The sequence below is a fragment of the Benincasa hispida genome, chromosome 10 (assembly GCF_027475165.1).
Source record: "Benincasa hispida cultivar pf3 chromosome 10, pf3_genome.v1.1, whole genome shotgun sequence".
NCBI classification, from domain to species: Eukaryota; Viridiplantae; Streptophyta; class Magnoliopsida; order Cucurbitales; family Cucurbitaceae; genus Benincasa; species Benincasa hispida.
In genome coordinates, this window is record NC_143487.1 from 11305449 (window position 1) to 11377537 (window position 72089).

General features: G+C 33.1%; 5 protein-coding genes and 1 long non-coding RNA gene across 13 annotated transcripts; 1 reads left to right on the forward strand and 5 right to left on the reverse strand.

The window, feature by feature from the left end:
• Nucleotides 1-12490: 12490 nt before the first annotated feature.
• On the reverse strand, nt 12491-13747 carry LOC120089337 (uncharacterized). Of its 2 annotated transcripts, XR_005485149.2 has the most exons (3): nt 13611-13747; nt 13319-13473; nt 12491-12737 (listed from the first exon to the last, which is right to left on the reverse strand). It is a non-coding gene; the product is annotated as an uncharacterized LOC120089337 (long non-coding RNA). The 2 variants fall into 2 exon arrangements; XR_016524046.1 differs by lacking the exon at nt 12491-12737 and having other exon boundaries at nt 13097-13473.
• A 4621-nt stretch (nt 13748-18368) lies between these two features.
• On the forward strand, nt 18369-19298 carry LOC120088335 (uncharacterized). Its single transcript, XM_039045558.2, has one exon. It carries the CDS (start codon nt 18493-18495, stop codon nt 18991-18993), a length of 501 nt encoding a protein of 166 aa, XP_038901486.1. The 5' UTR covers nt 18369-18492; the 3' UTR covers nt 18994-19298.
• Nucleotides 19299-19589: 291 nt separating this feature from the next.
• LOC120088334 (uncharacterized) lies at nt 19590-22923 on the reverse strand. 6 transcript variants are annotated; one of them, XM_090306186.1, is made up of 9 exons: nt 22680-22923; nt 22386-22466; nt 21806-22273; nt 21543-21705; nt 20995-21292; nt 20802-20874; nt 20636-20726; nt 20275-20354; nt 19590-20048 (listed from the first exon to the last, which is right to left on the reverse strand). In XM_090306186.1, the coding sequence occupies exons 2-9, from the start codon at nt 22449-22451 to the stop codon at nt 19800-19802; spliced, it is 1488 nt and encodes a 495-aa protein (XP_090162312.1). In that variant the 5' UTR covers nt 22452-22466; nt 22680-22923; the 3' UTR covers nt 19590-19799. The 6 variants fall into 6 exon arrangements, with proteins under 6 accessions (XP_090162312.1, XP_090162310.1, XP_090162313.1 ...); XM_090306184.1 differs by having other exon boundaries at nt 20636-20732; nt 22680-22859; XM_090306187.1 differs by lacking the exon at nt 22680-22923 and having other exon boundaries at nt 21806-21966; nt 22075-22273; nt 22386-22617.
• A 9909-nt stretch (nt 22924-32832) lies between these two features.
• Nucleotides 32833-38041, reverse strand: LOC120088621 (zinc finger (CCCH-type) family protein). Its single transcript, XM_039046035.2, has 14 exons — nt 37303-38041; nt 36830-36922; nt 36437-36742; nt 36262-36334; nt 35945-36077; nt 35712-35865; nt 35520-35603; nt 35257-35379; nt 34978-35148; nt 34757-34891; nt 34560-34655; nt 33722-34156; nt 33530-33573; nt 32833-33435 (listed from the first exon to the last, which is right to left on the reverse strand). The coding sequence occupies exons 1-14, from the start codon at nt 37873-37875 to the stop codon at nt 33189-33191; spliced, it is 2667 nt and encodes an 888-aa protein (XP_038901963.1). The 5' UTR covers nt 37876-38041; the 3' UTR covers nt 32833-33188.
• A 1529-nt stretch (nt 38042-39570) lies between these two features.
• LOC120087635 (Galactose oxidase/kelch repeat superfamily protein) lies at nt 39571-41967 on the reverse strand. Its single transcript, XM_039044476.2, has 2 exons — nt 41718-41967; nt 39571-41512 (listed from the first exon to the last, which is right to left on the reverse strand). Exon 2 carries the CDS (start codon nt 41078-41080, stop codon nt 39950-39952), a length of 1131 nt encoding a protein of 376 aa, XP_038900404.1. The 5' UTR covers nt 41081-41512; nt 41718-41967; the 3' UTR covers nt 39571-39949.
• A 4533-nt stretch (nt 41968-46500) lies between these two features.
• Nucleotides 46501-51527, reverse strand: GRIK2 (geminivirus rep interacting kinase 2). 2 transcript variants are annotated; one of them, XM_039044474.2, is made up of 13 exons: nt 50902-51527; nt 50577-50739; nt 49980-50361; nt 49123-49197; nt 48995-49039; nt 48767-48841; nt 48289-48376; nt 48061-48185; nt 47495-47590; nt 47323-47389; nt 47123-47238; nt 46958-47036; nt 46501-46877 (listed from the first exon to the last, which is right to left on the reverse strand). In XM_039044474.2, exons 3-13 carry the CDS (start codon nt 50295-50297, stop codon nt 46681-46683), a joined length of 1281 nt encoding a protein of 426 aa, XP_038900402.1. In that variant the 5' UTR covers nt 50298-50361; nt 50577-50739; nt 50902-51527; the 3' UTR covers nt 46501-46680. The 2 variants fall into 2 exon arrangements, with proteins under 2 accessions (XP_038900402.1, XP_038900403.1); XM_039044475.2 differs by having other exon boundaries at nt 49980-50161; nt 50902-51489.
• Between the last annotated feature and the right edge of the window lie 20562 nt (nt 51528-72089).

Sequence of the window (72089 nt, forward strand, 5' to 3'; positions counted from 1 at the left end):
CAATATAACTTAAAACTTAAAAATTACAAAGTTGATTGGATGACCCTCAGTTGGATAACCCACTCCATATTCGTGGTTCCAAATCTAATAGTGATATTTACAACTATTTATAACCTATAATTAACTATAATAATACAATATGAAACCCCACTTTGTTACCATGTTTATTATTTTCTATTAATCCTCTCTCTTTGTTTTGTTACAATATTACCATTTCCTACTCAGATTAAAACAGTTTATATCTAAACACGGATTATAATAAGTAATTTATATCTCAAACGCCTTATAAGTATAATATTTTGAAATTAGAGATGAAATATAAAACTAGACCTGAACTTTAAGAACAAAAACTAGTTTTTTTGTTTCCCTCATCTTTTTTACTTTACGTTATAAAATTCATAGAGATGCATTAAAAGAGATGGGGAGTTTCTAGATTTACATGTGGATATAAAGTTACGTGGAAAGTGTTTGGATGTCCAACCTCATCCTTCATCATATAATAAAATAAAAAGAAAAAGATATAGATATAAGATAGGTAAGCCTAAGCCAAAGAAAAATCCAAAGCCACAACATTAAAGGAAGGGCTAGTGCCCTCCAAATTTGCAAGATGCCCTAAAGATTCACGTGGATGGGACATTGCTAGGTCACTCCTCAATGGTCCATTGGCATCGACTGTTCTTGCCAGCTCAACTGTGGGGTCCTTGTTTTTGCCAGCTCAACTCTGGGCCCCCTCTTGTCTTATTCATCATCAAATGAGATATTCCACCCCCTTTCCTTTTAGGAATGTTGGTCTTCCCATTTCTCATACTTCTTTCTTTGCTACAATATTTTTTACCCCTCTCATCAACCTTTCATCTTTTCTTTTTTAGAAATTAAGTGTAGGAATACGATTTCTATCTATTTATATTACATTTTTATGTTGTGTTATTCACTCTTTACTTATTACAAATGATTTTTAGGTAAAAGGGTAGAAATTATACAATGAAGAAGAGGAATCGACTACGTCATGAAAACAATATTTGGACCGAGGATGAGGTCGAGACCGACTCTCTCTATTTGGTAAATGGAGCATACTACGACCTATTTGGACATTGAGAAGAGGATAGTTTGAGTCAAAAGTACAAATTAACTACCTTGATCTTGGCCTCGGCCAAGGATGAGGTTGGAGTCGAGCCTCCAAATTTGATGATTTGGCCATGCTAATTAAATGCATGCCTTAGCCCATTTGCTTGAGAATTAACCTAATATGACTCAAAATCTCTAAGATTGATACCCTAGGTCAAAATTTGACTATAAAAATGTCAATATGACTTCAAAAGAAGTAAGCTCATTCTAATACTCATTTATACATGCTATACGGTTATACTTAGGGTGTTCAAATAACCCGACAACCCAATCCAAAATGTAAGGGTTGGGTTAATTTTGTTCTTGGATTGGTTTGAGTTGTGGGTTGGCTAAAAAAAAATTGGGCTGAATTTTATTCTTTTAAACTTGTTATGATATTTGTCTTTATTTAAATTTTACAATAAATATCATAAATATTTGTTATTTAGCATTTTAATTTTATGAGATCTTAATTATTAGTCACGTGTTGTATATAAATTTACATATTTTTCATTAAAAATAAAAAATAAATTATAACCCGACAACCCTAACCCAACCCAACACGAATTTTAAGAGTTGGGTTAGGCTAGGTTGAAAACTTTATTTGGGTAATTTGGATTGCCAATCAAATCAACTCAAATTTTCAAGTTGGTTCAAAAAAATACCCTCAACCCACACATGTACACACCAATCGAAGCCTGTGTGATAAGCAATGTGCATATCTTAACATCTTACAGAACACATTCTTCTCCAAATTACAAATTTGTTGTTGTTGTTACGTGAAGGTCGTGTGTGTTTTCTCTTATCCAAATTTTGACATCAACATTCTTAAAACTTGTTTTTGTTTATAACGTATAGCTAGAAGTTCAAGTGTTTCTTTAAAAGATGCGAAAGCTATAATTGAAACAAAACAAGCATAAATTTCAAAAATAGAAAACTAAAAATGAAATTGTTACCAAACATGACATTAGTAATTGTAAAATTGATTATAGAAAAAAAAAATACCATCTTGGTCCTTGTATTTTTAATTTTAGTCCTTTTTTTCGATTTGTAAGGTGAAAGAATTAAACTTATGATCTAATTGAAATTTATAGTATAAGCTTTATGTCAATTAAGTCATGCTCATTAACATCAATTTCATTTTGGTTATTGTACCTAGTCTTCACATATTTTTCATAAAGCTTAACATTAACCTAGCTACACGTGTAGTTTTAATGTTAACTTGTTTAAAAAATATTCAGTCTCTATTAATTTTTTTAATGAATCTTAGAAATATGTTTTCCTACATATTTTCTCAAAGGATCAAAATGATATTTTAATAAAAATTATATTAATCAAAATACAAGTGGAATCTATAAACTTTGTTTTATTTTGATCAATGATATATTCGACAACTTTTAAAATAAGCTCAAAATTTAGGATTAAAAGGCTATTAAACACAATTTTTAAAATTTCCAAAGTTCAATTAAATTGAAAATGTGAACTCATAGGTATTGAAAATTGGTATATGTTTTAAAGGTTTTCTCTACACATCTATACTATCTATGGGGGAAATATTTTAATTTCTCCTTTTGCCTCTTTTAGATGATTTGACATTTAAATCATTAAAAAAATCTCATATCAATAGGTTTTATCATTTACATGAATTTATCCATTTCAAATTTAGTTTTTATTTGATTTTTTTTCCTAATATTTGATTTAATATCAAAATATTATCATTATTGATTCTTTTTCTAAAATTTGATTTAATGATTTATCATTCACGTGGATCTAAGGGATAAATTAGTTTCAATTTTGATTTTGAAAGAAAAAAGTAACAATAATAATTAAAAGTTTATCAATTTTGAGATTTTATCTAATTCACATTAAATCCTTAAGTAATCTCATTATATTATATTGAAGTTAAATGCATAAAAAATTTTCCAACAAAAATTTATCATCCACATTAAGATGATGAGAATTTTTGGAGACAAAAAAAAAATCTAAATTTATATATTAATTTATATTTTCAACAATAAAAACCCATTTGATTTTTTTTTTCTGTTTTTGCAATCTCAGGAATCTATGAACTTTTTTTTTTTAGTTTCCTAAATTTAGTATAGGAGGATGGTGAACCTCTTTTGCTTATGATGTTTCTTAAATTAAGTGGATGAAAAGTATAATATTCTTCCTATTTGTTATTCATTTTATGTAATTTTGTTTTTGTTAATTCCTCTTTCCAACTATCTTCTACTTTTTTTCTTGATCTCACGCTTTTGTTTATGTTGTTGTTCTCTAAATTATGTATAGGAGAAGGAGGGTAGATAAAAAAGGTAATATTCTTCTTATTTAGTTTTTATTCAATGTAATTTTGTTTGTTATTCCATTGTTACCTACAAATATCTTGCATTTTATATTATCCACATCACGTACACAATTATCTTAGGATATAAGTGATCATAAATACAAAATAAATGTTGCATTTATATATATGTACAAAAATTTAGTCTATGTAACGTTTTCAAAAGTTTAAGTTGGACTCTTCTGAAAAAAATTGGTTGACTAAGTAATTTTTCAATATACAAAAATAGTATTATTATTTTCTTTTGCCTAAATAAATTTGTGTGTACTTATAAATTAATTAATGCACCTTTGAAATTAATATCACGATTTATGGGTAAATTGCCTCAACAATTTTTTTTTTTTTTTTTTTTTTTTTTTGGTATCAAGATGAATCTCTACATAAAATTGGTTCATATATATAAATTAAATAATTTGGAATCTACTCATATTGCGATCAACAATATTTCAATAAAGATGCAAAACTCATAAAGAAAAAGTGTGAAGGTTAGAAAATGGTTATGGACTATAAATTGTGACTAAATTCTAAAATTAGAGTGGTCATTGTAATTTTCAAAATTTAGGTTCTCCCTTTTTCCATGTTTTTATTTATATTATTTTAATAATACAATATATTTTAACTATTAAGGTTAAATTATAATGATTTCTTTTTTTTTAGAAAATAGTTAACTTATATTTTTTTTTATCATAACTAACTAACTATTACTTATAAATTTTAAATTCAATTTAAAATTATTCTATTCTATCGGTTAAATTTATACCGACATATACATAATTATATTTTTAAATTTTTGAAATTGAGTTACATTATAAACTTTACGACAACCCGTGCAATTATTATGAAATTTTTTCTCACCAAGAAAGAATTTATGAAATTTTATTAAAAAATAGAAAAGTAATATTTTAGTTTAAAATAAAATTTGAAATTAGAAGGATAAGCCTGTCATCCAAATCAAAATTAAAAAGACAATTTTACTACTAGAAGATTATCACAAAATAACATTAATAATAATTTGGTTTAAAGTAAAATTTAAAATTAAAAAGATAATCAAATAATCTCATTCCAAATAAATAAATAAACAAAGATTTTGAGGTGGTGTTATCACGATATTTTAAACTAGAGTAAAAATCAAGTCAAATCTTTCAAGTAAAAAGATGTTTTTTTTTAATTCACGGAGAATTCTAGAAAAAATCACATGTTATTCTAACTCAACATTTTTTTAAAAAATCACATCTTATCTCTAATTAATATCTGTTTTACTTTAAATCAAATGAAAATTATTATCTTAAAATCATATTTTATCTCTATTTAATATTTACTCCATCTTAAATAAATGATTTTCTTTCTTTAAAAAAAAATCCTACATTTTATCTCTAACTAATATCTACTTCATCTTAAACAAAGAATTTTTTTTTATCTCTAACTAATATCTATTTCACCTTAATCAATAAATAAATAAATATATATATATATATATATTGTTTTGGTTTTAATTTTGTTAACCTCTCTCCAACTTTTTCATGAAATTTTTTGTAGTTTTTTTTTTAATGTGTTTAAGTATTATTGCCATATTTTCCTTTTTTTTTTTCCTTTTATTCTCTAAAATTTTAGGTTTTTTTCTCATCTACTACCTATACTTTTTTCTACTCGAGGTTTTTTTTTAGACTTGAAATAACTAGGTGTCGAACCTACATTTTTTTTTTATATGTTTGATATGTTATCTTTTTTAATTTTAGACTTTTCTTATTATAAAGGTAAATATTATTAGTTTCTTTGTTCTCTTGCTATCAAAGATTTAGGCTTAAAAAGAGATAAAAAAAAAAATTCTTCGAAAACTTAAAAAAAAAAACAGTTAAAAATATATATTAATTTAAATTTGTTTCTTAAAAAACAGTTTTAAAAAAACATATTAATTTAAATTTGTTTTGAGTAATAGGAAAAAAAACTAAAAATATAAAGAAAAAAATCCGAGTATAAAACTTTTATTTCAATTTATATTTCATTTTCATTATAAAACACGTACAATGCACGTAATTCCAACTAATATAACCTACAATGAAAGAAACATTAATTTGAAATATTCTACATTAAATGAATATCTTTTTAAAAATTTTAAGGTTTAATTAAATACAATTGGAAACTTGAACTTATAGGCACTTAAAATTGATATATGTTTCAAAGGCTTTCTACTCATATAACCTAAGACGAAAGGAACATTAATTTGAAATAGTCTATATTAAATGAATATCTTTCTAAAAATTTTAATATTTAATTAAATACAATTGAAAACGTGTACTTATAGGTAGAGATGTCCATGGGTGGGGACAGGGAAGCCTACCCTCATTTCAATCCTCATCCCCGTGAAATTCTCCGTAGAGATCGGGATGGGGATTCCTATGAGGAATTCATGAGATCGGGTTCCTCATGTGGAAAATATTCCCTACTTGTTTTTGTTATTAATTTAACTTTTAACAAATATTTAACCAAATATTTTTTTCAAAATTTAAATATCAAATGAGTCACTTCGAATACAATTAATAAATAAAACATAATAAAATCTCTTAATGAAAGTAATAATATTCAATATGTGAAAGATATAATTAAAATGTGTAATTTTCATAATTTATTAAATTTGAAATTTAAATGTTGTGTATATAATATTAACTCAAAAGTAATTTTCTTTAAAAAAAAAAAAACTCACAAAGTAACTCAAATATAATTTAACTTACCTACTATGACTATATTGTTCGACCAGATTTCCTAAGAACTTTAATTCGTGGAATTTGAACTTTGCATTTGTATTAATTTTAGTATAGTGAATACAATCTCTAATACATAATCCTTTGATGCTTTCTCTCGAAAAGTAAACTCTAATGTTAAGCTTGTTGATCTTCTAGAATGATCGGTCTTTGGGCTTGATGATCTTCCTAGAGGATCGGCTTATTGATTTTCTTGGAGCAACATTTGGGCTTGTTGATCAGTTTGGATCGGCCTGGTTTATTGATAAGTTTGGATCAGTCTTTGGCTTGTTGATCGGCTTGTGAGCTTTTTCTTGAATTTGAGGAGATTGAATCTTCAGCTTCTAAGATACGGTCAATTTGTAGAAGTCTTCTAATCTTTGAAGCTTCTAATAATCTCAATCTTCAGTTCTTCAGAATTTGAGTGCTTCAGTATTTGGAACTTGAAAGACTTAAATCTTTGGCACTTGAGAGCTTAAGAGCTTTGGTCTTAAAGACTTGGGAACTTGGGAGCTTTAGAACTTGAGAACTTGAAGAGTTTTGGTCTTCAATTCTCTAGATCTTAAAAGTTTCGATCTTTGGAGCTCGAGAACTTGGGAGCTTAAGGACTTGAGAGCTTGAAGAGTTTCAGTCTTTGGAGTTTGAGAACTTGGGAGCTTCAGTCTCCAAATCTTTAGGACTTTGGTCTTCAGATCTTGAGAACTCCGATCTTCAATTCTTCAAAACTTCAATCTTCAGAGCTTCCTATCCTCAAAGCTTCCAACCCCCTCAAAATGAAGGTCAATGCTTCTTTCTATAGAGCTTCCATGAGCCTTGAATGAGCTTGAGTCTGGTTGGTCTATAGGCTTGGCCCTTGGGCCCAATTAATTGGATTTGAACCTAATTTGGTATTTGGGTAAAAGCCTATTTTGGGTTCAATTGGACTTGAACCCAAATATTAATATTTAGTTGGACCAAATTAATTAATTCGATCCAACGGTCAAGATGAAAACACATAGGATCTGTTTAGGGGCTGAGTTATTTGGTATGAGTTCATATGTCTGTGTTTGGGGTGTAGAGTTGAGTATGTTTGGGGTATCTGATGTAGTTTTTTGAACTCTAAATAATCTGTTTTTATGATTACTATTTTTGTTTTGAAAATTTTTTATTCAATAATCCTACCCATCTTTGTTTGAATAAAATATAGATTACAATTTTTTTCTTTTAATTTTTAAGCTTTTCTTTCTTTCTTTCTTTCTTTCGTTTTTGGTTAATGAACAACAATTAACCCGTTACTTTTCTTGAAGAAATATGGTTAAATAAAATGAAAAACCAAAGAGAAATCAAAATCTTTTCTTCCTATTTTTTCTCCATGAAATTTCATTATCATCTTCTTATTTTTATTCTTCTTCATGTTGTTGCTATGTATTTTTATTCTGTCATCAATTTTTTTTAATCGAATCTCCTCCATCATCTTAGCAGTTAATGAAATGTCCCCACATTTTTTTTCAATAATTTCACTTTCAATTCCTCCAAATTTGGAGGATCATCGGAGAACAAATCTCAAATTTTCACTAATTCTTACTAGAAAATGTTCTAGAAAAAAAAATATTCATTTTATGGTTGTTTTTGTTATATGTTGCATACTTTTCAACTACATACATACTTTTCGTCTAAATATTCTTAACACTCTTTTGATACGTGAATTCAATTAAATAAAAATATATTCTACAATTTTTTATGTATAAATATTGCACTTAATGTAGACAAAATACTATCATTTATATAATCAACGACCCTACAACATACTTAACAGTCATCAGTCTTACAATAGTCGGAAATAATTGTCAAAGTTGATTATCAAAGATGATTTTTGCTGGAGTTTGTAGTTGGAGGTGGTTGTCGGAGCTTGAAGTTGGTCGCATGAAGGTGGTATTGGAGTTGTTCGTCAGAGGTGGTTTTCAGAGCCCGGAGTTGGTTGCATGAAGGTGATCGTTGAATTTGATCGGAGGTGATTGAGTCTAAAATTGTTCGATTGAAGGTGGTATTAGAGTTCGTTGCCTGAGTTTGTCGTCATAGTTGGTTATCGAAGAGTTGGTTGTCGAAGTTGCTTGCTGGAAGGTGCTCATCGAAGGTGATTTTTGTTGAAGTTTGTAGTCGGAGGTGGTGGTCGAAGTTGGTCATCAAAGTTTGTTGTCGAAACCTGAAATTGGTCATCAAAGTTTGTTCTCAATTTGGACTTAAACTCAAATATTTGTTAGAGTAAACTAATATGCGACGAAAGAAATTAGCTGTTTTCTGGTAAGGGTTTCATGAGTTCAATACCTTTGATGAAAACTCTTCAATTCCAACTGAATTCCACGAATTAAAGCTTCAATCTTTCAGTAGACCACCACAGAGACCTTCTCTATTGTTTTCTAACTTGAATTGAGACGTGGAATCTCTGAATTTGAGCTGGATTTGAGTGAGATTGAAGAGGGTTTGGAGGGATTTTTTCAGTAGAACTTCAAAGATTTTAATAGCATGCATGATAATGTAATTGAAGTTCAAAACTTCAATTTATACAAGAAGATCATGCAGATTTGAGTAAAAGGTTGATATTGAAATTGAAGTGGCATGAGGTGTTAATTTGAGTGGGAAAATCCAAGACTTTCAAATTCTAAATTCAAATTATTTATTTTATTTGATTAATTAATTTTAAATTAAAACTGATTTTTCAAAAACCAATTTTTCATCTAATTTTTATTATTTTGATTTAAAAACAAAACAAAATTCTAATTAATCGAATTACCAATTTTGAACAAATTTCAAAATTGAATAAAATTGAATAATCAATTAAACTAATTTAATTGATTAAATGTAATATTAAATATTAAATATTATATTATACCTCATCAAATATTTAAATATTTTTTAATTCTCCAATTTCGTTTACTTTTAAAAAAAAATTATACGTTTCAATTATATCAAATACAATTAATAGAAACCTTAATTGAATTTGAACATTTCAAATTCAAAACCTTAATTTCGAATCTCAACGTTTCAAACTCACTCAATTCACTAATCCAAGATAATTTTACGAGCTAGTAAAGGGATCTTATGGACCTACAAATCATGAGTTCCAACGATTTGCAATTAATTGGTTAAACTTTTTAAACCAAATTAATCACCATTCGTTAACTACCAAGACACACCACTATAGCTCGATAGTTGCACTCTCCTCACTGTAGATATAATTCTGTCCATTTTAACCATAATCGGTAAGTTGATCATTCACAGGTCGTTCGTATTTACAACTAGGTCAAAATTACCAGTTTACCCCTGTAAATACATCTTGCTCCTTAAGCTCTCACCGATCCTTCATCGAACAGTTGGTTTATAGTCCAACTTATAAACTATGACCATTTCAATTATGAGAGGGCGGGGCTCCATTGTTCAAAACTAGGAACCAACACTTAAGAGAACAATCTATCTGCTAACCTTAAGTTAAGCAAGAGTGAATTCTATTTTGTAGAATTATGTCCCCAACTATTTATCCGGTCCTATCCCAAAAATGGGAGACTTCTTGAGCAGTGCAGTTGGACTACTCTCACCTATACAGATCAAAGGATAATCCTGAATAAACAGGAGTTCATAGTTAGCTCAAGATTAAGATCGAGTTACCCTAGGTCATTGGATTTTGAAATAGTCAGTTTTAGCAGTAAACGGTCGTTATAAAGAAAAGTGACCATTTGGAGGTCTGGTCTTATTAAACTCATTGTATAGGATGTCTCCACTCACATTTCTCCAATGATTTTGGGATCATATCATTTGTATCACTATACAAAATGGGTCGCATCCAATAGTGTCACCAAGATGAGGTACCCAATCCCATCCATATATTTATAGACCATTTTGACTAAAACTTGATACCGCCCACATAAAGTTAAAGTATTTATATTATAGCCATGGATTCGTTTATTGGATTTTTATAATATCAATAACAATTTATTGAATAAAATACTCGATAATACTTTCATTTAAAATATGTTTAATAATATTTACGAACTGTGAGTTTAGGATATTCCCGACAATATTAATATTTAATTGGATCATATCAATTCATTCGATCCAATCACCAAGATGAAAATACATAGCATCATCGAGATTCCCCATCTTCAATTTCAATTTGGGATACATGTTGATTTTTAATAACCCAAAAAAGTTTCGTCATTGATTTTGAGAAATGACATGGTGATATGTGATTGGTCAAAGGTCCGGTCTTATTAAACTCATTCTATAGGATGTCTCCACCCACATTTCTCCAATGATTTTGGGATCACATCATTTGTATCACTATACAAAATGGGTCTCATCCAATAGTGTCACCAAGATGAGGTACCCAATCTCATCCATATATTTATAGACCATTTTGGTTAAAACTTGATACCGCCACATAAAGTTAAAGTATTCATATTATAGCCATGGATTCGTTTATTGAATTTTTATAATATCAATAACAATTTATGAATAAAATACTCAATAATACTTTCATTTAAAATATGTTTAATAATATTTACGAACTGTGAGTTTAGGACATTCCCGACAATATTAATATTTAATTGGATCATATCAATTAATTCAATCTAATGATCAAGATGAAAATACATAGCATCATCGAGATTCCCCAACTTTTTTTCTTCAATTTCAATTTGAGATACATGTTGATTTTTAATAACCCAAAAAAGTTTCGTCATTGATTTTGAGAAATGACATGGCGATATGTGATTGGTCAAAATTTCTCATTCAACTTAGTGTGTATATTATATAATTGATGAATTATTAAATTAATAAATCAATAATTAATTAAGGTGGGGTAGGTCCGGGACGGGGTATATAGTCCTCGTTTAGCCATCGGGGAGAAAAATCTCCTTGGTCCCTCCCCCATTCCCCATCTAGTTAGAGATTCCCTACTCCATTCAGGGCGAATCCACACGGGTCCCGACCCCACGGGTTAAATGAACATCTCTATTTTTAGGCACTGAAAATTGATATATGTTTCAAAGGCTTTGTACATATATAACCTAAAATGAAAGAAACATTAATTTGAAATATTTTGCATTAAAAGAATATAAACCAAAATGAATGAATAACAAAAACAGAAATCAAAATTTGAAAATGATGTTAATAAGGAAAAGATTAAATATTTTAAAAACTTATAGTTGATAGATAATGTAATTAGTGATATTTCAAAAAATAAAATCCTTCTAAAATTAATAGTAAATATGGAAATGATATATTTTTTACCTTAAAATTTTATAAATTAAAAGATGAGAGATAATCTATACTATATATAAAAGAGGTTATGAGGGGTGAATCTTTACCATCCCCATTTTCATCTTTTAAAAATTCCTATTTTATCCTCTAATACAACTATTTGGGTCGAGATAGCTACACGTAAGTGGTATTTTTTTTTTTTTTTTTTTTTTTGTGTAAGGATGCGATTTATACCATATATATGAAATATCACGATCTACTTGTAAAAATATATTTGACCGAACAGTCATGTCTTTTACCTAGTTACAACTATTGAGATTGAGTTGTTACATAATAAATTAGTATATCATTTCATATGTGGGTGAAATCTAGATCATACATATGAAACATCAATATCTAATTGTGGGTATAAATGTTAACCGACAATCATGCTCTTGGTATCATTACAACTATATTTGGGTCAAAGTGGTTAAATAATGAAGTAGTATATCATTTCTTGTATGGATGATTTAGACCATAGATATGAAATGTCACAATCTAACTTGAACATATGTTTAAATGTACAGTCCCATCACTTTCCCTTTAAATTTTCAAAAGTTTCTATTTAATCTTTCTTTTCGAATAGGTACAATTATTTTGAGTTAAACAATGTGAAAAACTATTCCATTAATTATACAATATTTTAAAATCATTTTCTTTTGTATACTGAAATAGAACTACAGATTTCACATGCATCACACGTGCTATGTCTAATCTACCAAGAGGTTAAAAATATCTCAAAAGATTATTGGAACCTAACTATGAAACATTAGACATTTGTGAAATATTAGTTAGGTAGAAAACTAATTCCCGGAATTTTTTCGGTTTTAAACACTCATATCAATATTTGCTGGGCTGGTAGGCTCTTTCATATGTGTATTTAGTCCTACGTGAATTGGGATGATCAGTCCTACTGGATCAAATGAACTGGCCAGTAAAATATAAAACATAGATTTAGAGATATTATTTGCATATTTTTCTTTTCTCATTAATTTTATAACGTTTTCTATTTCTTCATTATCACTAGTACAAATTTAGACTTTAATATCAATTTAAAATTGACATTACAGGAGTACAATGTTGGTTGTCAATCGAAATTGAAGATTATGTTATTAAAGATCTTCAATGTCGGCTGCCTAATGTCGGTTAAAGATATTAAAGACAACCGACATTAAATACCTTTTAATAACACTTTCTTGATATTAAATGTTTGTTTTTGTGATAGGCAATGTCTGTCATGGTTTACTTGCACGTGCAAATCAATGATATTTCTCTTTTACCTGTATATGCACGAAAAAAAAATCTTCATTTTTTTATATATATATAACTCAACTTACAATAAAGGAAGTGACAAATTATTTAACGAAATAACTTATCAAAAGTTACATTGATCAATATATTCATACAACTATCCGTTATTATTGTTCAATATAACACCAAGTAACCTATCAATTATTACTAAAGAAAAAAGAGTAGAGAGGAATGGGGTGCTAATCTCCCATCAAATCACTAACTATCACGAAGCTCTCGTTAGGTTTAACTTCTTGCACATCAAATGTCTATATTGTCAATTATTACTAGTGACCAATATTTTAAAACTTGTGCTCTCTGAAGCATTTGAGCAAACAGTTTAGGAGCATATACAAAATAATTGATTTTAGTATTGTATTTCAAAACTTTATCTAAATTCTTCCCAAATCTCCCATATGTGCATCATTACAACAAAATAAAACCAGAAGCCCATGAGAACACAAATCAAGAAAAATGCAAACAAAAAATAGTGCTAGGCGATTCCCTCCATTTTTGCTTATAGAGTACATCTGGATAGAAAAAAATTAGGAGAAGAAATTGAGGGAACTACCTAGCTTGAGATGCTTAAGCTCGACGGATTTGATGTGAGGACCTACCATCAAACATGTATGAATCTCAATCCATCAAACCTCGGTGCAATTTCTTTTTCTTTAACAAAGAATCCGAGCCACAACCTCTGTTCGCACCAGATTCTGAAACAAAGCCCTAAAAGGAAACACAATCCGCCGAACCAAATTAAATTTTTTTTTTTTTTTTTTTTTTAAAAAAAAACCATTAGGTCATGAAAATTCCTCAGAATCGGAAAACGGAACATTCGAAATCAAAGGCGATGGAGATAATACCTATTGAGAGGGAGGATAAAGAGAGAGGTCGTGATCTCCACTAGAGGAGGAAGAAGAAGAGGAGAAAGTCATGGTGGAGGCAGCGAGAACGAAGGCGAGCTGTGGTGTCTAAAATCTCTGCTGGTCCAGTGGTTTCTGTAAACATATTATTATTAATAAAATAAGTATTATTTTATAAATATTTACTCAATTGAATAAACTATGTATGTAGAGACATACAAGTAAATCATGGCTTAAGTAATAATCTAAATGATCGGTAGTAGACGGATAAATGAGGGATACCTTATTCTAGTGACACTATGAATACGATTTATATTAAATTATAAATTATATGTGATATAATTGATATGATGTAATTAAATTAATTAAATTATATGTGATATAATTGATATGATGTATTTGATACACTATTTGATTTGAGGAATTAATATAAATATGATTTATATTAAATGACATAAAATAGGAAAAAAAAACTATGGTTTATATGTTGCATATGATACAATATTAAAACATAGGTTATAAATATAATATGATAAGTTAGTTATTATTTATTTATAATATATTAATTATGTGATAATTAATTATTCTTTTTCTTAATAACCAACTTGAGTGGGAGCTTTGCGGTTTATGGTAATTGTGAGATAAAAAGGAAAATAGTTTTTTTTTTTTTTTTCCAAATCGAGAGATCATTCAATTTGGTATCATCTCACAAAAGAAAAACTATCGAGTAAAAGAGTTTTACTAAACGATAGTATTACACAACTTAAAGATCAAGTGTCGAGTATTCTATACGATAGTTACTCGTTGCTACACGATCGAGTAGCAAGTCTATGAGATAGACTTCTTTTTCTACACGATTAAGTATCAAGTCTATACGAGTTCCTCCATTCCTCTATCCAAAGTCATACAGAGCCCACAACTTCTAGATTCTCACACCGAGAATACCAAAGTAACCTTTGTGTTGGTGTTCAGTTCTATTCGAAGGTCAGGATCGAGTTGTACTCGATTGTGATCGAGGTTCTTCTAGTTGTCCATTGAGATCAAGTTCTGATCGTTACGTTCGAGTTCGTGCTGTTGGACGCGTTGCTGAACGATCGAGGGAATACGAGAAGAAAGGTTCTTCAAAGGTATTACACAGATCCCTTGTTTGTTCTCTAAGAAGCATGTTGTAATTTACTAGTTATGCATAATCTGTTCTTTTTTACTGTAAATATTTGTGTTCTTTCTCAATGGCATTTGGAACGATCCGTTTTCGCTCACTGGTTCTTTAATTTAGAGTTCCTTCACGAGCAACATGCAGAGGCTTTCATGGTGGTGGCGAAAATTCGACGACGACCGTCAGATCTTAACCGTTCTGGGAGGGAATGAGGAAGAGGACGAACGACGTGCGAGCGGTAATGGTGAGTCGAGAAGTTCCATAGGAACACAAGCATGTGGGAGGGAATTCGTGAGGGTGAGAGGGGGATCGTGTGCGACTGGTGAGTGGTGAAGTTTTCTTCTTATATATATATAGAGAGAGTAAGTAAAACCCTAATTTTAACTAAAATATCACTTTTAAACTGACATTGTAGCTTCATTAAACCGAAACTATTACATCGATTTAAAACTAACAATAAAGATTTGGTTTTTTATTTTTTTGTTAAAACCGACATTTATGCCTATTTATTTCAACTAACATTAAAGATTTGGTTTTTTATTTTTTTGTTAAAACCGACATTTATGCCTATTTATTTCAACTAACATTAAAGGCCTAATTTCTTTTAATGATATAACAAACATTTTATTTTGTTTTTTTAGTACATTTGGGATAGCAAGATTCAAACCACGAATCTTGTAGTTTCTACTTTCTAGCCTTTGATTTGATATTATATAACAAACGTTGAGGCAAAGGAGTCACGTAGCATATACATATTCGTCCACAAATAGCAAATTTCATCTTGTCAAGGTAGGGACAGCATTTTCTGGTTTTGTAAATACTTGAGTTTAAATTTTTCTTATATATTGTGGGGATAATTTTGTAAAGCATGTATTTAAATTTTTCATTAATTTATTACATATTTGGTCCGGATCTGTTTAGTTATCGATCCCAATTATGTTTTACTTTTTACATATTCGTTCCATTTAACAAATATGTGTTGGGCAGATAATTGTTTTTGAAATTTTTTTAATATTTTTTATTGTATTTAAATTTTGAATTTTAGATTTTAAAATACAAAATTATAATAAATAAAGCTAAAACATATTTAAAAATAAAATATATCATATATAAACTTAGTTTATGTATTATGTAATATATTATAAATTATATAATATTACAAAACAATAATTATATATTTTTAAACATAAAACATGTTCATAAATACATTATAAATCGAACCAATATTTAGTGGTAACTATAATACTAAACATATTTTAAACCACTGTTTAAATCATAATACAATTTTTTAATTTTATACCAAAGGCATCTCTACAAAGACAATGAACAATGAGAATATGGATTCTGATTTATTTAAAAATAAATAAATAAATAGATTCTATTCTATGTTTTGAGATTCATTGAGTTAACACACAACCTAAATTTTACTTAGGAAAACTATTTTTTAGATTATGTGATACAAACAGTACAAATTCTGAAAGCAAAATTTTTATATTTTTAACTTTTAAACTGCAGACATATTAAATAAAATAAAAACATTTAACAATACAATATGTCAGGTTAAAATCAATTACAAAATAACAATTATATAACTTTTTTTTTACATAAACCATATCCATAAATAAATTAATAATAGTTTATTGTCATATATATATGTGTGTGTATATATATATAAAGGATGGTCAATGAAATATCGATGGATAACTATGGTTAGTTTTTATGATGTATAAATATATTGTATCAAAAAAAATTTAAAAATTGGTTTAAATTAGAATATAATTTTTTAATCAGCTTTCGAACATATATATGAAAACATAAAATACTTTTCTTTGAATTTAGATTTTCTATCAAACAGACTCTTATGTTTTGATCGAAACCATGATTTTCAAATTTATACTTTTAGGGAACGTTTGCTGTGCATGTTTGGAATAGTAAAGTGCCAACGGGTTAGGTTTAGGTAGCCTAGGTTTAAGAAAACAGTATTTGGAATGCAAGTTTTAGAAGTCTGTGTTTAAGAAATTTGTGTTTGGAGTGCAGACTTGGGAAGTTTGAAAATGAAGGACAAATTTATAATTTGAGTTTGTAAAATATTTTCTTATATTTAATACATGGTTAGATTTTATATTAGTTCAAACTTATCATCATTAATTATTTTAATATAGTTAAGTTTAAAATAAACTAACAAATTTAGAAAAATATTTGTTTTGTTTTGTTTTTGTTTTTCTTGAAACGGAGATGTGACTAAATTTTTTATAATTTTATTTAATTGATTATTTTAGTGATTTGTTATTTTGATTTTACAAAGTTTTGAGATAAAACTTCATTAATTTTGTAACTTTAACTAATTTGAAAACAATCGATTTTTTTATGTAACATACTAACTTCAAATTGAAATAAATCAGTATAAGTCCTAAATTAAATTATTGAAATATTATAAAATTTTCTTTTGTCAAATTACACTTGAGGAAAAAAATCATAAAGTTTGAGTTTTAATTTTTATTTACAGCTAAGTTGTTAACAACATTTAAATAAATCGGTGTATATTTGACATGTGCATGAATAATACAATTTATATAATATGTTATCTTATGTACCGAATAATATATTTGATGTATATTATATTTTTTGGTATATTTATAAACATGCCAAAAAATAAACAATGATATATGCAATGTATATTTACATTTTTTACTATATTATCAATATATTCGAATTGATTTTCAGCTAGTAGAAATAGAAAATAAATGAATGAAACATTAATTTTAACTAAAGAATGGAAGATGGAGAATTAAAAAAATAATATAATAATAATTATAAAAAGAACTCTAAAAGAAAAAAAAAAAGATTATAAGAAAGTGAAAGTGTATTTTAAAAAATATTATTGTAATTAAATTAAGGGTTTTTTTGGAATGACTTAAAGAAATATTCGACGGGTCGGGTGGTCGGAGATTGGCCGCCAACAATCATTGGAGATGGTGTCCGAAAGTTGGTCGACAAATTTTTTAAATTAAATTAGAAAAAAAAAATAATGGTAACTTATGAATTTGAACATAATTGAATTTATGATGTGTAACCCATCCCATTTAGATTTGCTGTCAAAGAGGTTATCTATTCTATCACTTATCTTAAGATATAAATTTTCAAAAATATATTTGAATCCGTTTTAAAAACCACAACTAGATATGATGATAGGATATAATTTCTTGAAAAAGAAATTTGAAATTGTGAAAAAAAAAACACACCATTTTTTAGAATTAAAACAAAAACCAAATCGTTATATTCGGATTACTTTGTCAGATTCTGCTAACAAATTTATTGTTCTTTTTTTTAAAAAAAGAAAAAAAACAAAAAAACAAAGATAGAGCCAGAGGAATTCCTTTTTGATGATCGTAAAATCAACGGCCCAAATTTCGAGTCAATTATTTTTCTCGTTTAAGAAATTATCTATGTGGCTCACGGTTTTGCTCTGCCAGCGCGGATCCAGTAGTCGTATCACTATCAATTTTAATTTTGAAAATAACAGCCTACGTGGCATTCTATGATTGGTTCATTTGTCTCTCTTTCTCATAATATTTCAACCGCTTTATATATCTATACTGCTGCTTGGAATTGGATCTACTTTATTTTATAATTTTTCCCTCACCGACTTCGATTTCTGTCCCACATTCATTCATTCCCTTCTCTGATTCTCAAAAATCTTCACAGATTCTTCTGCTCAGTACGACAATGGCGAAATCCATTCCTTTCTGTTCTCTTCTTTTCATCTTCGTTTCGCTATTCATCAATGTCTCTTTCTCTTTGGAACTATCACAGCAACTTCCTCCTTCTCCATCCCCCGAATCTCCTGAAAATTCTCCTCCACTACCTTCCCCTACTCCATTCCCTCACGCTCCAGCGAGTTCTCCGGTCGAATCGCCTCTGCATTCTCCTCCTGCGCCTCCTCCCTCAGATCTCACTCACAGTCCATCTCCGTCTCCGTCTCCGTCACCGTCTCCCTCCCCTTCGCCAACGGCCGACAGCGATTTCAGTAACAGTACTTCCAGTGGCGGTGGAGAAGACTCCGAAGCCTCCAAAGGCGGGATGACTGGAGGAAAGAAGGCTGGAATTGCAGTTGGAGTGATTGCTGCTGCGAGTTTCGTTGGAATAGGAGGATTCGTGTACAAGAAGCGTCAAGATAACATTCGTCGATCTCAATATGGGAACGCTGCTAGGTCTTCGTTCTTGTGAGTTATCAGGAACTGAATGGCGATGGTACGGAATTTTCTGCTTAATTAGAAGCGTATAGCATTTCCATATTGATTAACCAGCATTATCATTTTATTTTGATTACGTAGTTTGGTAAACTCATCGTTCAGGAGGTTGCTTGTAGCAATTCGTTCTATAAGCTAATTTTGAGTAGCAGTGTGATTATTTTTCCATACGATAGTTCTTAGCTTCTTGCTCATTCAGTTCGGCATTGCCGCTTTCTTTGTCAATCCGTTTTGTTTCCAAACGTTTCTTTACTATAATATATCTTCTGCCTGCTTTATTTATCTCTTGTTTAATTGCTCAGAAATTTCGGGAATTAGATGTTCGTAGTTCTTACTTGAATTATCAGTGGGGATTCAAATTTATCGATATCCAATTGCGTCTTCCAGTTTTTAATTAAGAATAAATCAATTGTCCTTTTCCATCTATACCAAGGGTTAATATTATTCCAATTTCACAATGGAGAACCTGTGATTTAATAATGCAAACTGCAAACTAACATTAATTTTAGATCTCATTGTTTATATTTGCCAGCATATATTTATTTTAGCTTAAGAAACCTGAATTACACCTTGTGAAAGCGAAATCAACCTCAAATTCACTCTGTGATTTTCTCATGTTCCTTTTATGGACAAATTTGTGTCAAGTCGACAACTTCCAGAACCATGGCATAAAGTCTATACAAGGAAACTATGGTTCAGGAAAAGTCACCACCTAGACTAACGAAAACCATATACAATACATCAAAAAATAAGATAACTCACTTTGGCCAGCACCGTTCCAATTCAACTTCTGGTTAATGTCTGGACAACCGGGTGATGCTGGCGGGGTATAGCATTGTGCAGCGAACTTATAGCTATAGGCGATCGTACCGGTTGTGCTATTCTCTGAGATTCGAGGTGCTGTTGTGGTGATGGTAGCCGCCATCGACTTCTCCATCTTAAAAATTCAACAATAATTGAACTTCCACTCATGATGATGCCAAACCCAGTTAATGTAGCCAGTATGATAGCCAAAACTGCTTGGACACCAACCTGTAAAGCCATTCTTAAACTTAGCAAAATGAAGTCTTGAGTCAAAGCAGTATACATAGAGGGGAGTGATGTAAATAACTATTGGTCTTATTCATATGAAGCATCCTATTATTTGATGCAGTTTCAGATTGCGCCGTACAATAAGTGATGCAGAAGATACCCAGTCCCTGCTAATAAAGCTATGTGGTTTAAACTAATAGGAAAAATAGATAGCTTTAGCTCTTACCACGGAGTAAAATATGTGAGAGAAGAGAACCACCATTGCAAATTGAACTGTTGCATATACCCATATAAATCGTCTTTTCACTACAAAGAAGAATTTTGTTTAGGATTACTAAGCAAACAGTCTGCAATAGCAACAAATAGTCACAGAAGAATCCTGAAGTGAACATATCAGACAATTCGTTTTTCGGGCTTGTTGAATATCAGTGTAATGTAATAGAATAGAAAATACGAAGTGAAAAGATGCTCTACTTCAGCACTATTTCATTGGACATCACTCTATTTTGTCACAACGATTCTGTTTTGTTATAGCTCTAATCAGATTTCGAATACTTAATATTTTCTTATGGATCTTGCTAACCTACCCATAGTTGAAGAGGTCATCGACGAGAGTAGACCCAAAACGCAAGAAAATGGAAGTGAAATGGCAATTGCACTGGTGCCCATTTTTGCAACCTGCATCTGAACATATTACAGAAGACGTGACAAATGATGGATTTAAACTCAAAACTCCATAGTTGCTACTCTTACCAGTAGTTGCTCAAGAAAGCAGAAGTACGCAAGTATGCTAACAATCACAAGCGCGGGAAACTCCTGCCAGACCCTGATTTATTCAAATACAATGGGGAACATTACGGATATGGTAACTCGGGAACGATATACCTATGATAGAGATCAAATAAAGAGAACACTTCAAATTCTGTAACAACAGATAGTTGCTGACCTATATCCATTAACATTATCCTGCTGAGTTCTAGCTACCCCGAATACTTGAGTTCGAATGCTCTGGACCTTTAACAAAGTTACAGGAAGATTTTGAACCTCTTTCTTGCAAACGTCACACGTTTTGTTTCCCTTGATACTAAACCATTTAACTGCACATTCTTGGTGAGCCAGAGCAAGTGCTCCTTTGCAGCTACATTCCATCTTTAAAGTCTCACCTCCTTCACACAATTCAACCATGCAAATTCTACAAACAGCGTCTTCTTCAGCGATGTCTTCACCATTGGCATCTTTAGTTTCTGGACCACGAGATTGAAACGAGACTGACATCACTTACTCATTGAAGAAAACAAACTTTTGTTCTTGATTTGATTCAAAAGAGTTGTTTACACTTAAATGTTGACAGACCAAGAGAACATACATATATATTTTTTGCTTCTCAGCAAGATCATTGGATACTAATACGATCCATGAATATACAATTACCAGTTACCACCTCTTTCCTGTAATTAAATGGGGACAAAACAGTGTAAAGTCTGGTCAAATTACCTATTTCTACTGTCGTCGAAGTATTCAATGTCATATCCCCTTCCTTCGGTCGTGGGGTTGAAGGAATTACACGAAAAAATGAATCTGTCCTCCTTATACTTCTACCCTTGTTATTGACTGGAAGAGAAAGAGAGCGCGATATCCGTTTCTGAGATCCTCTTCTCTGCACAATAGAATTGCAATCTTTGTCAGGTGATGATGCTATGATAATTCAACTAGGTCAGCTTCACCACTTAATAAAACTCAAATTAGCAGGTGCTTACTACTGATTCCTGTTCACTCCCTTTGTTTTCATCATGTGTAGATTCTGGATTAGAATGAGCTATAGGAGTTACAGGTAGTGATGAAGCTTGGTTCGACCTAGGTGTAAACATCGTTGCCACGGACAACAAGGGCTTTAAAGCCTGAGGCTTCTCATGTGTCCCTGAAGACGAAGAAGCCTCAGAAACAAGGCTGGACACGGCCTCAACATCCGAGGAACTTCGGTAAATGAAGCTAAGTTTTGGAAAGAGAGTTTTGATAGATGATTTGCCTCTGGATGAAGATGGCCCTGAAGATCCACTAGCTATAGCATCTGAAGAGGAGGTAGGTGTTAATACAAAATTCACTTTCCTGGGTGTAGGACTTGATGTTGGGGGCATTTTTATCGCAACAAAATCCATCGTTCGAGAAGGTATCTCAAGAAAAAGATTCCTTCTCTTCCAATGGTTAGTCCCTGCCGAGTCCCCAGCCTGAAAAACACCCGAAATGACACACACCACACCATTAAAAACACTAACCTTGCAACAGCAACAAGAATCATACTGAATTTACAACATACAAGAAGATTGAAAACACAAATACCTTCTGGAGAGAATCTGCAACTGTCCCATCACTTGAACTCATAACATTTCCCTCAACAAAACTCATTCTCAAATAATTTCCCTGCAAATCAAGCAAAGACGAACATGAAGATGGAGAAGATTTGCAGAGAAAATAATAAGGGGAAAGAGAAAAGGAAAGAGAATCATGAAGGTTTAGGCAAAGAATGGTGGGCAATTGTGGCCTACTACACCACTTCCCTTAACACTCCACTGCTTATGCTTGGTATTTTCTTAGCTGACTTAACTCAAAAAAAAAAAAAAAAAAAAAACCCACCTTTAGAATCTGATTCTCTATCAAAGAAAGTCCTCTCCTTTCATTGGGAGATTAGTTGATTGAAAATTATGACTAGCATAAGCTTTTCTTTTGAAACAGGGTTTAATCTTTTCTAGTGTAAATTGTTTCCACTATTACCAACCTATGTTTTTGGTTTGTAGTAATGGTGACGTGTGAATTAGTTCAAATCTAAAGAGATTAGCATTTATTTAATGAGGTAGAATTTTATTTTATTTCCTTAGTGGTATGAAATGAATAAAGTAGGAAAAAGGAAATCGAACGAATCTCTTTTTGAGTTGAAACTTTGAGAGAGAGTGTGAGACATTATTATTATTAAGATCAAACTCTAAATATTTTTTGCACCCAAAAATGTAGACGTTTTTCATATGTTATGATTGAGTTGACAGTTGACTTCTCCAATCAATGCCACTTACCATGCTGCCTCTCTTTCTCCTCCCTTTCCTTTTTCCTTTTCTTTTTTAAACGTCAATACTACTCTTAAAAAATTATTGGCTAAATTATATATATATATATATATATATATTGTGACGATGTTTCAAGTACTTCTATTAGGTCACGTTTATCAATCTATAATGAAAATTGGTATAATCATAAATAGAACTACATTGATAGATCTATTGTAATAAGCCAAAATCGCAAATGTAATTGGATATTTTTTATGGTGTTTGTTTAGAATTATGAATTTTATCATATTTATTGTTATTATTAGTTGTAATTTTGGATTAGTTAAGCTTCTGTTATATTTTCTGTTGTATAGATTTGCTTCTGTTATATTTTCTGTTGTATAGATTTTGTTAGTTTTGATTTTTCAGTTACATTATTGGTGTATAAATACTGGCGGTGAGGAAATGATAAAATATGGGAAAATAAATTTTCTTTCCCTTTACTGATATATTCAGTTTTTCCTTATTAATATGATATCAAAAGTTTTTTAAAAACTCTCTCTTCGTCTTCTTCCCTCATGCGACAAACAACCATGAATCTCACCCCTCCTTCGTCCGATCTTCTGCCACCTTCAGTCAGTTTTCCAAACAATATTCAGGCAAACATTCCGACGCCATCTACCCCGTCAATGATTTTACCAATTCCAGCCAAGAATCTTTTTCCATTTCTCATAATAACCCTTACATTTTTCATCACAGCGACATCACAGCGATATCTCTAACCTTGTTCTTGTCATCGAGCCGCTCACCGACACCAATTATGTTACATGGAACCGCTCGATGATTCTTGCTCGCAACAAATTAGGCTTCACCAATGGCTCTCTCATTCAACCCACAAGTGATCTCCTTCCTCTTTGGATTCGGAATAACAATGTTGTGATTGTCTAGATCTTAAACTCTGTTTCAAAGCAAATTTTATCCAACATTCTTTTCACCAATTCTGCTAGGGAGATTTAGCTTGATCTTCAAGATAAGTTTCAGAAAAGGAATGGTCCTCATATTTTTCAATTAAAACATGGGTTGTCTAATCTGAAACAAGAACAAGATTCAGTAACTATGTATTTTTCCAAAATTAAAAGCTTGTGGGATGAATATATTTCTTATCGATCGGGTTGCACATGTGGTAAATGTACTTGTGGTGGTGTTCGATCCACTGACGACTTCATCCAATTTGAATATTTGCTGTGTTTTCTGATGGGCTTGAATGATGAATATAACCATGCTTGTTCCCAAATATTTCTTATGGACCCTCCCCCACCAATCAATAAAGCTTACTCCTTGATTGTTCAACAAGCCTTTGCTCGACCATCACCCGCTGGCACTTTAGCTGTCCACAAGCCTGAAAATAATTCTCAGTCCTAGTTTAACCAAAATCCCAACAATTCATCCAAGCAAAACAAGAATCGACCTGTCTGCACATATTGTCACATTTCTGGCCACACCATTGACAAATGCTACAAGTTGCACGATTATCCGCCCGGTTACAAACCAAGAAACAGAACAACTAATCAAGTTCATAAGGTTCCAAATGCTGCCCCCTCTACTTCAAGCTCGACTGTTGATACTACTCCCACAACACCTACATCCTCTATTAACCTTAACGTTGACACCCTTACTCAGTGTCATAATGTACTTACTATGCTTCAGTTCAAACTTCTTGTTGTTAAGGTTGAAAATGATGTTATTAATCATGTAACAGGTACTTATTCTTCCGATATTCCTTTTGGGGGCTGGATTGTTGACTCCGGTGCTTCTACACATATATTTTTTCAAAAATATATGTTTGCTGATTTGAGGCCTTTTACTAGTTTTGTCCTTCTGCCTAACAAAACACACATACCGATTCATTATGCTGGCTCACTTGTCCTTTTTGGGTCTATAACTCTTCATCATGTGCTATTTGTACCCAAATTTCAATACAATTTATTATCTATTAGTGCTCTCATGTCTGATAACTCTTTGTTTAATTTTCCAATGGATATTGTGATATTCAGGCCAAATCCACTTTGAAGACGATTGGCAGGGATAAACAACATGATGGTTTGTATCTTCTGGAGAATCCATATGAAGCTGTTGATTTTGTACATGCTTCGTCTACTATCAATGTTGTTTCACAATCTTCGACTGAGTTGTGGCATTCCAGGCTTGGTCACCCTTCTCTATCTCGTTTATCTGCTTTAAAGATCATTTTGTCTCTACCATTTCATTACATCATTCACATCTTTGTGAAATCTGTCCGTTGGCAAAACAAAAAAGATTAGCTTTCCAATCACACAATCATCGAGCATCCACTCTTTTTGACACTATACATGCTGATGTTTAGGGACCCCTTTCTACATGTTCATATATTGGTTATAGATAGTTTCTTACTTTGGTTGATGATCATAATAGATATACTTGGGTGTTTTTGATGAAAAAGAAGTCTGATGTTCTTTCTATCATTCTACATCGTTTTGCATATGTAGAAACTCAATACAATAAAAGAATCAAAGTTTTTCGTTCAGACAATGCCCCCGAATTATGTTTTATTGAATTTTTTCTTCAGAAGGGTGTTATTTATCAGTTTTCTTGTGTGGGAAGACCAGAGCAAAACTCTGTTGTTGAGAGAAAACATCAACACATAATGAATGTTGCTCGAGCCCTTTTCTTTCAGTCTCGAGTGTCTTTGCATTTTTGGAGTGAATGTATCCTGACTTGGTCTTCCTCATCAAACGTACTCCATCACCTCTCTTAAGCTGAAGACTCCCTATGAACTTTTACATGCCACGACTGCTTATTACTCTCTTTTTCGAACTTTCGGATGGTTATGTTTTGCATCTACTTTACAGAATGGCCGGACCAAGTTTCAACCACGTGCCACAGCTGCCGTTTTTGTTGGCTATCCACCTGGTATGAAAGCTTATAAGTGTTTGATATTGAAAATAATAGGTTTTTCATATCTCGGGATGTTGTCTTCCATGAATCTTGTTTCCCCTTTCATAAAGTTACTTCCACAAATGAACAACCGGTTTTTCTTCATGACCTTGTTTTACCCAAATCAGTGGCTGTCGATTTTTCTTCTCAGCTCATATATTGTCCAACAGTCAATGAGGAGGCTTCTTTATCCAACACTCCTATCAATGCCCCTACTCCTATTACTTTTCCTTCACCACATAACCAGTCCATCAACAGTCCTAGTGATGCAAGTCTTTCTCTTTCCCTTAGCCCCGCACTCCCTATAAACCAAAATAAATCACCTCATTTACCAACTTTACAGCCTTCTAGTCCTGTCACTTCACAGCCTAGTCTGCCCCTTACCTTTGTCTCTACACCAAATACTTCTCCTTTTATCTCATAGCTTGACATCTCTCAATCCCATCCACCTGTTTCTAATTTTGAAATCCGAAAATCCCATCGCATTTCTAAGCCCCTTCTTACTTATAAGACTACCATTGTAACCTCATTCACTCAACCCTCTTGCCTTTCTCCTCCTCTCGTTATCCCATATCTACAGCCTTATCATATACAAACCTCTCTCCAAATTTTCGAGCTTTTTCCTTGGCTATATCCTCTCATTATGAACCCCAATTTTACCACCAGGCTATCCCTTTTGATCATTGGAAGGAGGCTGTGAGAATTGAGATTCAGGCCATGGAAGACAACGATACTTGGGATGTTGTGGTGCTGCCTCCAACAAAACATACAATCGGCTGCAAATGGGTCTATAAGATCAAGCACAAAGTCGATGGGATAGTAGAACGGTACAAAGCAAGGCTCGTTGCTAAGGGCTATACTCAACAAGAGGGATTGGATTTCATTGAGACTTTTTCTCCTGATGCCAAGTTGGTTACTGTTCGCGTTCTTCTTACTTTGGTTGTCTCTCATAATTGGAATCTCATACAATTAAATGTTAATAATGCATTCCTCCATGGTGATTTGTTTGAGGAAGTATATATGGATCTACCTCTTGGTTACAAGCTTTCGGGTTCTTCTCATTCAAATGGTAAGCTTGTCTGCAAACTCAAAAAATCCATCTACGGTTTGAAACAAGCCTCGCGACAGTGGTTTGCCAAGTTTTCTGATGTTTTGATTGAGCAAGGCTTCACTCAATCGAAAGCTGACTATTCTCTGTTTGTTCGAGGTCAAGGTAATTCCTTTATTGCTATCCTTGTTTATGTTGATGATATAGTCATCACAGAAGCAAATTTACAACAGCTCAATCAGCTCAAGTTATTGTTGCATAGTCGTTTTAAGCTCAAAGATCTTGGTGATCTCAAATCTTTCTTAGGCCTCGAGCTAACACGATCCCATACAAGTATCTCTATTTCTCAAAGGCACTATACTCTTCAATTGTTGGAAGAGTCTGGCTTGTTAAGTGCTAAACCTGTTTCTATTCCTATAGATCCTAATCAAGCAGTCATATATCTTGCTACTAATCTACATATATCTTGCTACTAATCTAACTTTTCATCTATCATCTATCATCTTTTGTGATAATCAAGCAGTCATATATCTTGCTACTAATCTAACTTTTCATGAGAGAACTAAGCATATAGAGCTTGATTGTCATTTTGTCATAGACAAAGTTAACTTTTCATGAGAGAACTAAGCATATAGAGCTTGATTGTCATTTTGTCATAGACAAAGTTACTGAGGATTCTCTTAAACTTTTGTCTGATCAGTCTAAGGGACAGCTCGCTGATATTTTTACAAAGCTCTACCTGCTCCTGCTTACTTTTCCATTTTATGCAAGTTGGGTATAATCAATTTATATGGTCCAACTTGAGGGGATATTAGTTAAGCTTTTGTTATATTTTCTGTTATATAGATTTGCTTCTGTTATATTTTCTGTTGTATAGATTTTGTTAGTTTTGATTTTTCAGTTACATTATTGGTGTATAAATACTGGCGGTGAGGAAATGATAAAATATGGGAAAATAAATTTTCTTTCCCTTTACTGATATATTTAGTTTTTCCTTATTAATATGATATCAAAAGTTTTTTAAAAACTCTCTCTTCGTCTTCTTCCCTCATGCGACAAACAACCATGAATCTCACCCCTCCTTCGTCCGATCTTCTGCCACCTTCAGTCAGTTTTCCAGACAATATTCTGGCAAACATTCCGACGCCATCTACCCCGTCAATGATTTTACCAATTTCAGCCAAGAATCTTTTTCCATTTCTCATAATAACCCTTACATTTTTCATCACAGCGACATCACAGCGATATCTCTAACCTTGTTCTTGTCACCGAGCCGCTCACCGACACCAATTATGTTACATGGAACCGCTCGATGATTCTTGCTCGCAACAAATTAGGCTTCACCAATGGCTCTCTCATTCAACCCACAAGTGATCTCCTTCCTCTTTGGATTCGGAATAACAATGTTGTGATTGTCTAGATCTTAAACTCTGTTTCAAAGCAAATTTTATCCAACATTCTTTTCACCAATTCTGCTAGGGAGATTTAGCTTGATCTTCAAGATAAGTTTCAGAAAAGGAATGGTCCTCATATTTTTCAATTAAAACATGGGTTGTCTAATCTGAAACAAGAACAAGATTCAGTAACTATGTATTTTTCCAAAATTAAAAGCTTGTGGGATGAATATATTTCTTATCGACCGGGTTGCACATGTGGTAAATGTACTTGTGGTGGTGTTCGATCCACTAACGACTTCATCCAATTTGAATATTTGCTGTATTTTCTGATGGGCTTGAATGATGAATATAACCATGCTTGTTCCCAGATATTTCTTATGGACTCTCCCCCACCAATCAATAAAGCTTACTCCTTGATTGTTCAACAAGCCTTTGCTCGACCATCACCCGCTGGCACTTTAGCTGTCCACAAGCCTGAAAATAATTCTCAGTCCTAGTTTAACCAAAATCCCAACAATTCATCCAAGCAAAACAAGAATCGACCTGTCTGCACATATTGTCACATTTCTGGCCACACCATTGACAAATGCTACAAGTTGCACGATTATCCGCCCGGTTACAAACCAAGAAACAGAACAACTAATCAAGTTCATAAGGTTCCAAATGCTGCCCCCTCTACTTCAAGCTCGACTGTTGATACTACTCCCACAACACCTACATCCTCTATTAACCTTAACGATGACACCCTTACTCAGTGTCATAATGTACTTACTATGCTTCAGTTCAAACTTCTTGTTGTTAAGGTTGAAAATGATGTTATTAATCATGTAACAGGTACTTATTCTTCCGATATTCCTTTTGGGGGCTGGATTGTTGACTCCGGTGCTTCTACACATATATTTTTTCAAAAATATATGTTTGCCGATTTGAGGCCTTTTACTAGTTTTGTCCTTCTGCCTAACAAAACACACATACCGATTCATTATGCTGGCTCACTTGTCCTTTTTGGGTCTATAACTCTTCATCATGTGCTATTTGTACCCAAATTTCAATACAATTTATTATCTATTAGTGCTCTCATGTCTGATAACTCTTTGTTTAATTTTCCAATGGATATTGTGATATTCAGGCCAAATCCACTTTGAAGACGATTGGCAGGGATAAACAACATGATGGTTTGTATCTTCTGGAGAATCCATATGAAGCTGTTGATTTTGTACATGCTTCGTCTACTATCAATGTTGTTTCACAATCTTCGACTGAGTTGTGGCATTCCAGGCTTGGTCACCCTTCTCTATCTCGTTTATCTGCTTTAAAGATCATTTTGTCTCTACCATTTCATTACATCATTCACATCTTTGTGAAATCTGTCCGTTGGCAAAACAAAAAAGATTAGCTTTCCAATCACACAATCATCGAGCATCCACTCTTTTTGACACTATACATGCTGATGTTTAGGGACCCATTTCTACATGTTCATATGCTGGTTATAGATATTTTCTTACTTTGGTTGATGATCATAGTTGATACACTTAGGTGTTTTTGATGATCATAGTGGTGAGGAAATGATAAAATATGAGAAAATTACTTTTCTTTCCCTTTACTGATATATTCAGTTTTTCCTTATTAATAGTTATACCTTTGAGGGTCAAACAACAACTGTAAATGTGTCAAAATTCATAATTTTTCCTTTGGGACAGTAACAATAATGGTAACGATAATGATCCGAACGCAATTGGTTTGAGCATCCTTCACTCGTCAATCCGTTTGCATTTTTTAATTACAAATTTGGAAGTGGACCCTAAATATCAATGGGTGCAAAACACAAATAAACAACACCAAAGGTAATTAAATGAGACCCATTTTTCACATTATCGTTTTCACTAGAGTAAACGTGACTTTACTTTGAAAGTTGAAATATTATTCTTGAAATTTCATAAATGTTTTAAAACTATTATTGGAATGGAAATTATTATAGAACTTCCTACAGTAATTGATATGTAGAATGGTGTAGTAATCCAAAATTTTGTCTTAAATCAATCATTTCACGTCTCAATTTTTGTTCGAAGTTTTAAAGAACTGTTAATCCAAGATACTTTTGAAAGGTTAATAAAAAGGATAATTACAGCTTTTGAAAGTATGTACATACTTGAAACAAATTACGAGGTATATATATATACAGTTTAACCAATTTTTTGCACATTTTCCCGTTTTAAAAGTTTGCAATATCCTCCCCCTAATGAACGCTGAACGCACTGTCTATAGAGGGTCTCAACCATTTTTTGACATCTTGTGCAATGTATTTTTGCCACATATCTTTCTATTTGTTTTTTCGGATAATAGATAATCGAAATCTTTGAATGTCAAAAATTATGGATGTTCAAAATTACAAGTATTTGATATCTTTAGATAACTATATTTGTTTTGTAGAAATATTTTTATAAATATTTAGGAATACTTGACTAATTGTGTTTGTTTTGTAGGATTTCTCCTTGAAATATCTTAAATTTACATAATGTCCCAAAAATTTCCTCTTGGCTATTTGTTAATTTATTAACTTATAATTAATAATTAATATAATTTTAACTTATATAACATATATTTTTTCATTCATTTGATTTTTTAAAATTAATGTTATATTTCTATACGTTATTTTTCTCAATAAAATAATCCATATTAACTCAAGATTTTTTATAAAAATAAATATTAATATTAATTTAAATTTGAATATCTCCCTAATTTTTTTTTTAAAAAACTACGATATAATTAAGAAAAAAGTTTTATTTATTTATGCATGTATGTATGTGTGTATGTAGTTGACACAATTTATGTATAAAAAGGGTATATAATAAAAGAAAAAAAAAAAGGATGGGTAAAAGAGTAAAAAGGGGGTCCTTTCAACATGAAAATTGGAAAAACTATGTTTTTTTAGAGTATCTAAAACACTCGAGAAGCCCTCCGTAGAGGTATTCTAGAATGCTCAAGAATATCTAGATTTTCTAGCATCTTATATTACTCAAAAACATACACAATAATTAAGTTACTCACTACATGGGAATCTTGGATGCCCAAAACAAATGGTTTCTTCAGTTTTTTTATATTTTGAAAATTGTATTTGTTTTTTGCAATTTCTTTTACAATAGTTTTTCTCTTTTTCCAAAAAAGGAAAATATTGAATTCTACAAATTTCAAAAATAAAACTAAGATCTTGAAGGGAAAAAAAAGTCTTGAAAACTCGAATAAAAGATAGATAACTAAATAAGAAAACCTATAGATAGAAGTAGTATAGATAACTAATGTAAGCATATTTTATAGCTAATATGAGTATAGCTCAATTGACATATACTTATATTATTAACCTTGAAGTCTAAGATTCGATTTCTGTTCCGTTGTAATTTTAAAAAATAATAATAAATTATAAGTTTACTATTATAATAAAAACTCATAAAAAAATCAAATGATTTTTAAATGAGACATTTGAAAGTAGTTTTGAAAAAAATTGTTTTTATTTGTTAAGTTTGATTAAAAATTCAAATGAGTTGTTAAGATGAAAAAAATATATCAAAGAAACCATGAAAAAATTAGGCCGAGAACTACGAAGTTCTTGTCAAATCAAACTTTACCAATTTGGTTTTGATTAAAAATGATGGAGGAAAAAAAAAAAGCAATTACTTTATAATTAAATTTCAAGGAGAAACATTTTAATTTCCATTATTTTATTGCCAAACTTTGTTAGTTTTATTAGATTTCGTGGAGGTAGAAAGAAATAGCAATTTATCTTATCTAATCAACTTTTTTTTTCTTTATGATTTTTTTTTTCTGGGCAACTTTTTCTTTCTTTATGATTTTTTTTTTCTGGGCAACTTTTTCAGCTCCTTCTACTTCCAATAACAATTTTCTTTTATCCCTTTGTATGATTTATTAACCTTTTTGGTTCATGTCCTTTCAATCTCAGTTTACTATTAACTTGTTCTCCCCTACTTTTTCAAGAGATATTAATTATTCTTATTACTTTACCAATTTAGGGGTGTTCATTGTTTGTTTTGGTTCGGTAACCAAACCAATCCGAACTAAAAATTTTGATTTTGGATATATACAAAATCGAACCGCAAATATTCCTTTCCATTTTCAGTTATACATATATATAAACAATTCTATTCAGCTTTGGATTTGATTTTCAAATTCAAATGAACCAAATCAAACATTCGATTTTCTTATAATTTTCAATTGAACCAAACCGATACTTCAATAAAAACCAAATTTCGGTGCGGTCTGATCAATTATAATGTTTGCCCCTAATTTTGATAAACAAAAATAGAATAGTTCCAGAGTACAAGAATCTCGACCATTCTATAATATTAGAGACAGCACCATTCGTCAATTTTCGTTTAATGTTTCTTGAGCGTAGGGGCAAATTATGTTGAACTAAAAAGTAATGAAGAAAATATTCTAAATAAACTAAACAAATAAAACTTGGTCAGCTAAATGATTAGTGCAGCCACACTTCATCGAATGGCTCTCTAACCGAAGAAATCCAATCACATTAGGCAAATTCCCGCCAACATAAATTAAACTAACTGGAGGAATCAAACAATGAATTTTCCAAGAGCATATATCCCAAAACTTATCAAATCTTCCTCCATAATTGAGCGGCAAAACTCTTTGAAGATGGCAGCATATTGTTCATCTACCTCTCCAGCAGCATCACCATCTCACAGTGGGGCGTATGAGGAAAAAGATCTACAGCCATTGCTTTTACAGGCCGAAAAGGCTCGGACATCGGCATGGACTTGACCCGGTGACGAGCAAGACCAGCACTGCCCATATTTCTCCACCCTCGGTTGTTCTTGTTTCCCTTCTCAATTTTCTCTGACGATGGTGTACACAGCTCAATGGCATTTGCCATCAAACTTTCAGGATTGCATGAAATGTAACTGCACCAAGTTGTAAAATATATACGATGATCATAGAAAAAAGGGAAACAGAGAATGAATTGAAGAGCACATAAGGTTCGGCATTAGAACTAACACTAGTCTCCTCAGATGCGTATGCGTTCTCAGAACCTTCGTCACCTGCATTATTGCCAAAATGCCAACAGTCAGCAATTTGATGGAAACAAAAATCTGGCACTTGAAAAGTCCCTCCCCAATAGGATTGACTCAAGTACATCTAACAACCCAATTTGCTGTTTAACATTCAACAATAAAAAAGAATACGAACAATGGGATGAAGTCCACCGCGGGGAGGGTCTACGATAGCAACAACATTTTTGAACTGCTTAGTCCCACTTTCTGGATTGCAACAGTTGAGTTGGCTCCCATTCTCTTCACTGGCAACCTCTGAAGTCTTGAGTGCATTCACATCGTTTTCAGGTACATGGTTCACTACAGGATCTTGTTCTTTGTCATCCATTGAGGCATTTCTTTCCCCAGTTGCAGGAACTTCGTCACTTTTTTCTGAAGCACCTTGAATTTCCTCACTTTTTTCGGAGGCATCTGGAGTTTCCTCATTTTTCACGGGGGCACCAGGAATTTCCTCACTTTGCTTAGAGGCACTTGAAATTCCATCATTTCCATTGGTGTCGCTTAAAATTTCCCCTTCTTTCTTGGCTCCTTTTAGGTATTCTTTCAATAAAGATCCCATCACATCCTCTGCCTGTTCCCCATTGAGAAAATGCAGAAAACAAATAGAATGTCTCTATAATTAGATCCAAACCCATAAGTATGATGATAGAACCCAAATATATTAAAATATAATTGGTAACCAAAATATAAATAATCCAAGAAATTCGAGGACTTGGACCTTCCCAATTTTGAGATCACGCTCAAACCCTAATTCACTTACCAAAACATTGCCTACCTTCGCTATTCTCCTTATCTCTCCAAATTCCATAACCAACTCCTCTATCTAATCACCAATATACTCTTAATATCCCTCTAACGCTCTAATAGCATTCCTATCATATGATTGAAGTTAAAATTTTGAGGTTGTGTGACCTTTTTCAGTGCCAATCTGCAATAGATGAAATCATGCTAATTGTGCAAACTATAGAGCTCACCTTTGCACAAATAAATTTACAATTATTTATGCCATTGATTTCAGCATTCCTCTGAGCATCAGACACTGCAGAAGCATTCATTTCGATACCAACAACCTGAAATATTATTCAAGTGCAAAAGCTATTAATAAATCAAGGAAGTCACGATCAGAGTACCTACAAATGAATTGCATGGGAGATGGCTTTTTGAATATTACCATACCAACACGATGTGCTAAAGTCAGCCCAATTGTTCCAGTTCCACAGCAAATATCAAACAGCAAAGTATCAGGGCCCAACCCAGCCCAATCCCCAGCAAGTGAATACAGCTTCTCAGCAGCAAGTGTATTCACCTGGGGCAAAAAGATTAACTATTTAATACAGCATGAACAAAAAAGAAAAACATCAGCAGTTTTCTCTGGAAGATTAACGGCCATACCTGGAAAAAGGCAGTTGGAGATATGCAAAACTTAAGGTTGCTAATGTAATCGTGGATTCTAGGCTCCACAGCATCATTAGGGGCCTCCAGTTCAGCGCCATGGACTTTTGGAATGGTTAGGGGCTGAAGTGGAGTATCAGTAGGTGCTGCATTTGAAATTCCTTGGTGGTGCTGCCAAAAAGAAATGAAAAAAAAATTTAGAAAACAGAATACATAAAAGTAGTGACCAGATTTTTACATTTTATGTGAGACGAGTTGCTACAGAAAAGAAATTTATGCCTGAATGACTAAAGAAGTTAGTGGCAATGGCGGTGAATTTGTAACAGATCCTTCAGCAAAAGCTTGAGCAAGTCTCTTGAACTCACTGGTCATTAGTTCACACTCAACACCTACAGAGCAGACCTGCACATGAAAGTGCAACGAAAACAAATGATTGAAAATGCAAAATACAGGTGAGTTTCATTTCTTTCTTTCTCATTTTAATGGAAACTGAGGGTAGAGGCAAATCTTTTCTGATACGATTTATGAGAACAAACATTAACCTGGACAATGAGCATGACCTCACTGATGCTTGCATCAGAATTATCAGAATCAATCAACTTCCCTGGATTCCGTCCTTCTCGAACCTTCCATGGTTTACAGAACAGAAGTGTCAATAGGAAATAGACTGGATGGTTATCAGGTACAGAAATTACATTTCTTAAATTTTCTAGAATCCCTCAATTCAACGTTACCGTTAATTGACGCCAAAACCCAACATTCTTAAATCTATTCCAAATTGGCAAGCTTGAAAGTTGCAAAAATTCCTGGAAAATCGATGCATATTTGCAAGAAATTCTAGAAACATTGGGACAATTTTCAGGTTCTTTAACAGCTGTAACACCCTCCCTGCGTATTCTTATAATCCATCATAAATCATTCGAGGTCAAAAGGCAAGTGTACAAATAAAAAGTAATGTTGAATTGACCTGAAATTTCCCAACATAAACCCCACAGTTGGCTTGCCCTCCAAAGAGTATCCAACTGAAAACTCACATTTGTTACGGTATCCATCTATAATTGGTGATTCAAGGATACCCTCAAAACTGCATGCAATACCACCTTGAAAGTACAAAAAATCAGAATCAATCTGTACTTGTAGTAAACTTCAAACTAAAATGAAGGAGAATTAGACAGGAAAGAATGCAGCACTTCATATCATCACAGAATCTTGAATATGTGATAATCTACATAAATAGGAGACAGACAACAAGCCTTTTAGAAAAACCTTATATGAAGCATGTACCTATATCCCTTGATTTCAATATCCATTCAGGAAGAGAAACACCGTGTGGACAGGCTTTTCGTGCATTCCTAGTCTGTCGGGATAAATTGAATGGTCAAGAATTATATTCGACAGAGAATTGATTGTAAGATGAATTCAAATATGAATGCAAATTGTAAAGGATGAAAGCTCTTACAAGTTTTTTGAGAACATGCAACAATGAGTTTTTTTTATGATCTAACTGATCACTGTATGACATGTGAGCAAGGGGAGCCACCACTTCACGGGCACTTTTTCCTTTTGAAACAGAATCACTAGGAGTAGAACTCCCATCATTTATGTTAGCAGCATCTTCACCATCATTTGATGTTAAAGAGACAACCACTGAAGATACAGAGCTATTATCACAATCGATCAATGATTTAATTGTCTTTTCAAATGATCTGGGAATCACATCTGCAACCTTCAAATTCTTTTTGCCGATAACTTTTCCTTGCAACTCCTATTGAATCCAAACTTCGAAGAATCATCCCAAATTCAATTTAAATTCATAGATTGAAGAAATTTAAGTTTTTAACAAGTGATATACCTCAACAGAACTTTTCAACTGTTCTGTACTTTTAAAACTAACAAAACCTACAGTCATCCCTTTCTTTTTCTTGGCGAAATTAAAGAGAATACTCTGCAAAAAGAAGACGTAGCAGTGCCACAGGGTTAAAAAAAACTATTCAGCGGCAGGGGATAACGAGATAAACAATTTATGAGAGGCCTCCCATAAACTCCAACAAGGAAAAATGAGTAAGAGAACAAACGACTGCACAAAAATCTCTTGAAACGAACCATCAATTTTCTAATACTAATCAGGTCCAACATATCTTCAATTCTACTTGGTACATATCCATACACGGTTCCACAAGATTACAGGATTGAATGCTAACAAATAGGAGAGGAGATGAGTGGCTTTAATGTCAATAATAAATGACGAGCTTGCAAATTATCAAAGAAGATATAAGCAAGCAGAGACTAAAAAGTGAACTGAAAACCACACAGAATTCTACTAACCTGTTCATTCAAATAGTTCCTCAGATTCTCAGAATTCCATTTCCTCGGCAAATGAACTAAGCATTTGCTAAGCCCATTATCCCTTCCGTCATTGCCATCCTCCTCGTCGTCGTCAACGACAGCCTCCGTCATCATGACCTCCTCTTCCTTAACTTCCTCCCCCACTTTCATCACCTTCTTAGCCCGCTCTGATGTGGGATCCCACGAGTTATCAGGGCGTTGCCTTAGCTCCTCCTCGCCATGAGCATAGCGACACTCACTTCCGTGGCTACACGACCCCGAATTACGCCTAAAGTAAGAGCATAAACTAGTTTTCCAAAGAGGATTCAGAGACGGATCCAGCTTCGGATTCTCAGTATTAGAATCAGGGTCCGTTCTCTTCCGCTTTTCCCCCGCAACACTAGCTCCGTTGGATTGGCAATCAGATTGGTCCGGTAAAGATTCCGGCGGCAGAGCAGTAGTGACTGGGAAGTTATCAGTGTTGTCTTGGGCGTCCATCGAGGTTTGTAGATGAGCATCGGAAGTTATTGGGGCTTCAGTAACAAGGGTTTCTTCAATTGAAGAGGCCGCCATTGGAGGAAACCAAAATCTTGAGAGAATCAGTTGGTTCAGTTAGGTGATTATGTGTGTGGTTTTGTGAAGTTGAAGTGAAAGTGAGTCTTCGGTCGTTTTCTTTTTGTTTATACATATTGATGATATTAGGGTAGTTTCTAATGAATAGTCTGACCCAGATGAATTCGGTTTTTCCGACGTGACGTTCCCAGTTTTACCGACTCGTCGAAACTTTCGCGCACACGTTTTTTTTCGCTTTAATACCACCTTCTTTTGGGACGGATTGTGTGGAATTAGTAGGTCTGTTAAAAAAAGTCGATGATCAAACAAAATTCATCAACTCAACTCAATCGATGTGATTTGGATTGAATTATTAACTATTTTAAATTGAGTTATGTTCAAATAAATAAAAAATTTTGAATTGAATTAATTCATAAATTTACCTAAAATAACTCAAACAAATCTGAGTTCCAAACTTATTATTAATTTTAAAATGTATATTTTCTTTTGCTTATAAAATTATAATACAATTATATACTCATATATTTATTTTAGTTTTACTTAATTTCATTAGTTTTTTTTTTTTAATTTATTCTCCAATGACTCCTGAAAGTAGTTTATTTTTGTTAATCTTAATTCAATATATTAACATTTTACTCTTTCTAAAACAAAATTTTAAATCAATTACTCGAATAACTTGAATCAACTCAACCTAAATGTTTCATGGTTGAGTTGCATTTTTTCAATGAGGATTACTTGGGTTGACGAACAACCCTAAAATTATGGAAACGACTTTATTGGCGTGATTCGTGCTGATACTTGCTCTCACTTTTGATTCTCACTACTTGCTATTTTTTTTCTTTCCTTCCTTTTGTGATTCATTAATGCAAATCTCATTCTTTTATTATCATTATTATTATTATTTTCTAATTCTCGATACTCGCTATGCAATACGTTTAAAGGAATAACAACTCGAAATAATGTAAAGAGAAAAGAGAAAATTTCAACTAGTAACAAGAGTAAATAACAAGAGCAAGAACCAAGTATCAACATGAGTAAAATGGAGCAATTTCATAATTTCACAAAATTTTATAAAACTTGAGTTCTAAAATGGCCTACTGATTCAATAATATTTGTTTTCCATATTTGATTTCAACAAAATATCATACTGACGTATATTCATTTTGACACTTCATGAAGACAGATTTTCTTGGTATATATCTAGTCTCTTGCTAAGTCAATTTCTATACAGATTTTCACAAAAAAAATTTAGGCTGTTCAAGTCTAAGTTAATGTCTTATGGTTTAAGATAATCATCTCATTAGCTTATACAAAAAGATTTGACATGAAAAACAACAGACTTCATCACCTTCACAACCCCATTTATCCAAATTCTCTAGAAAATATGAAAATTTAGAAGAGTATACAAGATTAGTTGTTTGACTTCTTTCTAATGCTCGTTTATAACGCCGTGCAACACTTCAAATGCATTTTCTGTTCGTACCTAAATCGGTTTAAACTTTAGCTTGAACCAAACCTATTTAGCTTAACCTGTTCTTGAACTCAACCTATTTGTTGATTACTACAATCCAAAATGGATCAGGAGTTGGACAACAAAAATACCAAACAGCAGAATAACGAAACGCCAAGAAGTGTTTAGAGGAAAAGAAGAAATTTAACAAGAGAGAGCAGAAAAAATTGCTTCAAAAGCACAGCTGATAGAAAGTCAGAAGGGATTGAATTTCTTTTGGTAGAGAGAATTGTCTGTAAAATGATTACCTAAATTCTGAAACAACAATAATTGGAAACTAACTTTTACACAAAATGTTACCTACAAGAAAGATAGGACACAAAAAATTACACGGGGGCTGGGGTAATTTTACCTATTACTTGACAAATCCGAAGGCAGCAAAAGGGAGATAAGGTAATCCATATATTGAGTAAAAGCCAAATCCAGAAAAGAGTGAAACTATGTAAACAATTATTAGCTACAGTTATGAAAAACCAACACTAAGAAGAAGATCCCTTTGTAGAAGAGAAACCAAAAAAAAAAAAACTAGCTTCTGTCAAATCAAATCAAGTTATAAATGATTCTTCAACAGCCCATAACTGCACAGTTGTAGACAAAAACCCCAACATGTTCCTTCACTCCTACTATCTTCCAATCCAAAATCCCATTATTGACTCCTGACTTTGGACACCAAGAACTTAGCACAATAGATTCACCTTCTGGCCCTCTCTGTCCTCCTACAACCAGAAGCTTTTCCCCACAAGCCTTGAAAGCAAGTCCCCATCCATTTGAAGAATCTGCTCTCACTGGAAGTCTCCCCAACACATTCCATGTGTTCCCCATTTTGTCATACTTCATAACCATGTTTGTTAAATGCTCCACTGCATATAGTTCATTCTCCACAACTGCAACTAGAGGAGGAGCCTGAGCACCTTGATTCACGTATGGATACATGCCTTCTATTTTTCTCCACTTTCTCTTCTTTAAATCATACTCCTCTCCACATGTTAGTGATGCTGTAGGACTCGACATCCCACCAATCACGTAGAATTTCTCGTTCATAAAGAACCCAGAACACGACCGACGAGGGACATGCATATCGGGCAACATTTCCCACCGACCCTTTGACGAGTCATATAACTCTGCTGATTTAAGAACATTCCCCTTTTTATCACTCCCACCTGCTACAATCGCTATTGAACCAAGGCTACCTGACCCAAACAAACAACGAGGCTGGTTCATTCCTCGACATTTTACCCAAGAATGAGAAAAAAACGCATATCTCCATATAGCAAAATCGTAAAACTCCCGACCGAAAACCAACAACTCGCTGCCTACTGCTAAGGACTCCTTATCAGCATGGTTGAAACACTCATCACATGGCATCTTAGGCAATGCCATCCATTTATTTCTATCAGGATCAAACACCTCCCACTCCTTTAAATCACAAACCAGATACACCCAATACTCCACAATCCCTATCTTCTTCCTCAACTCAGCCACAGCACCACTTCTAATCTGCTTGTTAAACCTTGAGTTAACACATGCTAAAGAAGCATAATCTGACCTTCGAACGTAAGCAAAGCAATTCATTGCTGCATCATCATTGAGCCCTGGTATAAGTGAATCATTCGATATGCGTCGACGCTGTGAACCATCAAGTGTTCTTTCTATCAAATCTACATTTGAAGAATAACCAGCTTTTTCATCCTCCATCTCCTCCAATAAGGTATTACAAAGAAACTTTGTTTGTCAATGTCAGCAAAAATTGATATTCTAATTTTAAAACAAAAGAATCAACAAGCTGTATCAATAAAGACCACCAATCTCAAAATGTAATATCCTGGCGGCCTCTGATTATCTTCCCAATACCCAGGAAACAAATTCCGATCCTTGAAAGCAGCAATCAATAAACACTTATTTCCCTCTCCCATTAATTTATTGAAACAGAGTGAGAACATGTGAAGCATCTATACTCATAATATTCCATTTATACGATATTTGCGATACTATGCGCTCGAACTTATAACCAGTTAGAAGTTCTCGCAGTCCTCAGCAAACAGATTAAGAAACCCAATACACCTAATCCTATCACCAATAACCTCCACGAACGATCTGAATTTCTTTCCAGCCGCCAAAAAGAACGATCTGGAATTTTTTTTTTAAAAGAGAGAGAGAGATTAGCGAGAAATCCCAAACCCAGAAAGAAAACAAACAGATAACAATCACGAGTTCTAAAATCATAGGTATAAGAAGGGTATTGCATGGAAATGGATCGAAATCAAAAGAAAGAGGGATACAGGGAAATTAATTAAGCAGATTAGAGGAAAGAATTGGAAAAAGAAAGCCAGACCTGAAATTGGGGAAAGTAAGAAGGATCTATTACTTGGGTCTCCTATGAACGCGGTGGCCTGAAGTAGTAACCGACGAACATGTCGGAATGAAAGCCGGAAGAAGAAGAAGATGAAGAAGAAGAAGAAGAAGAAGAAGAAGAAGAAGATGAAGCAGAGTGGAGTCAGCCTTGGCGAACCAAAACAGCGGTACCAGATCACATTGGTGGGGCGGCCCCGAGTTGTGTCAATCTGATGTAATTTTTTTAATTTATATAATTTAATTTGTGTATATATATATATAATATAAAGAATGGGGAAAAAAAAGTAAATATGGTAAATTCTCGCAGACATCACCGTACTTCTGGGTATTTGTACTTCCACCCCGCCTCTCTCCATTTTGCACTTTGGGGTTTCTTTCTTCTTTTTATTACTATCCCTTTTTATTTTTTACAAAATATGTTATTTAGAGCAAATTATAAAAATCATCCCTAAAATATGATATTAGTTATAATTATTTCTCTTAGACTTTCAATTTTAAAAATTGAGCTCTCAAACTTATATAAAGATTAAAATTGGACCCTTGAACTTATATAATTGTATAAATTGTAATAATTGTATAAGTTTGATGGTTCAATTTTTACCATTTGTAGGTCCAATTTCTAAGTTTAATAAACTTTATGTCCAATTTTAATATTTTTAGAACTTTGGGAGCCCAATTTTTACAATTGAAAGTTTGAGGATACAATTATAAGTACTATTATACTTCAAGAGTGGTTTTTAGAATTTGCCCTATTATTTATTTTAAATAAATTCTCAAATTTTGAAAATGTCTCATAAATTATAGATCTTTATTAAACAAAAAAAACAAAAAATAGTCAATACCTTCATACGTATTTTTTGTGTTTTTCGATATCCTTTCTGGTTGGGTTTTGTAACTTTTGTTTTTGTCTTCGTTCAAGTTATGAGATTGTTTTCTCCGTGTTGCAAATCAATATCTTTGTTAAAAAAATAAAAAATAAAAGTTCGATCACGTATTAGATATCTTATAAATTTAATAACGGTGGTCCACGTTCAAAGGTTTAGAGAATTATTTAATGATTTTTACCGTTAAAAATGTCTAAGGACCAAATTTATAATTTAATATTTTATTTTTTAATACGAAATTACCGTTTTAATTTTGGTTTTTATATTTTGTATTTGGGATTTTTTTTGTTCAATTATATAACATAAAGATTTGATCGTCCGACTTTTTCTTTTTGGATTATAAGGACTGTTTTAACTTTTTGTAGGAGAACATAAATTTACCGACATTAAAACCCTAAACTACTATTTATATCTTCAAAGTAAATTAATTATATCATTTGTTGTTATGATCTTATTGACCCATAATTTTCAAGGTGTGTAGGACTGTTATAAATGCAAAGATTAATATAATATTATAGAGAAATATTGAAATCATGTATGTTATAACAATTTCCATCCATATGAATGGTTTTTTTAGGGGAAAAAATATATTTTTGGTCTATAGATTATATATCTAGTTTCTATTTGGTTCCTTGATTTTCAAATGTTACACATTTGATCCTTAAGTTTTGAGTTTTGTTTTAATTTAATCCCTAAGTTTCAAAATGTAATAATTTTACCTTTGATATTTGAGTTTTGTTTCAATTTGGTCCATAGATTTCAATATTTACATTTTTAACCTTAACTTTTCATTAAATACTCACTTTCAATCATTGATGTTAATTTCTATTAATTAATTAAAAATAATTATGAACTAAAATTTTAAATTTATTTTTAAAAATATTAAAAAAAATAGTAAAACTTAATTAATTTTAATTTATTAACATAAATTAATAATAAAGATATAAAATGAGAATTTAGTGAATAATTTAAGTTAAAAGTATAAATCAGGAACATATTGCGAGATTTGTGCATGAGTCTTTTTTATCATATTTACTCACAGGAATTAAAACAGTAGTTTAATAATTTTTTTAAAAAAATTACTGATCCGTTTTATTTAAACGGAAGAAAATAATGAAATTAAAATCATTATTTAGCTCTAAAAGTTAGTCATTTGTGTCGTTAAAAAAATAATAAAAGTGTGGTAATTGTGGAGAGTTCTTGGCGAATCAAGAATCAGTAAATACAATTAATACTGTACAGTACTACAAAAAAAAATGCAATTAATAAGATAAAAAATTAAGATTATTCTAAGCAATAAATAAAATCCTTCAAAATGAAGAAAAAAAAAAGTAGAAAAAGGCGAATGACCAACAGACAAATAAAGTAAGAAATTCGGTGTAATTTGACTTGGAGTTGATATTTTAAAACCACACATTAAAAAGGTATTTATTCCACAGCCTCCATGTTTTACTTCGTGATTTTCTAATAAGTTGAAGCAATTGAATATCCAAATTTCCAGCATAGAAAAAAAATGAAATTAAATTTTAGAAAACGAATTTCCTTTTAAAATGTTTATTTTGATCTATATACTTATACAAAATGACTATTTTGATATTTTATTTTTATTTTAAAGAGACCAAAACATGAGCTTTTAAATACTGTTGACCCATTCACAGGTCTATTTATGATTAATTACCCACGCACCATAAATATATGAAACTCGACCTTCAACAGAGTGCACTACTGCATTTAAAAAAGGTATCACGATAGGTATGACCATATTTATCGTAGTCTTAATGTGATGACCATCTTTATCGTGATCATGTTTCCTCATTTTTCTCATCATTTTTTTTTTTAAAAAAAAAGTTCGCAATAGGGATGGTCATCACATTAGGGTTATATGATCATCCCTAACGCGATACATTATAAAATGTTTGTTGTATTTTTTAAGATTGCGATAAAGATGGTCATCGCATAAAGTTATGATAACCATGATCATTCCTAATGCAACAAGTTATAAAATGTGATATTGCATGATGACATAAATAGAAGTTATATTTTATACGGTGGGGAAAAAAAATTATCCATACATAAAATAATTAGAGGATCGAACCCAAATGAATAGCGACCTAGGTAATGTAAAAGAAATAGTACGATTGGGAGACTAAGCGTAACCCCATGATTGACAAGTGGTCAGTATATTAATTTGTAGAGTTTTAATGCAAAAAGGTTTGGAAATGCAAAGAAATAGAATCTCAAAAAATAAGTACAAAGGTCAGCTTCTCATTAGAAATTGTACTACTAGTTTCTCTTTTGGTAAAAAGGGGGGAAAAAGGATTTTGGAGCAATATATAATTAAATACAAAATGAAATAATGAAATTAAAAATGGATTTAATTGTTAGTGTCCCATCATATGCGTTGGCTTGGGGCCCTTCATAATTAAACCGAGACACAAAATTGGTCCTAATAACGTATTAGGAAATGTTGCTATTGCACACTAATATTTGCTATAATAAAAACTTTTGTTATATATCATATGAATTTCTTACCTTCCAAAAAGCTAAAGGAAAGAAAAGAGAAGATGAGCTTTTATTTTTTGGGTTGGCAAACAATCGGCATCTTCCCTTTTACTAATGACGTGTCGGTAAGCTGTGTGATGTGGCTTAATACACAAATGTTTCTGTTATTGTGTAACATATTCTTCATTCTTCCTGCTGGAAAATTAAAGAAATGTTTACGTGCTAATGCTTCTTGCTACAAATGTCAAATAATTCCAAATTATTCCTTTAAAAATTAATCTTAACAGCTGGCCTTATTCAGCTCCAACACTACAATAAATAAGTTTTTAAGCATTTAAAAAGTGTTGTTAAGTGAAAACGAAGATTGATTTAACCACTTACGAATTTGGGACGTTCAATTGATTAGTATAAACTATTTTAATATGAGTTACAAATGATGAGAAAGGATGATTGTAAAAAAATAAATATGGTAGGCAATAGAGTTTGCAATTTTTTTATTTATTTATTTTTATTGTAACTAAATATGAATTATAATAATTGGTTGACAAAAGGAATGACAGATTTTAATTTCTCATCTAGAAAAATAGCAAAACAACTTCTTTTTTGTAAAAATAGAAAAAAACGAAATAAAAATAGATAATTACTATTGTAAAAGTTCAGATTACCCCAAACTATGCAAATGAGATGTTATTACCTTATTTAGAAAGATTCTTAAATACATTGTAATTAAAACCACCTAAATCTATCAAACATACCTTTAAAGGGCTTTCAAATTTGAAACCCTAGCTACCAGTTCATCTACCTCAAAAGCAAAAACCATTTTTGCATCAATTACTTCCAATCTTGAAGGAATAACAAAGCACTCTCTCCCACGCGAATCTCAAAACAGAACCAAACTGTCACCATTATAATAATTCATGTTCTCAATTATTTTCTCATAATTGAGAATGAGAGGCCCAAACATTGAAGGAATGTTTGAATCCCAACTTCAAGTAGGTAGAGTGAATTAGAGTGGACTATTACCAACTTTCATAACCTACAATTAATAACAGTACTACTATTTCAAATCTTTTGTTACAGTGCTTACTATTTCCAACCTATCCTATCTTTCTTTGTTTGTTGTAATATTTACTATTTACTACTTAAACTAAAATAAACTATTATAACCTACAAACTATTATAACTTATTGACTATAATAACCAATTCAGCACCTTAAACACCTCTTAGATGGACAAGTTGGAGACCTAAACACCCCTTTAAAGAGTAGAAAGAAGGTTATTCGAGCTAAGAGAAGAAAGACCTCAATAAAAACTAAAAAAACATAGCTGCACCTTGATGAAACTGCATGACAAAAAACCTTAAAATAAGCAACAATCTTGAAATCTTAAAAAACCCATAATTTCTCAGGCAATAAAATTGCACCCCATGTATATCCTCACATAGACCAACAGAAGGGATGAAGACACTATATAATAAAATGGTAAAAAAAACTATATAAGGGGGAAGAGGAAAAAACCCATCTAAGCTTTTAAATTTACACGAACAAATCCAGGACACTACATAGACAAATTAGGAGGAGCCACGTCAAAATCGTCATATTTACTCCCATTTTCTTCTGGTTGCAAGTTTGATTGTTCTTCCACCATCAAACTCTTGCGCTTGCACCAGCATAGGTATTGTGGGATTTGACCTTCTTCTCCAATCACCCAGCTGTGCTTTGCTATGGAGTCCAGTGTCATCCTCTGGCTCGGGTCTGTAAGAGAGAAGGCTAATAATTTTAGAACCATACAACATTCTGGGACCAAGATCTTGGAGATGAATGAGACACAGTACCTTTACTTAGAATTCCTTCCAATAAATCTCTCAGCTGGGGATTCATATCATCAGGTAGCAATAATGGATTATTGACAATCTGAGGAAGAAATACATTGTCTATTTAACATCAGAATGCATTTGTTTAATGAAAGTCATAATAACACAAATAAACACTTTCCCCACTTTATCATACGTATCTTGCAGTGTCTCTCCAAGAAACGGATATTGACCGAGTATCATACAGTACAGGGTCACCCCAACTGCCCATGTGTCAGCGGCTTTGCCATGATAAGTTATACCTAATAATATAGGAAGTTAACAGTTGAGGCACATCATAAGGTAAATCCAACCTTAATAAGCATCAAAACCAATATAATATAGACCTAAACAGCATTCTGGTGCAGTAAAAACAGGAGTCCCAGGAGAACGGCGAAGCTCATCGTTTGCATCCTGCAAATAAAAAATCAATATTGCCCTCACAGGAAGCTCTAATGGTACCACAACTATATAATGAAGAATGCAGCTGCGGAGAGATGAAGGAAATCCTTTGATTACCTCAAAAACCTGGCTAACACTGAAGTCCCCTATCTTCACCGTACCATCAAGAGTTATCAACAAATTATCTGGTTTAATGTCACCATGCACTATATTCTGCTTCCACAGTTAAAAAAATAAATATATAAATAACCCAATCAAGAGGGAACAAAATAAAGCAAATAGTCGGCTATTATGCAACCAAGTAGATGGCCCTATTTTATACTTCATAAGTATGCCCATATACCCCTTTTTTTATAAGAAAGCATCAAGCACATATCACACCATTAAGAAAATATATTGTGCTACCATGTGCCCAAGCATCAATTAACTTAAGTGCGAGTAAGAATCACTGTCATCTAGTCCAGATAATATAACCAAATAACAGATATAACTATCAAATGTAATATAAGCTCCTTTTTCTTTACCCATATGTATTAAAAATTACCCCACCCCCCCCCCAAAAAAAAAAAAAACCCCACAAATTTAACCCGTAAGGATGACACACAAAAATCGAGAAGGTAATGAAGAATTAAGCTTCTGTGAAAAAGACGAAAAGACGTATAAGGTAAGAATCGATATCATACATGAGCATGGAGATACATCAGTCCTGAGACAATATCACGCAAATATTTCCGAGCAATATTTTCATCTAGACCACGTGGTGGATCAGAACCCTCACAAGCCCATTTGCCTTCCACATATTCAAGAACTAAAGCAAAGAATGACTGCTCAAGTAAAGGTTATGTTCAAGCAGATAGTACTTTCAATGATTCAAGCAAGTCCATACAGAAAAAGAAAGATGCCATGAATACCCATATAAAAGCGATCATCGTCCGGATCATCTATCACCTCAAGCAGATTGACTATGTTTGGATGTTCCAACATTTTCATGATTAAAACCTGTAACAAGGAGATTGTATATTTTATCCTGAACTCAGCAACGCTAATTAAGGGTTAAAGAAGATATGTACATACAACCAAGCTTAGCCAAAAAGTTGCAGGGGAAAATGTGAATGAGAAAAAGAACTAAGATATACACTACATGCAAATAAGAGTTTTTTTAAAAAAAAAATAGTAAGATATGCAAATAAGAGCTGAACATTCAAACCCAATAGAATTTTAAGATGCAACACGCCATTGGGCAAAAGCAATCCACCTTAGTGGTTCATGCCAAAAAAGATACCATTGAGCAGGGAAAAGACCCTCGTTTAATATGAGTAAGAGAAACAATCAAACATCAAACGGAAACCCGATGTCCAAGGCAACAAAAAATTTAGATTTTGCCATTACCTCACGAAGAACATCAGTCATAGCTGTCTCTGAAGGAGCAACTCGCAGCTTTGACAAATGTGACTTGTGAAATGCCTACAAGTATGTATGCCGAAGTTTTATTAACAGAAACCACTTTATATCTCAACCTTCTACATCATAGTGACAGGAAAAACACTTGGCAATAGGAAAATCCCCCCATCTCCAAGTTATTTCTAAAACAATTAAAAGAAATATCAGAAAGAACACCTTAATTGCGTAGTATTTTCCATCCATACGGCTTCGATATAGAACCTGTTTACATAAAAAGAAGTAAACAGTAGTTAATAGTATCAAATGAGAAAATATGACAAAATGTTGTTATAAAAAATGCTTACCACTTTCCCATAACTACCAGAACCAATCTTATACTCACGAACATATTCATTGACCATCTTGTTTCCATTTTCATCCTGAACATCAAGGCAACAAATGAACATTAACGTGAACAGATAGTACCAGGAGTAGTATTAAGCCACAATGTACAAACATCATACACCCAATTAGAGGCGACTATAGGGCTGAGTTCCTCTAAAAGATAGGTTCATAGCTCCACAAAAACTGGGGGAAGGCATTGTATATTCCCAAATCTTTTAATTCAGGGAGATATGTCATATATATACACACACATAGAGAGAGGGAGAGAGAGGGAGAGAGAGAGGCTTTATGTGTTCTGTCTATAAATTGAAAGCAATCCAAGTACTTTTCTACCTCAGTACATTGAAAACTAAGAATCAAAGTTAGGCTTCACTAGAAAATTTAATGACCAGATATTCATTTTCAAATGAAAAGAGCTGCTTACTGAACCTTCTACAGTATTGACAAGAGGCTTGTGATATTACAAGAAGCAAAAGATCATGAACACAGAACGGTACAATAAGTTTCCCTCCGTCTGCGAGCAATAGAAGAAATTCAAAGCTAGTTCAGCTTATGTTTTTCCCTCTATTGTCAACCATAACCAAATGACTACCAAACATTGTTCCAGATCAAAGTCCATATGACTAAAAATGTAAAAGAAATGCAGAGCACATTTGTGTTAAAAACTGTTCAGAAAGGGCAATTTCTTCCTTCAGCATATTCTGCAATAATTCCTAGAATAACAATAGACCCACGTACAAGTTAAACAGCCTAAGAAGTTGCATAAAGTTGAATTTGAATTTCACACAATCGATGGACATATTAATAACTACATCACCTCTGAGCGAATAACTGTGTTCGTCTCCTTGACAGGAAATTGCCGGCAAATCAAACCATTCTGCGTTCTATGCCGCAAAATCTCTTCAGAATTTTTTCCGCGGCTATGTGATTCGGTTTCTTCTTCGTGTGTAGGACTGGTCATATCATCATGAGACGAGCAGCTTTCTTCATCTTCCATGTCTTCACCCAACAAAAAATCCTCAGAAAGGCGGTTGAAGCCAGAAGCAGGTCTCAACACTCTTTTAGGTTTTTTGGTAAACCCAAAGCAACCACAACAGCCCATCATTTTGGAAATAGAGAAACTTTTTTTGTACATGAGATTTTGAGAACCTCGACTTTGAAGTAGTTATTGAAATTATCCGCAACCAAACAACCCTATCCTGAACCCCAGAAAGAAAAAAAATATATATATATATATGATTGGAACCATGCCCTCAAATTCAAAAGATTATAATCCATAAACGATGACAAAAAGAATGACCTCAGACATAGACAACAAATGGGAAGGAGTGTTATCATACGCCAAAATTAAATTAATAGAAAGCTGTTCACAATTCTAAGATACTCATAAGAAAGCCATAGTGATGAACTGCACCTGATTCACAACGGGATGAAGGGCAGCAAGCCCAAGTCCAGTATGCTATTCCAACGGATGCCATTCAGCCCGATGAAAGAAACAGCTGGTAGTAGCGAAGACGTTGCAATTCAGACCTAACATCGCTTATATAGGCAACCAGTGTAGACTTGCATCCAAAACCCTTACACGTTGACCATTAACAAAATTAGAAAACATAGTGGTAGACGAAATAACGAACAAATACCCACGTCAAGCTTGCAAATAAATGGCAAACGTCATCAAACCCAACAACAAATACAAAGCTAACCCAATACAAATTGTACAAATATATCAAAACCCTTACCTAATCAGACGAATTCTTTAAAAGAAAACAGTCCGGCGGAAAACCCTAGGCACCCTTTATCTAATTCAGCAATTGCAAGCCACACGACAAGTAATGGGTTCAAATTTCCAACCGCCACAAATAATAAACGAAGAAGATCCCAGAGAACGAACAATTCCGATCGAAACCCTGACGATCGAGGAGTTGGGGGATGAAATTAAAACCCTAATAGGGATGTGTAAAGGGGGTTAATGGCTAATGGGGTGGGGGAAAAGGGGAAGAGGCGAGGATCTGCGGGAATCTGGACCTGAAAAAGAGGGAGTGTGCAAAAGAAGAGAAGAGAATGGAGTTTTGGGGGATTGATTGTTGATTGTTGATTGTTTATTTAAGTTCGAGGGAATTTACAGGAAAATGGAAATTGGGACAGAGTGGATGGAAGATGAGAAGAAGGTTTTTAAAATAGGAAGAGAGGTGAAAGAGAAGACGCGTCCGAAGAAGAAGACGAGAGAGAGGTACAGAAAGACAGGACAGATGATTTCCCTTCCTCCCTCTTTTTCCCCATTCTCCGATGAAGATCCAAAACCCCCCAAAGCTTTTAACTATTTTCGCAACATTCATCACTTTTATTTTAATTCTTATCTTCTTTTAATTACAAGTTTAAATTAATAATTGAATTATAAATTTAGTGCCCAAGACTTTTATTTTTATAGTTAATAGTTTTCTAAACTTTTTATTTTTTTCTCTTATAATTTAAATTTTAAAGAGTTAATTACTTTATTAGATATAAATTTAAAATTTAAATCTTATAAAATCTAAACTTTCAATTTTATGTCTAGTAGATAGGGATTTTTAGATAATTGGAAGACTCAATGACTAAATTTATAAATTTGAAATTTTGAAGATCAAGTAGACACGGGCATCAAAATTTTGAGATTTGTCTTCTAATTTAACCTTCCTTTTCTATGTTTCGATCTAATATTGTTCACATTATTTTGGCTAGTATTATTCCATTCTTAGAGTCAAATTACAATAGTAGTTTGTTGGATTTCGTTTTTAGTTTTTAAGTATATCACATCAGGAAAAAAAAAAGATTGAAAGTAGTGTTTATAATCTCAAAAGATTAATTATCCAAACATTACTTTAAAACGGTCAATATAATAACTCTTAAATATATATATGAGGGAAATATATAGATTTTGAGTTTGGTTACATTTGACTCCACTATTTTATATTACACGTGTGTCGAATGTGTTATGCGGATTTTTTTTTAAAAAAAAAAAGATAATTACATAAATTTAATAAATTTGTAAACAAGAGGCTTTTGTTTTTCAAATATTTAAAAAAAAAAACAAAAAAAGAATGTTGCAAATTTAGAGAGGTAAAAATAATAGTTATTTTATATTGACTATTACTAAGTTTAGAATATTATAAATATTATAATATGTGTTAGATAGATGCTCAAGCTTAGTGTCAGAAACACGTGTCCTCCTTCCATTACCACATCTGTTAGTCATATGTCATACAACAACCTATGTCGGTGTCCAAATATATCACATCCTACTTACCAAGATCTCTATAACTAAATGGTCATTTGTGGATTTTAAAAACACACCTACATTGGATAAAATACACGAACTTTAGAGAAAGTGGAGAATCTTGAGAAATTTTCGTATTTCATATTTTGTTATTTATTTATTTTTTATATTATATTATATTATATTGGTATCCATGTTCCCATTGTACATGTACTCCTCAAATTCATAACACGTAACCAGCACGAGCTCCTGTCGTTTTCTTTGTTAAAGGTAAGTCCCAAAGTGTTGCCATGATAAACCTTACGAAACTAGAATTCGCAGCCCTTGACATTAATGGCAATAATTATGGGTGCTCAATGCCGAAATCCACCTAGATGCTATGAACTTAGGGGAAACCATTAAAGAAGAAAATACGACATCCAAACAGGACAAAGCAAAAACTATGATTTTCCTTCATCATTATCTCCATGAAGGATTGAAAATTGAATATCTTGCAATAAAAAAATCCCCATATATTGTGAAAAAAAATTGAAAGAGAGGTATGATCATAAAAAACAGTTATTATTCCTAAAGTTGGTTATGAGTAGATGCATTTGAGGCTACAAGATTTTAAATCAGTAAGTGATTACAATTCCATATTATTTAAAACCAGTTAGAAATTGTTGTTATGTGGAGAGAAAATTACTGATACTAATATGTTAGAAAAAATATTTTATACATTTCATGTCTCGAATATGCTCCTGCAGTAGCAATTTGAGATAAATGTTTTAAACAATATCATGAACTAATTTCATGTCTTTTCGTGATTGAACAAAATAACGAGTTATTGAAGAAGAACCACGAATCTCAATCAACTTGAACAACACCATTTCCTAAAGTGAATGTTGTGAATGTTAATAATCGTGGGCGAGGTCTGTTCATGGTCGAGGTTGTGACTTGTGGTAGAGGAAGAAATAATAATTATTTTTGTGGTGATCGTTATAATCATTCAAAATTCAAAAGAACCACACAAAATGATGATCACAAAGGAAAAACTCCACAATATAAGAGTTCAAAAAATGTTGAAAATAAATGTGTTTGATGTGGAATGATTGGGCATTAGTCACGTACCTATCGTACGTCAAAACATTTAGTTGATCTCTATCAAGCCTCCCTAAAGGAAAAAGGAAAAAATGTGGAAGCAAAATTTTCATACCAAGATAATGATATATCTGACCCATCCAATATGACAAATTTGGATGTGACAGACTTCTTTAAATCTTCTAAAGAGAAAATCGACACAGTTGATGGAACATCAAGTGCTTTTTTTTACTTTGAAAATATTTAGACTTAATGTTGTTTTTTTTTCTCTATCTTTATATTTTTTTTTTCCTCTTAGTAAATGTTAACTTTTGTGTATTTCAAATGTTGTTTTACTTATTGTAATTTTTTTCTTTTAATGAAGAAACATGGATCATTTTCATATGTTAGGTGATTAAAAAATGAGTAAAAAAATATCTATGTCTGGCAGACAGTGCAACTACACATACAATACTTACAAATAGAAAATATGTTCCAAATTGACAATGATGGAAGCAAAAGTCAATACAATATCAAGTTCTACAATCTAATTGTGGGGTTTGGAAAAGCAAATATTATTTTACCTAGAGGAACAATATCTACAATTGACAATGCATTGTTCTCTAGTCGATCAAAGAGAATTCTACTTAATTTTAAAGATATACGTTGCAATAATTATAAAAAAAATAATACTACAAGAGTTGCCTGCTTTTGAAGGGATCAAATCTCAAGCAGAAGTGTGTGATCGCCTTGCAATTTTGTTTTCGATTTTACATAAATAAAATATGGTATAAAAATAACAACATAATGGATAAACAATTAATATTAGCAGAAGAAAAAAGGGAAGAGTTAAACTTTACCTTTGTAGATTCTCAATATCTTCATGATTCCCTCCGCGTCTTCTCTAGAACGTCTCTTCAATGATCAAGGAACACACCGTAAGAAAAACCTTGTTATTCTCTAGGATCACAAGAATTAGATGTGTAGTCTCCAAGACATGGAAAAGGAAGAAGAAGTAGTAGAAAAAAAGAGAGATTTCGAGAAAAGTAGTTGAAGACTAAGATTCAGAATTCCCAATTCAACTGTGTCACAAACATGGGCCATGGAGACCTATTTATAGAGAGGAGGGGTGATCCCCTTCTCTTAGTATTTCCTATTCCTACCCTAATTCTAATTTAATTAAATAACTTTTATTTAATTAGTTAGTCCAATAATTAAATAACCATGTATATTAATTCTAATTTAATATAATAAATAAATAAATTAACATCACATGTTTATTTATCTCTACTTCTAAAAAATTAATTAATTGGTTAATTAACCATTAATTAATCAATTAAATAACTATATTAGATCACATTTAATATAGAATTAATCAACATATGATTATCACATATTTATATGTATACATCTCTTTAATATTTAAATCGTATTCAAATATCAACATATAATTATCACATATTTATATGTATATATCTCTTTAATATTTAAATCTCATTCAAATATCTTTCTCTCTTAATTATTAATCACATATATAATTAACCATATTATATTGATCTTATTAATATTCAATTGATATGAACAATTCAAACCATTCCTCTTATATATCCTTTAGTAAATGGTAGATGACGGAGATGTTGAGGATCCATTGTCTTATAAAAAGGCAATGGAGGATGTTGACAAATATGAGTGGATCAAAGCAATGGATCTCGAAATGGAGTCAATGTACTTCAATTCAGTATGGGATCTTGTAGATCAACCTGATGAGGTAAAACCTATAGGTTGCAAATGGATCTACAAGAGAAAACATGGTGCTGATGGAAGGTACAAACTTTCAAGGCTAAACTGTTGGCAAAGGGTTATACTTAAGTTGAGGGAGTCGACTATGAGGAGACCTTCTCACTTGTTTTCATGTTAAAGTCTATCATGATCCTCCAATCCATTGCCTCATATTATGACTATGAGATTTGGAAAATAGACGCCAAGATCGCCTTTCTGAACGACAATCTTGAGGAGATGATCTACATGGAGTAGTCTAAGGGATTCATAACCCAAGGTCAAGAGCAAAAGGTTTGCTGGCTTAATCAGTCCATTTATGGATTGAAGCAAGCTTCTCAATCTTGGAATATAAGGTTTGATACTACGATCAAATCTTATGGCTTTGATCAAAATATTGATGAACCTTGTGTATACAATAGGATCATCAATAGTTCAGTAGCTTTCTTAATATTATATGTAGACGATATCCTACTCATTGGGAATGATGTAGGTCTACTGACTGAAGTTAAGAACTGGCTAGTGACCCAATTCCAAATGAAAGATTTGGGAGAGGCTCGGTTTGTTATAGGAATTCAGATCTTTAGAGATCGAAAGAACAAAATGCTAGCTCTATCTTAAGCATTGTACATTGATAAAATACTTGTCAAGTATTCGATGCAGAACTCCAAAAGAGGCTTATTACTTTTCATGCATGGAGTGATATTGTCTAAGGAGCAACGTACTAAGACATCTTAAGAGGTTTAGTAAATGAGATGGATCCTCTATGCATTGGCTATTGGCAACTTGATGTATGTGATGTTATGTACGAGACCTGACATCTGCCATGTAGTAAAGATAGTCAGTAGATATCAGTCTAATCTAGGATTTGATCACTCAACAGCCGTTAAGAACATCCTCAAGCATCTAGGGAGAACGAGGGACTACATGCTCGTGTATGGTTATAAGGATATGATCTTTACTGGATAAATGAATTCTGATTTTCAAATTGATAAGTATTATAGGAAATCCACATCAGGATCAGTGTTCATTCTTAACGAAGGGGCAGTAGTCAAGAGGAGCACAAAGCAAGGATGCATTGTTGACTCCACTATGAAGATTGAGTACGTAGCGATTTGTGAAGCTACTAAGGAAATTGTCTGACTCAGGAAGATTTTGACTGATCTAGAAGTTATTATAGACATGTCAAAGCCCATCACACTTTATTGTGATAATAGTGGTGCTATGGCTAATTCCTGAAAGCCTAGGGGTCATAAGCACGGCAAACACATCGAGCGAAAGTCTCATATAATTTGACAGATTTTGTATCGAGAGGATATGATCGTCACCCAGATAGCTTCATAGCACAATGTTGTCGATCCATTTACAAAGACCTTCACGGCTAAAGTGTTTGAAGGTCACTTGTAGAGTATGGGTGTATGGGACAAACCACATTTAGACTAGGGCAAGTGGGAAATTTTGTACTAGGCGGTCTGTGCCCTAGTTTATTGTTTTGTGTATTTTGTATTTTAGTATGACTTTTATATTGTACGTCCCATTAGCTTTAGGTCAAGTGGGAGATTGTTGGGGTTGATGCCCTAAATCTCGTAGGGTCCTATAGTTTATAATTGTAATGTACAAATATTTATTTATATAATAAAATATGTGACGTCTTATTTCAAAATTTGTTGCATTAACCACAAACTAATAAACGAACATCCAGGGTTATCTTGTAGCTTAAATATGTATATAGAGACATAGGGGTGGATCATATTTAACTGATAACCTAAATGGTCTGTAGTAGATGAATAAGACTGGATAACTTATCCTAGTGACACTATAAGTATGGCCCGCTTTGTAGGTGTTACAATTATTGTAAAGTGCTACAAATGGTTTGATCATGATCGTTCATGTGGAGACATGTGAGCGGGGATATTCTATACAAAAGAGGTTGTATAAGACCGGACCACGAAGTGTTTAATCTCATTATATAACGTCATTCATAATAGAGACTTACATTTCATCAGGATGACCATAAGTAACATGGCTTAAATCCTAAGTGCGTTGTAAACTCCTGCCTATGAGGGCGATTCTTTAATTTGTATGGGCAAGAGTGGCCAGATCGCCGACTCAACAAGCCTACCATTTTGGGGATTCGTCTGAATGTGGAGCTGGGAACACAGCTACACAAGAAGAAATTCACTTTTTCCCTAATGTCGGGGCAAGTAGATAAATTGCTCCCTTAAGGGTTGATTCCGGGCTTGAACAATGTGGCGCCACATTCTCTCCTGGTCCGATAGGGTTTGATTGTAGTTAGACTATGATTTATTGTTCATTATAGGGTTCAGTGGTATTTAAGGAGTTAGATGTAACTATAAGGGAAATATGATAATTTTGGTCTTGCTGTACTTACGAACAACTTGTGAAGGTTTATCACATTGTTGATTGATTATATCCAATGAACATAAAAATATATTTGTAGTGCGAAGAGTGCAGTTGTCGATCTTTAGTGGAGTACTCGACAGTTAACAGATGGTGAATAATTTAATTAAAGAATTTAACTAATTATTCGCGTACCATTGGAGCTTCAAGCTACAGGTCCATGAAGTCCTCTGCTCAACGAGGTTTAATGAGAATAAGTTTTAGGATTAATTTGATTTGTTCAAATTAATTGAAAAAATTAATTATATATGATATAATTAATTAATTTTAATTATATATGATACAATTACTATAATGTATTTGATACATTATATTATTTGTGAGAGGAAATAAGTATTTGAAATTTAAATATTTATTATATGAATTGGATTCATATTGTTAAATTTAATATAAATGTGATTTATATTAAATGTCATTGGTGAGAGAAAAGAAACTAGAAGCTGTATTGTATATGATACAATATTAGAATTATAGGTTATATGTTATATTTGTTATAACATATAGTTTAATATGTATTATATGATACGTTGGTTATCTTGTTAATATATATTAAATTAAATTAAATTTATTAAATTTATTAATTTAAAATAGTTAAAGAGGGTGTGGAGTTATAACTCTCTTCCCCTTTTTTCTCTCCACTTTACGTAAGTAAGAAATGTGGTTTGGTAGAGATCTTTTTCATCATCCTGCAAAAGAAAAACACATAAGATTTCAGTGTAGAAAAAAAAAAAATCTTTGCTTCCTTTTCTTCTTAATTCTCCATCCCCTCTCCAAAATCACTAGAGTACCACAACTCCTGGATTCTCACTAGAGAATACCGAGGTCTCTCTCTTGGTAGTATTTGGTTGGAGATTTGGATTTCCTTTTTTGATGAATGTCTTCAAAGGTAAGGTTTTTTTTTTTTTTGGTTTTTTTTTTCCTAAAACCCAATTTAATTCTTCTGTAATTATTTATTAGCATGTTGTATTGTTTTATAATTAATTGCATGATCTATACATTTCTCTGTAAAATTATCAATTCTGAAAAATTAGAATTTGGGACGATTAGTTGATTTTGCTCAAGGACCCTTCATTGGGATCCTTCAGGATCTTCAACAGTCTCATTCAGAAGCAGGTGTCCAGATCTTGGAACATTATATTTGATACTGTTATCAAATATTTTGGTTTTGATCAAAACGTTGATGAACCTTGTGTCTATAAGAAAATCATCAACGGTAAAGTAGCTTTCATGGTATTTTATGTGGATGATATCCTACTCATTGGGGATGATGGACGGTACCTTACTGATATTAAAAAATGGCTAGCAACTCAATTCCAAATGAAAGATTTTGGAGAGACACGGTATGTACTTGGGATCCAAATTATTAGGAATCTCAAGAACAAAATGTTGGCTCTGTCTCAAGCAGCTTATATCGACAAAATGTTGACTCGATATTTGATGCAGAACTCTAAGAAGGGTTTATTACCTTTCAGGCACGAAGTTCACTTATTTAAGGAACAATGTCCTAAGACACCTCAAGAAATTGATAATATGAGTTGTATTCCTTATGTCTCAATTGTGGACTGCTTAATATATGTTATGTTCTACACTAGACCAGACATTTGTTATGCAAGGGAATAATTAGTAGGTACCAGTCCAATCGGGGATTAGACCTACGGTTAAAAACATTCTCAAGTATCTTAGGAGAACGAGGGACTACATGCTAGCGTCTAGGTCTAAGGATTTGATCCTTACGGGATACACCGAGTATGATTTTCAAAGTGATAAGGATTCTAGGAAATCCATATAAAGATTAGTGTTTACCCTGAACGGGGAGCTGTATTATGGCGTAGCATCAAGCAAGGATGCATTGCAGACTCCACTATGGAGGCTGAATATGTAGTTGCTTGTGAAGCACCAAAGAAAGCAGTTTGGCTCAGGAAATTCATAAGTTATTTGGAGGTGGTTCCAAACATGGACTTGCCAATCATCTTATACTGTGACAACAGTGGAGCAGTAGTCAACACTAAAGAACCTTGCAACCACAAATGAAGAAAACATATTGAGAGAAAATATCACCTGATACGGAAAATTGTGCAACAAGAAGATGTAATCATCACAAAGATGGCTTCGAAGCACCATATTGTTGATCCATTTACGAATATGATGGAGTTAACATGCAATCATTGGAAGACAGGATCCTTAAGCACTCTAATTCATCATTTTAGCATCTAAGTAAGCATGCTCATCAAATAAAAAGAGGGTTTCTGAAACATACCTTTGAAGAATACTTTAATCTTCAAATTCCAGCTTGAATCTCCTCTTCAACAAGATTTCAACCACCACTTGATCTTCCCTGCTATTCTCTTGGACCCCATATTGAATTTTGGGATTCAAAATGAGTTAGAATCAAGGGAATTTGGAGAGGAAAAACTTGTTTTTGTGTGCATGCAATGAATAACTTCTTTGTCCATGCCAGAAAATCAGAAAATCAGTGTCATTCTTCTTCTCAGCTGAAAGATTGAGTTTTTATCATGTCATTCATGCAATCTGATTGCATCATCCATTGACAACACGTGCATTTTGAGTGGAATTCTAGTGTCTAATGTGGGATAAACCCACAAAAGTTGAAATTTGATTTAAAATCAATTTCATTCAGAAAATTCATTTTTTTAAAAAAATCAATTTTCAAATAAAAAATTTAAATTTAAATTTAAATTTCTAAAACTTAAATTTAAAAAAATGATTTTATTATTTGAATTTTCATAAAATTCAAATTTTCTAATTTTAAATAAATTTAATTAATTAATTAATTAAAATAATTTAATATCCAATATTAAATTATTAAAACACCAATTCCATAATCATGAATCTCTATTCATGTAATTAATATTTAAATAAAATTTAAATATTATTCGATAACTAAACGTGTAACTATATCGTTTATAATCACTAATTCCTTTAATTTGAATTTGAACTTTTCAAATTTATTCATCACGCTATTATAAGGTTTAATTCATTTGTGAGCAATTAGAGGGACGTAATAGACCTATGAATCATGGGCTCCAACGATCTGAGATTAATTGGTTGAACTCTTTAAATATAATTAATCAACATTCATTAACTAATGAGTCACTCCACTAAAGCCTAGTAGTTGTACTCGCCTCACTGTAAATATAATTTTGTCCACTTGATTTAATCGTAATCGGTAAGTTGACCATTCACAGATTGTTCATTATAACGACTGGGTCAATTGATGTTTTACCCCCCGAGATTACATCTTATTCCTTAAGTCCCACTGATCTTTTAATGAACAATTGGTTTGTGACCCAACCACGAAACCGAGTCCCTCTCGGGCCAGTGAGAGAGTGGAGCCCCTTATTCAAGACTTGATATCAGTACTTAATAGAACAACCTCTCTACTATCCCTAAAAGTGGGTAGGAGTGAATTCTAAAATACACCCTATGTCCCTAGCTATCTACCCGGTTTCTACCCCTGAAATGGGAGGCTTATTGAGTTGGCGTTGTTGAGCCAACCCTTACCTATGCAAATCTAAGGATAATCCCGAATAAATAGGAGTTCATAGTTAGCTCAGGATTAAGGCCGAGTTACCTAGGTCATCAATTTGAAATAGTCAGTCTTAAACAGTAAACAATGTTATAAAGTAAAAGTGACTTATTTCTTGGTTCGGTCTCATAGAAACTCTTCGCATAGGATGCCTCCACTCGCATGTCTCCAATGAACGATTTAGGATCACATTGTTTATACTAGATACAAAGTAGACCACATCTAATAGTGTTACAAGAATAAGATACCCAACCTTATTCGTATACGATAAACCATTTTTGGCTATTTACTCGAACTTGATCCATTCTTATATCTCCACATAAAGTTCAAGTATTCATGTAATAGCCACGAATCTTAGTTTATTGGACTTAGTCTCTACAAGCGCAATTTACATATTCAATAACAAATTTATTAAATAAACCACAGTAACATATTTATTGCAGATAGAATATTTTTAATATTACAAATTACGAGTTTTAGGACATTCAACCTAACAGAAGGCTCTCTCAGCTAAAGTGTTCGAGAGTCATCTTGAGAATTTAGGTTTACAAGACACGTACATTGTATAATCTAGGGCAAGTGGAGATGTGCAATTGAATGCCTTAGTTTATTGTATTTATTTACCATTCCCGTTATTTTAGATTTTGATATTATGTAGAACCTATTGACTAGAGTTTTAGTTCAAGTGGGAGTTTGTTGGGTTTTGTAACCCAAAACTCGTAGATAGTAAATGTAAATAGTTAATCGTCATTAATAAAGAGCCATGGATGTATTTCAATAAGTGTTATTGATTGTGTTGTATTCGCTTTGTTTTAATAACCCTAAATCCAATAAACTAACATCCTAGGTTGTTTTATGAGTCTTGAACTGTATGTGGAGACTGTTGGGGTTGATGCCCTAAATCTCGTAGGTCCCGTAGTTTGTAATTGTAATGTACAAACATTTTAATAAAATCTAAGATGTTTTATTCGACATTTAGTAGCATTAACCCACAAAATCAATAAACTAACATATGAGGTTATCATATGTAGCTTAAACATGTACGTAGAGACATATAGATGGATCATGGTTAAGTGATAATATAAATGGTTGTAGTAGATGGATAAGGTTGGATACCTTATTTTAGTGACACTACGAATATAACCTGCTTTGTAGATGTTACAATTATTGTAAAGTGCTACAAATGATCTGATCATGATCATTCATGTAGAGACATGTGAGTGGGGATGTTCTATACAAAGGGTTTGTATAAGACCGAACCACGAAATGACTAGTCTCATTCTGTAACACCGTTAATAATAGAGACTTACATTTCATCAAGATGTAGGTGACATGACCTGAATCCTAAGTGAGTTGTAAACTCATGCTTATGAAGGCGATCCTTTGATTTATATGGGTGAGAGTATCCAGATCGCTGACTCAATAAGCCTACCATTTTGGGGATTCGTCTGATTGAGGAGTTGAGAACATAGCTACACAAGACGAAATTCACTCATTCCCTATGTCGGGGTAAGTAGATAAATTGCTCCCTTAAGAGAGATTCCGAAGCTTGAACAATGTGACGCTACATTCTTTCTTGGCTCGAGAGGGGTTCGATCATAGTTGAACTATGATTTATTATTCATTAGAGGGTTCAGTGGTACTTAAGGAGTTAGATGTAACTATAAAGCAAAATGATAATTTTGGCCCAGCTGTACTTACGAGCAATTTGTAAAGGGTCATCGTACCGTTGTTTGGTTATATCCAATGGACACAAAAATATATCTGTAGTGCAAAGAGTATAATTATCAATCTTTAGGAAGTGATTGACAATAATTTAATTAAAGAAGTTTAATTAATTATTCAAGTACCGTTGGAGCTTCAACTCTGTAGCTCAACAGGGATTATTCATAATTAATTTTAGATTATTTTAATTGTTCAAATTAATTAAGGGAACTAATTATATGTGATATGATTACTTTTACTTAATTATATATGATATAATTAATATAATGTATTTGATACATTATATAAAGTTTATTTGAGAGAAAATAAACATTTAATATATTAATTATGTGAATTTGGATTAACATAATTAAATTAAGTATAAATGAAGATTTATATTAAATACTATGCATTAATGAGACAATTAAAACTATAAGTTATACTGTATTCGATACGATATAACTTTATAGGTTATGTGCTATATATGATATAACATATTGTTATATATATATAATTAAAATTAAATTAAATTAATTTTTATTTTAAATTTAAAGGGAGGGAAATAACTTCCCCCCCTAATTCTCTCTTAATCTCATGTAGAGAATGGGCAGTTGGATTGTGTGATTCTTCTTCTTCTTCAGTTTACAGTATTTTGGGTGGGATCTCAGAAAAATCCTACAGGCTCTCTTTTCTTCTCTCAATTTCTCTTCCAAAATCTTAGAGCCCACACCTCTTGAGAAATTCTCATCCTAAAAGAATATAAAGGTAATTCTTGTGGTGATGCCCCTTGGTTTTACCATTCGTGGTTTATTGTTCATGATCCTTTTAGAGAGGGATTTCGTAAAGGCTTCGATATCTACAAGGGTAAGTATCTTGAAACCCTAACCCTAATTTCTTTTTTTCGTCTCTCAGCATGCTATAAATTAGTTGATTTTATGCATATTCTATTCTATAATTTTCATCCTGTGTAAAATATTAAAAATTGGGATGATCCCCGCTTCCGCAATGGAATTCATCGTTCCTTCAGAAACATACAATGATCAATGTTCAAGATACAGCTTAAAGGGTCTACAGTATAGGGATAAGGTTGGGTATCTTATCTTGATAACACTATGGATATAACCCACTTTGTATTTGATGCAAATGCAATGATCCAACACGTTCGTGTATGTGATATGCGAATGCGGGCATATTATGCAATGAGTTTTCATAAAATCGGACTACAAAATACTAACCACTAGATATAACACCGTTGACTAGTTATGTTTCAATTCCAATATGTTGACCTGGGCAATTTAGTTTTAATCTTGAGTGTATGGTGAACTTTTGTTCACGAGGGATTGTCCTTTGATTTGTATAGGTTAGAGTAGCCAGTTCGTTGACTTAATATGCTTACCATTTTGGGGACAAAACCAAGTGGGGAGTTGGGAACATAATAATACAAGATGAATTTCGCTCAACCAGAGGGGTTCATTGTTCCAGATCAAGAGCAAAAAGTTTGCAAGCTTAATAGGTCCATTTATGGGCTAAAACAAACATCTAGATCGTGGAGCATTAGATTTAATAGTACAATCAAATCATTTAGCTATGATCAGAATGTTGATGGGCCTTGTGTTTACAAGAAAATCATCAACAACTCAATAGCTTTCTTGGTGCTGTTTGTAGATGATATCCTACTCATTGAGAACGATGTAGGTTTTCTTACTGACATTAAAAAATGGCTAGCCATCCAATTCCAAATGAAAGATTTGGGAGAGGTGTAGTTTGTTTTAGGGATCCAAATTATTTGGGATCGTAAGAACAAAAGGTTGGTCTCGTCTCAAGCATCGTATATTGACAAGATGCTGATCAGGTACTCAATGTAGAATTCCAAGAGGGGTTTATTACCCTTCAGGCATGAAATTGTTTTGTCTAAGGAACAATTTCCTAAGACACCTCAAGAGGTTGAGGAAATGAGATGGATTCCCTATGCTTTGGCAGTTGGAAGCCTCATGTATGCAATGTTATGTACTAGACCTGACATTTGCTGCAGTAGGGATTGTCAGTCGATATCAGTCCAATCTCAGATTAGTTCACTAGACGACGATCCAAACAATTCTCAAGTATCTTCGGAGAACGAGAGACTACATGCTCGTGTATGGAGATAAGGATTTAATCCTTATAGGATACACAAACTCTGACTTTTAGACTGATAGAGATTCTCGAAAATCGACATCAGGATCAATGTTCACTCTGAATAGAGGAGTTGTAGTTTAAGGATAAATAAGGGATACAAGTGGATCATGCTTTAAATATTTTATAAGCATTTACTCAAATCCAATAAACTAAGATCCTTAGTTATATCATGTAACTTAAGTATGTATGTGAGACATACAAGTGGATCATGCCTTAAGTAATAACCTAAATGGTCTGTAGTATAAGGATAAAAGAGGGATACCTTATCCTTGTGACACTGCGGATACAACCTGCTTTGTAGATGTTATAAGTGTTGTAAAGTGCTACAAACGGTATGATCTTGACCATTTATGTGGAGACATGCGAGCGAGGGTGTCCTATACAGAGAGTTTGTATAAGACCAAACCACGAGATGATTAGTCTCTTTATATGACACCGTTGATAATTGAGACTTACATTTCACTAAAATGACCATAAGTGACACGACCTTAATCTTGAGTGAGTTTGAAACTCCTACTCATGAAGGCGATCCTTAATTAGTATGGGTAAGATGGCCAAATTCCCAACTTAACAAGCTTACCTTTTTGAGGATTCGTCTGATCGGGGAGCTAGTAACTCAGCTACACAAGACGGAATTCACTTATTCCCCGAAGTAGAGGTAAGTAGATAGATTGCTCCCTTAAGGGCTGATTCCAGGTCTTGAGTATAGTGGCCACACCCTCTCTTTGAAAGAGATGACCCAGTCATAATAGGACTATGACTTATTGTTCATTAGAGGAATAAATGGTACTTAAGAAGTTAGATGTAACTACGGGGGCAAAACGGTAAATTGACTAGCTGTACTTACGAATGATTTGTGGAAGGTTATTGCACTGTTCATTGGTCATATGGACATAAAAATATATCTGTAATACGAAGAGTGCAGCTGTCGGTCTTTAGTGGAGTGATCAACAGTTAGCGGATGGTGGATCTCGGACTAAAGAGTTTAGTCAATTATTCACATATCGTTGGAGCTTCAAACTACAGGTCCATGAGGTCCTCTTGGAAGCTCAATGGGTTCACGTTGAGAATCAAATTTTAGGTTAGTTTAAAGTTTTAAATTAACAAGAGAAAATCCAATTATATGTGATATAATTGATATGATGTATTAGATACATTAATTGGAAGAATTAATATAAATATGATTTATATAAAATACCAAAAAATAGAAAGAAAAAAAACTATGGTTTATATGTTTCATATGATGGAACTTTTTCTTTAATAACTTATTTGAGTGGGAGGTTATTGAAAATTTTATGGTAACCGTGAGATAAAAGGAAAATTGTTTTCCAAAAGTAGTCAGTTGACTCATTCAGAATTAATCTCACGGAAAAGGCCATCAAGTAAAAAGTGTTTTTACTAAGCGATAGCGTTGAGAGCATACACAATCGAGCTACGAGTTAACTATACGATAGTTAATCGCTTGATCGTTGCTACAAGATCGAGTAGTAAAGTCTATACGATAGGCTTCATCTTCTAAACAATCGAGTACATCGTCTATACGATAGACAGTCTTCATCTCCCACTTACTCGATCGTCTACTCGACCGTATACCTCTTTCCTTCCTCAATCTAAGATTATATAGAGCCCACAACTCCTGGATTCTCACACCGAAAATACCAAGATAACCATTGTAGTGGTGTTCCTGTTCAGTTCGTGGATCGAGTTGGACTCGATTGGGTTTGAGGCGCATTTAGACGTTCGTGGAGGTCGTGTTCTGTTTGTTGCGTTTGAGTGCTGCTTTAGACGCATTAGAAACTGATCGAGGGATATTTGAAGAAGAGTTCTTCAAAGGTACGCATATTCTATCCCTTGTATCTTCTTGCAGCATGTTGTAATTTCCAATTATGCATAATCTGTTCATTTCCGTTTAAGATTGTAATTGTTTGTGTTCATTCTGAATGAGATTTGGAACGATCCACTTCCGATGCTCAAAGGATCTCTATTTAGATATGATCTATAATTCAAACTATATAAGAGAGAGATATTTGAATGAGATTCAAACATTAAATTCATATAAATTAGATTTGTGGAAGTCGACAACAATCATGTGACTGCTGAAGAAGTCAAAGACTCAGAAGAAATGAAGCAAAGAACTTCTGTCTTCGATCGTACTAAGCCTTCAAGTGCTCGATCTTTAGTCTTTCAAAGATTGAGTATGGCCACGGTAGGAGAAGAAGACCAATGTCCAACGACTACTTCTGCTCGAACTTCAGCCTTCAAAAGGCTAAGTATATCCACATTAAAGAAAGATCGACATTCAATATCTGCTTTTGATCGTCTCAAGACAACAAGCGATCAACATAAAGGAAGGATCAAAATCTTGAAGGCGACGTCATTCCATGAAGAAAACAACGACAAAAAGATTCACAATCGTGTCCCTTCACGCATGAAGAGGAAATTTTCTGTTGACATAAGTACAAAAGGTTCCTTGATAGTGAAGCCAAAACTCATCATATTGACGAATCCTACAAATGAAGAGGATGATCAAAACCATGATGAAATATGAGCTTCTAAAGTTTAAATAAAGAAGCTCCTCATCGCAAGAGCCTAAACTGCATGATGCTTCTAGCTCGCATGAGCTTAAAATGTGAACGGCACCAAAAAAAAATTGTATGAACTACGTTACGACTTGATCCCTTTCATTATAAAGGGTACGTAGGCAACTTAAGGAAATTTAAGTTCAGTAGCGCATAAAAAGAAAAAAAATTCTCTTCGAACTACATTATGACTTGATCCCTATTATTAAGAAGGGTATGTAGGCAGCTTGAAAGAAACTTCAAGTTCAGTCCAGTTAAAAAAAAAAAAAAAACCTTGAACTACGTCATGATTCGATCCCTTTCTTTAAAGGTACAAAAGAAACTTAAAGAAATTTAAGTTTAGTCCATCAGAAGAGGTACCACAACCACCTAAGTATAATACTACAAGATTGATGCTGATCATCCCCGTCAAATAATGACACTTCAGATTGAAGATGTTCATTCCTATTGGCGGCAACACAATGGGTTGAAGATGTTCATTCCTCGTAAGGAGCCAATACAGTAAATAAAAGGCACACACGTGGAATGCGCTTCGCTTTCTCTTTAAAAGTAAACTTATACGCTTCTCCATCTTCAAGTTTAGAGGTCCATCAATGCTCCATCTTCACACTCAACGTCGTGAAGTCAAGCTTAATGTGAAGATTCATCGATGCTTCATCAAACTCAAATGCAGATGATTTGCCGATGCTTTGTCAAACTCAAATGCAAAGGTCCCGTCGATGCTTCTCCATCTTCAAGTTTAAGGTTTGGTGTCATGGCTTGGCTCCATCTTCAATGACTCAGTTTACAAAATCATGACGTAGTTTCGCTTTTATCTCCAAAGTCGTGGTGCGGTTTCGTTTCCTCTCCAAAATTTTGGCGCGACTTCACTTCATCTCTAAAGTCGTGGCGTGGCTTCGTTTCATCTCCAAACTAATGACACGGTTTCACTTCATCTCTAAACTGATGATGCGGCTTCACTCCATCTTCAAAGTCGTGGTGCGGTTTCGTTTCTTCTCCAAAATATTGGTACAACTTTACCCCTTCTCCAAAATTGGTGTAGTTTCGCTTCCTCTCAAAAAATGTGGGTGTGGTTCCACCTCATATGCGAGATCAATTTTGGTTTGCCTAGCTCTACCTCATATGCGTGGAAAACTCTGGTCCGTCTGACTCCGCCTTGTACGCGAGATCGACTCTACCCAACTTGACTCCGTTCAAAATATTGATGGCACATTTTTCTCATCTTCAAGGTTTGATGGCATATCTGTCTCATCTTCAAATACTCAATGGCATATTTCCCTTATCTTCAAATTTTGATCAAGGAGTAACATAACAAGGCAAACCTCTCGAGGATCCACCCTAGGGTGATTGAATGAGAGAGTTGTGTGCCTTTGCAAGGCCCCTTCCCATGACGATCGGGATACACGAGTGGCGCTACAAGGTAGACCTTTCCGAGATCCTCCCAAGGGGTGATCGAATGGGAGAGTTGTAAGCCTTTCCGGGGCCTCTCCCGTGACGATCAGGATACACGAGCGGCGCTACAAGGTAGACCTTTTCGAGATCCTCCCTAGGGTGATCGAACGGGAGAGTTGTAAGCCTTTGCGGGGCCTCTCCCATGATGATCAGGATACACGAACGGTGCTATGAAGTAGACCTTTTTGGGATCCACCTAGGGTGATCGAATGGGAGAGTTGTAAGCCTTTGCAGGGCCCCTCCCATGACGATCAGGATACACGAGCGCACTAAAGACGGGTCGATGAGATTAAAAAAAAAAACTTGTTTTGTTGTGCTCCTTTGGTTGCATCGTAACTCCTACAAAAAAAAAATAGTAGGGGGCAAGTTAGTAAAAAAAATAATAATAAAAAAAAAAGAAAAAAAAATAATATATATATATATAGGAAAATAAAAAAGGAAGGGAAGCCTTAATTCCCCATCTTTCCTTCTTTCTCCTTTCTCCTCACTTACAGCTTCCTATTGCAATTCAAGGTTGATTTGCTATCCGAGTCCGATTGACAAAGGATGTAAAGAACGTAAGATCGAAAGAGAATCACAATTCAAACTACAAAGGACGTAAGAACGAAGGAGATCACACTACAAGATGAAGAAAAGCATGCGTCCAGCCAGTATTTATATAGCTAAGTTCGATGAGATTTTTTTCTACTAATTAGTTGAAATCTGATAAAATCACGGGTTACTCGAACTGAATACTGTTTATTTTGTTGTGGAACTCCGATTCTTGCTGAAATTAGTTAAGAGTCAACAAAAAAAAGATCATGCTCGATTGGAGGTTGCCTGAATTAGGGGTCACGGTGGAGTTTTGAATCCCCAGATTCAACCACGAAGAGTTTTGAGCTTAAGACTTGAGAGAATCTGGAGAAGGAAATCTAGTTGGTATCGCTAGCCACAAAGCAGACGGCTGCCTGAGATAAAAAAAAAAAAAGGAAAAAAATTATTAATAATAATAATAATAAAAAAGGAGAATCTCGCTCGAAATCCTCTCGCTAGTGTCGCTCTCTCCCATAATCTCACTCGAAATGCTCTCGCTGATCTCGCTCTCTCCAGTGTCGCTCTCTCCAAAAACTCGCTCTCTCCACTCTCGCTCTCTCCCACTTTCTCGCTCACAATGTCGCTCTCTCCAATGTCGCTCTCTCCGACATCTCACTCTCGGTGGTGCCGCTCTCTCCCACAATCTCGCTCGAAATGCTCTCGCTAATCTCGCTCTCTCCCACGATCTCGCTGGTAATGGTTTGATATCGCTGGTAATGGCCTGATCTCGCTAGTAATGGTTTGGTATCACTAGTAATGGCCTGATCTCGCTGATAATGACTTGGTATCGCTGGTAATGGCCTGATCTTGCTAGTAAGGCTGTCTTCCAATACGTTGGCTCTCCAAAATCTCTTTCATTTAAGTTTAAATTCATATTCCATTCAAAGTGGAATTAAAAACAACTATTATTCCAAATCTCAGTCTAAAGCTTCTAATCTAAATTTTTATTCTAAATTCAAGCCAGCCAAATCAGGTGAGACAAATGTCAAATCCGTCCCAAATTAAAATTTGGCCATATCCCAAATTTTATCAATATTCGAATGGTTAACCTTGATATTGAGTTATGAAAAAAATGCCGAGTCAAAATCTGACTATATTCCAAATTTTATCTCAAATTTAAATCAACCTTAGTTTCTATACTCATTTCTAAGTAAAATTGAGCATATCCCAAATTTTTATCTCAAACCAAAATTGATCAAGATTCAATTTCACCCCAAATTCTATTTCGAATTCGAATTAAATTAAATTTGCAATTAAAGTGGGACATAAATTCTACTTTAGTTCAAATTAAAGTTTATTTAGCGAAAGTGTGTCAAACGAACAAGATTTCAAATCAAAATTTTGAGCTAAATTCTCATATTTTGATCAGGATGATGCATCAAATTAAAAGAGTAAAAAAATCACACTTTGATCTCAAATTACATTTTTTTTCGAGATTCATCCACTCATATATGTGCATAAATCTCGAAAAGGGGGCATTTGTTGAATGAGAAATTTTGGACCAATCACAAGTCACCACGTCATTTGCTAAATTAACGACGAATTTCTAAATCATTGACTTTGGGTCCAATTAGAAGTTGACACATGTCCCGAATTGAATTGAAGACAAGTTTCGATGACGTCACGCTGATGAATCAGATGAGATTAAATTGGTCCAATTTGATATTACTATTTGGGCTTAAAGTCCAAACTACAAAAAAAAAAAAAAAAAAAAAATGAATTGGACCCAAATTCTAGATCAGGCCCAAAACCAACTAATTGGACCCAAAGGTCAGGCCCATGGACCAACCAAGCCCACGGAGCCCACCTGAGAACTCTATAAATAGAAAAGTTCTCTTCATTTGTAAGGGCACCATTTTCTACACTCAAAAGACCTAGAGAGAATTCACTAACAAGCAGAGAACTCCCAAGACTCCTGAAACTGCACTCCTATAAGGCAGAAGACCTTTGAAGACACAAATACTCTTCCAAGACTTCTATTTCAAGCTGCCAAGACTCCTGAAGCTGTACTCCTATAAGACAGAAGACCTTTGAAGACACAAACACTCTTCCAAGACTTCTATTTCAAGCTACCAAGACTCCTGAAGCTGCACTCTTATAAGGCAGAAGACCTTTGAAGATACAAATACTCTTCCAAGACTTCTACTTCAAGCCCAAGACTCATAAAGCTGCACTTCTTTAAGGCAGAAGACCTTTGAAGACACAAATATTCTTCCAAGACTTCTACTTCAAGCTTCCAAGACTTCTGAAGCTGCACTCCTATAAGGCAGAAGACCTTTGAAGACACAAATACTCTTCCAAGACTTCTACTTCAAGCTTTCAAGACTCCTGAAACTGCACTCCTATAAGACAGAAGACCTTTGAAGACACAAATACTCTTCCAAGACT

Excerpts from the sequence above, each read along its gene's own strand:
- LOC120088334 (XM_090306184.1), bottom strand. The coding sequence starts at position 22,451 with ATGAGTTTTGTTGAGGGAAATGTTATGAGTTCAAGTGATGGGACAGTT. Across the intron at positions 22,274-22,385 it reads TTGCAGATTCTCTCCAGAAG|GCTGGGGACTCGGCAGGGAC; the intron begins GTATTTGTGTTT and ends GGTGTTTTTCAG. Across the intron at positions 20,875-20,994 it reads GATAATGTTAATGGATATAG|GGTCTGGCAGGAGTTTCCCG; the intron begins GTCAGCAACTAT and ends TGAATAAATCAG.
- LOC120088621 (XM_039046035.2), bottom strand. The coding sequence starts at position 37,875 with ATGGCGGCCTCTTCAATTGAAGAAACCCTTGTTACTGAAGCCCCAATA. Across the intron at positions 36,078-36,261 it reads ATTGAAATCAAGGGATATAG|GTGGTATTGCATGCAGTTTT; the intron begins GTACATGCTTCA and ends TGTACTTTCAAG. Across the intron at positions 33,436-33,529 it reads ACGCATCTGAGGAGACTAGT|TTACATTTCATGCAATCCTG; the intron begins GTTAGTTCTAAT and ends AACTTGGTGCAG.
- GRIK2 (XM_039044474.2), bottom strand. The coding sequence starts at position 50,297 with ATGTACAAAAAAAGTTTCTCTATTTCCAAAATGATGGGCTGTTGTGGT. Across the intron at positions 49,198-49,979 it reads ACACAGTTATTCGCTCAGAG|GATGAAAATGGAAACAAGAT; the intron begins GTGATGTAGTTA and ends CTTGATGTTCAG. Across the intron at positions 49,040-49,122 it reads CTGGTAGTTATGGGAAAGTG|GTTCTATATCGAAGCCGTAT; the intron begins GTAAGCATTTTT and ends TTATGTAAACAG.
- LOC120087635 (XM_039044476.2), bottom strand. The coding sequence starts at position 41,080 with ATGGAGGATGAAAAAGCTGGTTATTCTTCAAATGTAGATTTGATAGAA.
- LOC120088335 (XM_039045558.2), top strand. The coding sequence starts at position 18,493 with ATGGCGAAATCCATTCCTTTCTGTTCTCTTCTTTTCATCTTCGTTTCG.